Below are 60,948 nucleotides of genomic sequence, written 5' to 3'. Positions count from 1 at the left end.
CCTTTTTTTATTTATTTATTTATATAATGTCTTGATAAAAGAAAATTTAATTGTAAGCTTAAAATTTAACACCAAGATCTCATCTTCTTTTTTAAGACAAGATCTCAATTTAATATATTATAATGTTCAATCATGATAACCATATTTTGTTTTTTGATTGATGGAATATGATGATAACTAGATTTAAAATCTCACGCAAATTATTATTAAAAAACAAAAGTCATGGAATTATTAAGGTCATTTAAATATATGAGTTTTTCCATTGACACCCTATATATTTTTGGTTACACCCAGTTTTTTTTAATTTTTTTTTATAATACCAAAATTGTCCTTTTATATAAAAAAAATTAAAATATTGATTTCATTCATTGTCACACTAAAATTTCACTCTCTTTCACCAACCAACGATCAAACAATCCTGATGTTCAATTAATCTCTATAGAAGATTAAAGAGTGAATCAAAATATATTTCATTCATACTCGATTGCATATAAATAAGTGAATTTATTCTTCTTTTTCAATAACGCTGGTTTCAATTTTGTTCTTCTTGTTCAACTGTACTGTACGACAGTTTCAACTTTACATTGTTGAGGTTAACTTAAATTCAGTTTAAGTAGGTTCATGTAAACTTAGTTTACATAACCTACTTAAACTGAGTTTAAGTATGTACACTTAAACTCAGTTTACATGACCTACTTAAACTAAGTTTACATGTACATACTTAAACTAATATTACGTATAATCATTGAACAAGGTTGAACTTTTAGACGTACACTTAAACTCAGTTTACATGACCTACTTAAACTGAGATTACGTAGAATCATTGAACAATGTTGAACTTTTAAAGGTACATTTAAACTCGGTTTACATTAATTACTTAAACTGAGTTTAAGTACGTACACTTAAACTTAATTTACATGACCTACTGAAACTAAGTTTACATGACCTACTTAAACTGAAGAGGAATTTTAGGGTGTAATAAAAAAAAACGGAAGATGCTTTTTGAAAATTAAATTTTATGAAAAGATAATTCTGTCATTTTGGGGTGCAACCAGGATTAAACAGGGTGTAATTAGAAAAACTCTAAATATATTTAGAGAGAGTAGATTTTTTTAGAAGGGATTGTGATAGATTTAATAATCGACTCTTATACATGCCCATATTTTTTTGGTTATATTATACATGCCCATATTAATTTAATATATCTATTTAATTTTTTTTTAAGTTTTTATGTTTCAAAACTTAAATGACTAACCAATATTTTTGTCAAATTTAAATGACCAAAAATAGGTATTTGACCTATTTTACTATACTTCTTTATTTTAAGCTTAATTGAAATTTTGACCCTCATCTTATTTTAGAATTTGACGGTTTGAATCATTTCATCAAATATTTAATCTAAAATTTGGTGACATGATATGTTTTAAATGAACTTTTACAAAATTTTCTTACAAAATCTGCAAAACGGTGAAAATATAGAGATTAAAATTGCACTTATGCCTTTATCTCATAAAATAAATTACTGCAATAAAAAAAGTAAAAGAGGAAAACAGTTATGAGTGGGTCGAACCCACGACCAGTTTCTTCCATAATTTTCTTAACTTACCGACTGTGCTCGTGACAATTAATTCATTTCTTGTGTTTTTTCATTTTATATACTTTCACCGCCACATACAAATTTCTTAAACCCTGAAACCTTCGTCACTATCACACACACTTCACAGCGCCGTCACCAATCTTTACCTTAATTCCTCTCTCCGCCATAACCGCCGCCGTCGCGTAACCGTATTTCCGTTCAACGGCGATGAATAAACCAAAAAGCGACGGTGTAATCTTCACTAAGGAACCTTACATCGAAGATACAGGACCACGCAAAATGTAATCAATTTCTTCATCATTCATCACATTTCGTTGATTCATTTTCATTTTGTTGATTTTTGTTTTTTGATTTTTGTAGTGCAGGAATTACGTTTTCGACGCTATCGGATACAGATATTATCAACATTGGTGAAACTCAAGTGTGGAAAGATTCCTACTATGATGCATTTCGAAAAGCCGTTGATGGCGGCGTGTTGGATCCTCGGCTGGTACCGTCTATTTCTTCAATTCTATTAAATTTTTTACTCTTAGGTTATGTTTGGATAAGCATTAGCGTTTGTCATATTAGTGTTTATGTATGAGCTATTTGTACAACAAGAGATGAAATTAAGTTAAACATTTTTTTTTTCTTTCTTTTTTCTTTCTGTGAGTGCAACTCAGATGGTAAAAGACTGCAGTAACATTTGATTTGTTACGCAGGGGAAGTTGGTTTGAAGTTGCAATTCTCCATTTAGCGTTTGTGACTTTCGCTCCTAGGCTCTTTAGAACAAAAAATAAAAATAAAAATAAATTATAAGTGTTTTATATAACCTAAAAGCTGTTTCCATAAGCTATTATGAAAAACTTATGAATATAAGCTGAAAACATCAGATAGATGTGCACAAGCTTTTTCCACAAGCTCTCCGATGAAAAAGTCTCACAAGTACTTATGTAGTAGATAAGCTCAAATAAGCCAATCCAAATAGGTCTCAAGTAAGGTTAGATTTACTTATTTAATGGTTAGGTTGCTTTTGCCAATGGTGACTGTTAAGAGTCCCACATCAGATATGACATGGCCTGACAATGTGTTTATAAGTGGGGGTAATCCTCACCTCACAAGCCGGTTTTGTGGGGTTGTGTTAGGCCCAACCACGATTTCTAAGAGTGACATTTAGTGTCCTGGGATCCTAAGGCTCTGTTTGGGAGTTTGGAGGGGTGGGGAAGGGAGGGCTTAGAAAAAAAACAAGGAAGAAAGAAGTGGAAAGAATGAAGAGCTTTGAGAGGGGAGGGCTTTGAGGGGTTTAGTTTTCTTCATAATACAAAATCCCCCTAATTTGGGGGAACTAAATATTGGAGGAGGGTTTTGGTAAATTTTCCAAATCCAATATATATTGTTATAACACTTGGAAAATTAAAAGTATATTAACCATACGTATTCTTTTATCATTCACTAGAAAAACACACACTCAATTTTTTTGAAAGATTTCTTTATTTTTTCCTCTAATCTCATCCCTCCAAAGCCCTCCCCTCCCTTCCCCTCCAAACTCCCAAACAAAGCCTAAGTATTTGGCATATTTGGTGTTCTTAGATTTTTGGACTGTTACCTAAAAAGTGATTAAAAACATCTTCATTTGGAACTTGTATGGATTTTTGTGTTATTTTTCCATTAATTGAAGTTAGGTTGATAAAATACATTGTTTTGACTTTTCATCTGTTTGATGTGTATTTTCCTTTTATAATGCACATGTCTTTTCCTGCATAGAATAGAATGTTATAATAATGAACATTGTTTTCATGCAATTCAGGGCCCTGCTAATAAGAGTAGTCCTTCCTGTGCAACATGCCACGGGAATTTTACTGATTGTCAAGGGCACTACGGATACTTACCACTTGCCCAACCTGTTTTCAATGTCGGATTCTTAAGTACAATTGTAAAAATACTGAAGTGCATTTGTAAGGTATCCATATCTTCAGATATTCCTTATCTACTCTGGAGTTTGTTTTTTCTGCTTTATTTTCATCAATACAATGATTCTCTTGTTTTAGTCATTTCTATCAAATTTACTTATAACTACTTACAGAGCATGCTTATGTTGATGACACTATTTTTATATGTTTAGTCTTAGGAATTAGTCTTTTGAAGAACTGTTAAGTTTCCTGCTGTAAGAACTCTAACTCAAAGTACCATTAAACCTTTGGTTTGGTGGTCATCCACTTGGTGATAATGGGACAATTTTCCTTGTTTGGGATCGAGCCTCCATTTGCACCAGGAAAAGAGCGAAAATTTATAAGAATGTTGACATTGCTATCTTGATTCAAATTTGAGCTTTGTTTAGTTTATGCTTTTTTGTAGTCTGTTGCTTTCATCAACTTATAAAAAGAGCTGCGTGACCAAACATGATTGCTATTTTATCTGAAAATTTTAGTGTTTATAGACATATATTATGTAGTACTTAGACAAAAAGAAAATTGAAAAAAAGTTAGGTCACAACTCATTCAAAGTTAGTTGTAATGTGTAAAAATCCATTTATGGATTTCATACTCATTACATGTGGAAATTCTATTTTACCCATGTATTCTTTCTTTTTCATGCTACATTTGTGTAATACAAAATTATGCATGCTTTTCAGGTTTCAGTACGTAGTTGTTTTGAATTTGTGTTTCTTAATACCCTGCTTGAACTATATGACATTGTTTGAAGTTTTTTCCAGAAATGTGCTCGTATTCTCCTTCCTGAAAAAGACTGTAAAAAATGGTTGGTGAAAATGAGAAACCCCAAATTGGATGGGCTGCAGAAGATGAATATGCTTGAATCTATAATGAAAAAGTTTAAATCTGCTAAACAAATAGAGTGCCCAAGATGTGGATATATCAATGGTATGTTTCATGCTTGATTCTAATGACTTCAACATTGTAATTGTTTACGAAGGTAGTATTTTGGCGACTTAATTTCCTTATTCGATAGAAACATAATTGCTTCCACTTCCTTAGGAGCCGATTCCATATTAAATAAGGGAATATCAGTTATGGGAACTCATTCAGTACATTTGACAGTAGTTTGTCAGAGGATTAATCCGTTGGGAAATCCTTGGAGGAGATACCTCTCCCCTATTTTTGTTCATTCAATTCAATGAGATTGTTCTTTCATCAATCCTGATCCCTAACATCTTATGAAGACGTGAACAACCTTTATATGACATAAGATATTAACTGGCATTTAAAAGATACGATCATGCTTGCCTCAACAGTTTTGGGATCAGAGATTTGATAAAATTCTATTTCTGTTGTTAGCTTGGATAGCAGTTTGCATGATGCTATAAGCTAAGTAGCTATCAGGGGCTCAACATGTAGTAAGCTTCCATGGTAGGGATTGCATTGCTTGAGGCTGAACAAATTTTTTCTCTAAGGCTTACATGATACTCCCTCCGTCCCAAATTGTAAGACGTTTTGACAATTTCACACGTATTAAGAAATGTAATTAATATTGCGTGGGGAAGAGAAATTATGAGTTGTTTTACAAAATTATCCCTAATAAATGGTATGGAAAAGATAAATGAAATAATTGAAAGAAGAGAGAGTAATTAATAGTTAAGGATATAATAGGAAAAGTAACATAAATATTTCATTGGTATTGTAAAGCGACATATAATTTGGGACAAATTTTTTTTCTAAAGCGACATACAATTTGGGACGGAGGGAGTAGTAAGCAAGCAACCTTCCTCTCTTTCCCCCCTATCAAAAGAAACATAACATTATTTTATAAGAGCCAAATATTTGCACCAAGGCCTGTTTCTTTGTTCTTTTTAATTGTGCATTTTTTAGTTGAAAAATATATGTTAACATGTGTTTTTTAAAAGTTTTTTTTTTATTATTTATTTATTTATTTTTAAAATTTATTATAGAACTTGTACAGATGTGCCCTACTTCATAGCCATCATAGGAGTGAGGATTGAATATGACTTTATGGCTTAATTAATGTTGAGATAATATTTTTTTATCTGCATGATGATTTTGGTGATGAATCTTGTGATACAGGTGCAGTAAAGCACAATAAGCCTACCCTGAGCATTGTTCATGACTGCTCGAAGGCTAACAATGATGATGTTGCAGAGCTCCAATCAGCTCTTCCTCATATAAACAATTATAGGGCATGCAACGACTTGACTTCTCGACCTCTTAACCCTGTCGTGGTTCTTGAATTGTTTAAAAAGATGCATGGCGAGGTAGACTTTTATACTAATTTAGATGTTTTTGGGTTGCTTTTCTTTCTCTCTTTCATTTTGAGTAAGTATTCTTGTGTTCTAAGACATTATGAATGCCAAGCAGAGGTTTACTCTAACCTCAAGCTGATAAATTTTGTTACTCTTTGTTGTAGGACTGTAAATTACTTTACATTGCTGAAAAACCAGAGAATCTCATCATAACAAACATTGCTGTGCCACCTATAGTTATCCGACCTTCAGTCATGATGGATGGACAGAGGTAAATGCCAGTTTGGATGTATTTATGTATTTCTCTCCCTTTATCATGATTTGATTTCTGTTGGGCCTTTTACACATGTATTATAGAAGAAAAGATGGTGAGCGAGCGGGCTAGAGTATTTGGTCACAGAATTATGCGTGGAAAATATGAATGCTGCTAGGTGTAGGGGGGATATAATTGTGGACGAGTGTAACAAAATATGAACATGTGCAACATGATATTTGAGAGGACAAGTGTATAATGAAATGATATAAACAAGGACCAGGGGGTGGGAAATAGCAGAGAGAAATAACCGAATTTTAGAGAGAGAATTGGTTGCCAGCCATCTCGTATTTGAAAAGCCATCATTTTCTCAACACTCTCTTTGTCATTTGATTCAATAGAACTCTGATAGATAGATGCATATTTGATAAGTGTTGATGACTATCAGATTGAGTATCAGAGTGGAAAAAGCCAGTTGATAACGAACCACCACCACCACCACTACTAGTTCTAAGCCATCTGCAGCAATGAATCAACAGTTTGAAAGGCTTAGCTCAGGGAGGATTTAGCAACATTAGGAACATCCAATCCATCTACTGGTACAGTTAATTTAGCACTACTACTACTAACTTCTTCGAATCAAATAATCATTTGGATCAACCATAGCCACATGGCCCACACCTTCATTTTCTTCCTCATTTGGATACCAATCATCATCAAAATTGAAAGCTTCAATGTTTAGCCCGGTGGTCTTTTCAACCTTCACTTTTCCCAATCTTGCATTTACACAACGTTATTCATAGTCTTTTGCATTTAATTGGTTTCTTTTCTTGGTGTGGACCTAAACATTACAAAATTAAATTTAGTTACTTAACACACTATGAACAACTGAATTTACTAAATAATAATTTCCATAATTATTTTTTGGATAGGAAAATGTTAGTACATTAGTAGTTATATGTTAATATTTTGTCCTTCACCAGGGTTTGAACCCCAGTTCTTTAACTCCTTCAACTCTTTTAACCCTTAGCTCAAACCAATTGTGCTACTCAACCCCTTCAATAGTGGTATCCATAATGATTTGAAATCATACCATCTCAAAGGCACTTAAGTTCCACTCACAACCAGAACTACAAATGAAATTCAACACATGAACAACAAAAATTTGCAACTTTGCGGCCACAACTATAAGATTCCCACTGCTGTGCCAATGTCTTGTTTAAGTCCTAGTTGAGCTATTTCATCCCTAAAAAACCCTGTTTTATTCCTGAAATACTCAAAGCTGCAATCAATTTTATTCTCCAATTCCATACCTCCTCCCATCATCCTTCTTACTTCTTAGTCAGGCATACATCCCTTGCTTATTAGCTTAAAAATTAGGTTAGTGATGTAGCATTAAGATAATGATCTACAACATGCAAATGTATGTGCAATAATTCATCTGTCCCATCTTTCATCAATAAATTTTCATTAAGGTAGGTAACAAAAGATGATGTTTTTAAATCAATAGTATATATTTTACAGTTAACTAATGGATGATATTTATAATTTTATATTCTTTTATTTCTTATTATGGAAGTCTTCTTGTATATGCTCTTTTGTAGTTATTATATATTTTGCAGTTAACTAATGTTTAGCCTGGCTAGCTTATCATTTGAATCCCGTATGCAACTTATCCGATTCTTTGAGGAGTTCTTGTCAATGACTATATTTTAAACTTGTTAGTAGAGTAACCTTCCATAATCATGGATACACAATTTCCTTCTGTGCGTACACATACACCGATACGTCTCGATGCATGGTCAATATGTATTAGTAGAGTTTCAAACACCATTTTTTCTTTTTAAAATTCTGATACGTAATGGCCACTGTCCACACGTCATGGATACTCGACATGCTGTCAGAAACTCATCAGCCTCTAAAAAGATGAGACGGTATTTTTTTTCTTCGTTTTCCGACAGTGGAGCCTCTCTAGGTGTAAAATGGCTTTAAGAGAAAGACTCATTTTATTTGTATACACTTTTTTAATCTAATAGTCTAATTAAATATTAATAACGACATGATAATGACACATACATCTTATTCTTTAATTGAATAATATTTATAAAGTAACCTAATAATTAATATATTTTCTTATGGTGTAATTTTTTTTTTACTCGTGCGTTCAATCAAATCACATCATAGTGCCATTTTTGTGGGCTAGTTTTTAAAATAATCTTCACAAATATCTACATGACGTGATTTGATTGTATGCACGTGTAATTAAGTTTTACACTATCGGTGTATACAAATTAAATTCAAATACAATATGTTTAGTCCGTTTGTGAAAATATATTTAGTCATGTTTCTCTTTGGTGTTTTAGGTTTTGAATTTTTGAATTATAATAATATATGTATCATATTTTGGTGACAGACAGTTTGGGCCCTTAAGGCCCATTCATAAGAAAAGTCGGGTCTTACCTTAAACTTTTGGAAAAAAAAAAAAGTAGTATTAACACACAAATAAAAAAAAAACTTATTTAGTAATAATATACCTATAATTGAATATAAACATAATAATAAAACAAACAAATACTTAAATAATAGTCTTCATAAAAAAACTAAAATAATAATAAAGCATTTAGCATATAAATATTATGATAAGTATAGTGTAAATTATTTATTAATAAATATAAATAAAATTTTCAAATTGCGGCCATCCTGCTCTCCTCTACCATTCTATCCTGATTTTTGGGTCGACCACTCCGCCCCTTATCCGGGATTGACAACATAGTTTGGAACAACTCTAGCTCTTCAACTTTGGTGCATACTAAATGGTGCTTAAATCGATAAACACCTCCTATATACACATTTTCACTACATTTTTCTTGCATTGCCATCCACCCTAATACCATGTTGCCATCCCACACCCCGTTTGTGCTCAGAAAAACTTTTTGGAAGATTTTTGCGTCTAGAGACCATAAATAAAAAATAAGTGTCAATAATGGTAAAAATAGTATACTATTTTAGTAAATATTATAGATTGTTTTAGTTCATGTACGATAGTTTTTATGGTTATGTGTGTGTATGTGTAATAGTGTTTTTTTTCCCTTCGGTAGAGTCGTGTTACGATCTTTCACCTCCCTCCATCCTATGTAGGATCTTGTGTTTGACTGCATTGCTTACACTCTCCACACTTGCATTTGATCCTCCCATTGAAGCCAAAGCTTTACTGCTAGTACTAGCGGCCTCTAACCTATTCCCACCCTCCATGAATTGCAACAAAGACATAGAGATGCCCTGGAAACAGAGAGAGTTGTGACTTGTGAGTGACAAAGAAATGTGAGAGGCATAATGCTACAACAGAAGCGCTGAGAGGTTGAGAACTGTGCATGACTGCAAGAAAGATAGTGAGAGGCAAAGAGCTGTGTGACTACAAGAGAGTGTTGAGCTGTGCAAGAGAGAAGAAAGAAACATGTGAGTGTTCATTGGCTGCATTTTAGGGTTTTGAAGGATTTCAATCAATCAGGTTGCGCATACTTGACTTGGATCTGGAACAGAAAAATGGGTGATATCTAAAAAAAAGAAGCAATTTTACAATCTGCCATGTTGCCCAAAATGATCTTACCTAAAATGCAATCTTGCACACAATTCAGATTGTTCCAAATGTCTAAGATTGTAAAATCATGCGATCCTACGAGTTAAATAGCAATTTTGACATTGTCTTGGAGAGTCGTTTGGAAGTGGGATGGAATTCCTGGCCTCATCCAGGAGGGCAAAGATCATTAGTTTGAGGAGTTAATGTGATTTGTTACAGAATACATTGGGACCATTCAAAATGTGAAGTTCAGCTGGGAAGGGATATTTTTCAATAGTCACAATTGGAACGATAATGGAGGGTCCATTTGTGCCAAGGAGTTGCACAAGAAAATGATTTGATGGCTTGGATTATTCCAAATCTGATCCCTTTTCTGTTTATCTGCTTCATTCATTTTTTCTTTCAAAATAATATTATTGATGCTTATGATTTTACTCTTGATTTTTGGCAGTAATGAAAATGACATAACAGAGAAGCTAAAGAAAATAATCCAGGCAAATGCTATCATGCAACAAGAGTCAGTCGAGACACAAAAATATCAGGTATAGTAGGACACTGTAAGTGATAAAAAATTGTAAAGGTGATCTTTGATTCTTCATAATGCGTCCACTATTGATAATGCGAAACCTTTTTTCTGAACCCTTTGCTACACAACACACAAGTGCGTCCACTGTTGATAATTTCGACTATACATTATGGTGTTCTTTGATTCTTGTTGCTGACCCCATCCAGCAGTAAAAGGCTTTGATTGTCACTGTTGTTAAAACTGATAATACTGAACTATAGAATTTATTCCTGTTGTAATATTGAATTGAAATGTATACAGTCTAGACATTGGTTTTGCAGTTTGCTTGGAGCTGTACATTTATTTGCTCTCTTCTTGGTTTTTCTATTTCTTCTCGGATTTTCCAGGATGTAATTTGTTTTTTTTCTTGTGTTGATGATTTTGGTTCAGGATGGTTATCTTATGCTTCAATTCGAGGTTGCTCAATACATAAATAGTGATGTTAAAGGTGGACCATACAATCCTCAAATGAGCAAGTCTTTAACCGGTTTTATTCAGCGCATTAAAGGGAAGCAAGGTCGTTTTCGTAGCAATCTGTCTGGAAAACGTGTTGAGTATACTGGCAGGACAGTTATTTCACCTGATCCTAATCTAAAGATTACTGAGGTAAGACATTTCAATTTTGCCAGATGTAATTTCTGTTCTTTACATGAAGCACAAGTGACAAGCCTATAACTAATAGAATACAAATATTTATCACTCATAACAACAAAGCTATGCTCATTGAAAATACTATAGTTCCGATGAAATCAATAATACAAGAAAGTTCCTTCTCTCTTTCAAGGTTCAAGTTTATGCCTTCTAACCTTTTCGCTTTAGGTTGCAATACCCATCCATATGGCTCGCATTTTGACTTATCCTGAGCGTGTTACACATCACAACATAGAAAAGTTGAGACAATGTGTGAGAAATGGTCCCGATAAGTATCCTGGTGCAAGGATGCTTAAAGAGGCTGGAGGTAACTCATGGTTAGTGCTGTTCCATTTTTTTCCTATGTGATCTTATGTCAAGCCAAATTTATCTTTCTTGCCACATTATCTTTTATTTAGAGCCAATTGTTTTTTGCAGGAATTTGAGAGTTTCTAGTAGGACGCGCCGTGCCGATGAACTGAAATTTGGTGATATTGTTGAACGCCATATAGAAGATGGAGATATTGTTATTTTCAACAGGCAACCAAGCTTGCACCGAATGTCTATGATGAGTCATAGGGTAATTTATCAAAATATAAATGTAGAATATCATCTAATTTGGATAGCATTGCTTTAATATCTTTTTGCACATGCAGGCAAGGGTTATGCCTTGGAGAACATTGAGATTTAATGAATCCGTATGTAATCCATATAATGCTGATTTTGATGGCGACGAAATGAACCTACATGTTCCACAGACTGAGGAGGCTCGAACAGAGGCTCTTTTGTTGATGACGGTAAAATCAAAGGATCAATTTTGCCCCCGTGTTTTATTGGATTGCAACTTGACTATTTTAATGCTTATAGGTTCATTTTTTTACTACATAATTCTTTTATTAAATAACACTTTCATATACATATGCTTATAGGTATAACTACAATTCCATTTGATTTTGCTTATATAAAATAACTTTTTCAGCTAAATGCTTCCTTTCCAACTTTTTGATTGAAAATTTCTTTAAATAAAATAAGCAATTCCCAAGATGTACTACGGTTAGAAGAATTCTGTTAAATATTGTTTAACTACCATTATTTACACCTTTATATATTCTGTTATTTGTTCAATAAAGATTTTGATGGTCAATAATTGTAGATATCTGAAGACGCCGCATTCGGTTATTTGTAAATTTCAGTAGACCTTACGGACATTTTGCTTATTTTCAGGTGCAAAACAATTTGTGCACACCAAAAAATGGGGAAATTCTAGTTGCCTCTACGCAAGACTTCTTAACCTCTTCCTTTCTCATAACTAGGAAAGATACTTTTTATGATCGTTCTTCATTTTCACTTATTTGCTCATACATGGGGGATGGTATGGATCCTATTGATTTGCCAACTCCTGCAATTATTAAGGTGAGAATCTTAGATTATAAATATGATACTTTTTCCAATAACTTTCTGGGATATTGATTTTGCTTTGAGGATCTTCAAAACCATGGGAGATCCCTAAGGAGAATATAACATCTCCTTTCTGTTATTTTCTTCCTTGTGTTACTTTATTTTAATTAATGGCTAAGATTTGTATATGTGTGTCTGTGTATGTATGTATATATATGCATATTCTTTTAAATCAGCGTTGTCTTTCATGCCAAGAATAGATTAGTAGCTGTGTTGAGTTTTTCATCCTTGATTTTATAAGCCCCATATGAACAAAAATTTGTCTGATGATTCAATCATGTTTTGCTAATTTATACTGAAAGTATGCATATATTTGTTTGGGTCTTTACATTCATGTCTGCAATTACTTTTTTTGCAGCCAGTTGAACTCTGGAGTGGTAAACAGTTATTTAGCATTTTATTGCGCCCACATGCAAATGTGAGGGTCTATGTGAACCTCACTGTAAAGGAGAAAAATTACGGCTCAAAGCTTGATGATAGGGAAAGAGAATTCAAAACAATGTGCCCGGATGATGGATTTGTTTATTTTCGCAATAGTGAGTTAATCTCCGGACAACTTGGAAAGGTGACTTTAGGTTAGTCATTCCAAATTTTCTTTTAACTTTTTGCTCATTTCATTTCATAATGGTATTCTCAAGAAGACTGACTAAATATTAATGAATATTAATGAACTCAAGTATACATCATGGTAGTCAGAATCTAGATTTTACGAATAATCGGTAACAGGAAACAAAATTATATATCATAACATTAATCATAAGATTATACAAAATTCATAAATCTCAAAAATATGCACATAAAAAAGCATAAGTCGGAACAAGAAAACATTAAATCACGCTTAAAATACTTAAGTTAAAATTCATGAGCATAGCTCACATAACATAACATAACATCATAGTTGCATAAGCCTCAAACAAAACAACTAAAGATAGTAAAGAACTAGTAAAAAACACCAAGAACACCTAATCTTCAAACTGATAATAATCTCCAACTTGTCCACTTCCTTCACCATCCAAATTATTAAGATGCTTCCCTATCTTTTCTTGGGGTGGAAGTGGAACACCATCAATGTCATCCTCAATAACATTAACATCATCTTCAACAGAATTTGGGGTACCATTTTCCTCCACAATCCACTCATTATCTGATGAGACATCACGAAGATTTAATTCTTGAAGTGGTCTCTGAAATAGTTTCTTCTTGGATAATTTTGCATCTGCCATGATAAAAACTACATCATTCACTGTTTCTTTCTTCAAATGGTTTCTTCTTTTTGTATGGACCTAATACATACAAATGCAAATATGATGAGCAAACTAGTAAATATGTATTTTACAATTCAAATTCCACATTTTTAATTCTTACCATTTCAAAAGCGCTCCCAGTTACACTCACATTTGGAGGAACTACATGTCAAACTTAGTATACGAATTGAAAACTTTTGCAGCTCTGGATATTCTTCTCCATAAGACTCCCACCAAGCTCCTGGAGTCTTTTTTCCAAGTGCCCTGATAGCCATGGGCTTGGCAAACATATTTTGCTGCAACTTGAAATGTTCAAGTTGAAGATCAATAGTAGTTTGTTCTTCTGGATCACTCACCATCCTTTCTAAAAGACTCATTTGACCCTTCATAACTTCCAAATCAGCTTTAAAATTAGGACCATACTGCAATTCAGGGTTAGGGAAATATCCTGCAGCAAGTAAAGGCCTATGCAGCTGGTTGTCCTACCTTTCATCAATGATGTTCCATATAGGCTAATAACTAAATTATAGAATAAATTGAACTATTTCATCCATCTTCTTGATGATCTTGTCTGCTGTTTTTGATACAGCGGATGCATCAAAGATACAGATCTTATTTATTAAATATCAATATCTCAACATTAGCATCTACAATGTAGAATTGAGACTGGAAAGTTTTTTTCCAGTCTCACGAGTTCTTAAAAATTATGTCAACTAACCATTAATTTTACTGGAATGCTCATTTGATAATGAGTATGAATCAGTGGTTTAGTTATTTTCAATTTAGCAAGCTTAGTTTGTTAGAATTAGTTGTTGTAGTTTTAATTGTACACATTTTGTTTACCTGTGATGGATTCATGCTTTTGCATTTTAGTTGGTTACCTGCTTTCCTTTGCTTGTGTTCAGGAAATGGCAACAAGGATGGACTTTTCTCTGTGCTACTAAGAGATTATAAATCAGATGCTGCTGCTTCTTGCATGAACCGTCTTGCTAAATTAAGGTAATTATGTTTGCTTTAATTGCAAACTGATTGTCTAAATATCATAAAATGCCAGAACTTCAAAATAAAAACCTTAGATGGGTTGCTTAACTAAGAAGCAAGCTTGACTAAACCGTTGAGGACTTGAAGTGCCTTTTGCAAAGTCAGGGTTTGATTTTGCTTACAAAGCACTTGTGAGCAGAGGTAGCATCTATTAAAATATAACTTCTATTGATAGCTAGCTGCCAGTCTACGCATTTTGATGTTATATTTTGAATCCATTTGATGGCTTGATTTACACAACTTATATTTTGATGAACATTTTTGCTTTGATGTAGTGCTCGGTGGATAGGTAATCATGGGTTCTCGATAGGCATTGATGACGTCCAACCTAAAGATAAACTGATCAAAGGGAAAGAAGAAACGATCGATGATGGTTACAAGAAGTGTGATGGTTTTATAGAAGCTTTCAATAGTGGAAAGCTAGAACTCTTACCTGGTTGTGATGCTGCTCAGACATTAGAGTCTAAGATATTTGGTACATTAAATGGCTTACGTGATACAACAGGGAAGGTAATCCATTATTTTTCAGAAAGTATGATGTCTTTGTATTTTGACATGTTCGCCACTGAGTACAAATGGCAAATCTTATATTCACAATTTGTTTTTGTATGAGGTACCCTGAACCTTGTAGGAAGAAAAACTATTTTATTTTGATTCTCCTTGTCTATAATGTCTTATATTCCCAGGTTTGCATGAAAACATTACACTGGCGGAATAGTCCATTGATCATGTCGCAGTGTGGCTCCAAAGGATCTCCTATTAATATCTGTCAAATGGTTGCCTGTGTTGGTCAACAGTCGGTTGGAGGTTGTCGTGCTACTAATGGGTTCATAGATCGGAATCTTCCTCATTTCCCTAAACACGCGAACACCCCTGATGTATGTTTAGTTCTTGTGATTTACAACTCTATTATTAGTATTCATGTAAAACCCAATCCTTCCTACTCACGCTTTATTGCTTATTTTCTTTGATTTCTACACTTTTTCCACATTGCATTTATGTTAATAAAATCATGAGTAACTTGACAAATAATAGATGGCTAACATATTTCTTACATATCATATCTATCTAGAAAGGCTGGTTAGTTCCTTCGCATTGTTGTATTTCTTCGGCTGAAAGTTGTGATTAGTGACCAAATGCTACTGATGTTGGCAAATGGGTAATCCTACCTAAGATCAAGTGGAGGGGGGTGGGGTGGCGATGATCATAACCCAGATCATATCATAATTTCTTACATGAATATAGACCTATGAAATAATAGAGTGATAGAGAAAAAAAACAGAGTTTGGGAATTCCCTTGTCAACGAAATACGAAGTGATAGGGATAAATATAGATATGGCCCATATAGCAAAAAAATCTATTCGGCAAAACAACAACAAAAGGAGAGGGCTGCACACTGAGAGGGAGAGCTTTACACTAATAAAAGACGAGGGTGTCAACAGAGAGCACTCGATTTCACAGTCAAACCAGAGAGAGAGGCTTGAGCTTTTAGAGAGCACTGGTTCACAACTTTATAACGAAGAGAGGGTGAGGGATTTCAGAGAGTGGGTGAGAGGCTATGAAGCACAAACTTCGACACACATCGACACTACTAATGTAAAAAATATAGGGCACCGATACTGATACACACACAGAGATATATAAAATTTATTAAGATATATATATATATATATATATATATATATATATATATATATATATATATATATTGAGAATAAAAAAGTATATGTGCATTTAAATTGAGCAATTTGTTTCATTACTAAAAAGAAATCCAGAACAATATATTATACTATTTCACCGATACTACTCGTGTTTTAGAATTTTAGTGATACTAGGGTAAATTTGTCATTGATACTTGACCAAGATATTTGTATACTTTGACCAAACACCTCCTCCTTCAGCTAGCTACGTATAACTTGGATACAATTTTTTCAAAAATTCGGTTACTTAATCCTTTGGTTAGAATATCTGCAGGTTGTCCTTTTGAGGCTACATGTGGAGTTCAAATCATATCACAATCAAGCTTTTCCCTTGATAAAATGTCTGTCCACCTGTCGCGTTTCGCTCGATCATGTAGATAAGCTATGCTGATTGCTGTTTTCTTATCATAACATAGCTTCATAGGCACATCTTATTTACTCGTCAACTCATTCCAAATTATTTTGAGCCAAAGTAAGAATAAACAACTTGTGTCATAGCCTAAAACTCGATTTCAACATTAGAACAAGCCCCACATTCTACTTTGTTCCTCTAAGATACTAGATTTCCTCCAAGTAAAGTACCTAGTATTGAATTCTTGTTAGTAGTTCTTCTTGCACAAACAACATCAATGTAAGCCTCAAGAGTTGCAAATAAAACTCATCTTCCTGGAGTTCCCATAAGTAAATGATCCTCTCAGGTTGCGCATAAGTTTTCTTACTAGTTTAGTAAAGGTTAAATTGGATTTTTGGTCCCTTAACTATTTTGCTAGTATCGCTTTGGTCCCTTAATTAAAATTTGATTTATTTTGGTATCTTAACTTTCTATCCATTACACATTTTGGTCCTTTCCGTTAGTTTTAATTCAAAAACGTTAGGGTTTCTTCATTTTCTTCTGAAATTTTCCTGGGATTTTTGTTGTTGAAGGTTGAAGGAGATGATATGAAGATGAAGAAGAGGGGAAGAAGATGAAGAAACCCTAACATTTTTGAATTAAAACTAACATAAAGGACCAAAATGTGTAACGGAGAGAAAGTTAAGATACCAAAATAAATCAAATTTTAATTAAGGGACCAAAGCTATACTAGCAAAATAGTTAAGGGACCAAAAATCCAATTCAGCCTTGTCTTACCTGTCTTGTTGACTAAACTTTAGCTTTTCCCTTTCCCATCATCACACTTCTGCGAGTTTACTCTCTTCTAACTTCTGCAAAGATCTCATTTAGCTAAGGTTGCTCTCCTAATGGTTCTGCCACAAACTTCATCTAGCTACTCATTTAGATGCAAGAAATTGAGATATTCTTCCTTCCACTGTTTGTTGATGGTGTTTGGCATCCTTTGCTTACTTATATTTGTAAGTTTAGTATATATCAAGGTCTTGCCGTATCTTCTTTAAAGTGCGGAAGTATTTTATCACGTTGTTTGTTAGCTCCCTTTTGAATTTCTCTAACTTGTAATGATGGTTTATAAAAGCAAGTTTTATTCCCAAGATCTTTATACATTTCAATGACACTGTCCCACAATTCTTTGGGCGGGCAATAGCACTAGGGATGGCAATTAGACCCAGGTCCGATGGGTATCCGTAAAAATTACCCGCAATGGGTAGGGTAAATCCCCGCTATCATGGGTATGGGCATGGGTCCGGGTAATTACCCGCAAACTTAAAAGGGTACGGACACGGGTATGGGCACTATACTACCCATCCCCGCAACCCGCACATATGTATTTATATAATATAATAAATAATTTATATATTAATTAATTAATTTACCTAACTATTTAAGCTTAAACCTAAACCTAAAAATTGCTTATTATAGTAACCTAAACCTAGCCTTCTGCTGCGTTGAATCTTTTCAGTCTGCCTGCATTTCGTTGCTTTTTGTTATCCATCTCTTCCGCTTCCAGGTAACTATTTCTTGAATCTTATACTTCTAAAGGGATGACAATTGGATACAAGTCTGATGGGTACCCGCAAAATACTACGATACATATTGTTTTTTATTTGGCTAAATACTACGATTCATATTATTTTATGAGTTGATTTGAAATTTTTTGGATCATAGTTTTATTTCAATTGTGGGTTTTTTTATTGTTTTTTCATAGTTAAAATGCGGGTAATGGGTGCGGGTATGGGCACTTAGGTGCCCATAGGGTATGGGGAAGGGCACTAAAGTTGTTGCCCACGAGGGTACGGGTATTTTTTACAAACGCGGGTATGGGGATGGGTACTATAGTACCCTACCCATTGGGTACCCATTGCCATCCCTAAATAGCACATATAATTGTTGATGTGAGAGATTGATTATGTGAGAAATGACTAAAGGAAATTTTTTGGTCTTTTGATGGAAACAAATTACGTCAACAAAACATCTGTTGTTTGCATCATAGATATTCAAATTGGTTAGATTACTAAATTACTGCAATGTTTAAATAAAGGTCTATTTACAATAATTAGTCAAACGGTATAAACTTTTAAATAAAATTTACTAGGTGAGTATTGTATGTTTAGGATGTATAATAGAAAAATGATATATACTAAGGATAACTCCTAATCATGATCCCAAAAAAAATAAAAATATAAACTAGTTAACTTCTTAGATGTGCGCAGCACAGTACACCACAGACACGGTTGTTTATGTCACTAACATTAAAGTTGGAGATTTGAGAAGCTAATGATGGATTTCTTTATCATCATCATCATCATCATCATTTTGAATCCTTGTTATATATTGACAAGGAACTGTAAATTATCTTTGTTGGACAATGTCTTTATTCCACGTGACGTGACACATAAATTTGTTTTTATTAAGACCAAAGTAAATTTGCTTTTGTATATTCACCTGATCGTTGAATCTGTATTACATATTGCAGCAATAACTGTCATTTTATTGTTTGTCTCTACTTGTAAACATGTGTTTTTTGTTCTCACCTTCATAATGCATTAGAGTTTGCTGCTGTCCTACATTTTGAACTGTTATATTACTCTTGATGCAGGCTAAAGGTTTTGTTAAAGATTCCTTTTTCACTGGATTGTCAGCTACTGAGTTTTTCTTCCATACAATGGGAGGGAGAGAAGGGCTCGTTGATACAGCGGTAGGGTTCATATTTTGAATTTATTATGCATAAGATATTTTTAATCAATAATTTGTTTGATTACATGAGCAGTTGAAAGTTATAGGTTCGGGTAAGTGCTATGGTAATTTTAAGGAGAGACTTTATCATGAACTCAAATGGGCTTGTATGGGTGACAAATTTACTACTCCCTCCGTTCCTTTTTAAGTGTCTCTTTTGGAGAATTTTTTTGTTTCTATTTAACTGTCACTTTCAAAGTTCAATGCAACATTACATGATGTTTTATCAATATTACCCTTAATTATTTATTGCAGATAGAGAAATATATGAAATAATATATTAAATGAATAAGGTCATTATAGTAAAAGTATAACTTATTGCATCAAAAGTAGTAGCAATTATTGGTTGTCTTGGTTTGTGTAAAATGTCAAAATGTGACAATTAAAAAGGAACGGAGGTAGTATTTGTAACAAAAAATAAGCAAAATAAATCCCTAAAGTTAAATGTTTTCGGTCTAAATTTTGAACCAAATGCAATTGAACTTTTGGATCCTTTTGCTTATATTTTTGTTATAGATTGAGTACAATTTTACTAAAACCAACTAACTTATATTTAGTATAATTAATGGAGAATGGATTTATGGTGCATGTTTTTCGTGTGGTTATGAAATTATTGAAGGTGTAGAATTTGTGTCTAATTCAGACACAACTTCAGACCATACTCACCTCTATTTATAATAGCATGTACAATAAATACAATAAATGCTAATTGATATGATTTGCCAATTTAAATCTTAATCTATGATTCTAGCATACCCTTTAGCTAAAGATTACTGAGCTTCAAGTTTGTTACTACGGGTGGGTGTACTGTAGAGAAAATAGAAACAATAACGCTATACTTGCTCTGGAGAAGGTGTGGAGGAGAAGAGAAACATGGGTTGAAGCACCAGTAAATGTACTCAGTTGGATGGAAATGTCGACAGACTAAGAAGAGCTAATAAGAGGACACCTGCTCCAAATAAGATGTAGAGACAGACTACAGAGCAGAAAGACAATGTAGAAAATAATATGGGTGGTATATTATTATGAATGAAAATGGGCTCCTTTTATAGAAGAGAATACAATCAGTCAACTCCTTGATTTTTGGAGTGATATAAAGACAAATAAATAATATATTTTGACAGACAAGCATAATATAATGTGGAGACGAGTTACAAGTAGAAAGTCTTAGAAATCGTGGTTGGGCCTAACACAACCCGACAAAACCGGCTTGTGAGGTGAGGATTGCCCCCACTTATAAACACGTTGTCAGGCCATCTCCTATCCGATGTGGGACTCTTGATAGAAAGTGGTACCAATGAAGAGTCTAGCATGACCACACAGGTTTATTGGTAGGGCAGGGTATGCACCATATGCGGTGTGCATACAATTTATAAAATAGTAGGTTGTCTATAGAGAAAGTAGAAAGAGGAGACATGAGAATAATGTAATGGGATACCAAAGAGGAGACATAAGATAGCATATTGTTTGGAATATGTGATTTCACTACTTAAAGAGTATATGGAATACCAAACTGTGTTTTAATTTCCTAATAAAAGTGCTCAAAGATGGATAGTAATTCAAACCTATTTTGCATCAAAAATAACCACATATGTGAAAAATAGTCAATAAAAGTAACAAAGTATTTAGACCCAGGAGTAGAAATAGCAAGAGAAGAACAACAAATATCAAAGTAAATTCCCAACTCGTTTTTTGACACGATTGGGAAACAAACTACCTAGTTGACATGACTCATAATGCAGATTAGGAGAGGTTTTGCACAAACTTCTAGAGGTTGGAAAGAGCATGCTTACTCAACTGAGTATGTATGGTAAGAGGGGGGACCAATGGTAGAACAAACACGTCATGGAGTAGATATAGTTAATAAAGGCCGTTAGACTCACATTTGATGCCAATTGTCCATCTTAAACTCTGGTTCTGCAGAATAACAATGTCTTCAGTAATGGTAATAACAGAATCATCATCCGAGTTAACCGGCTAACGGAAACGTAGTTGAAGGAATACCTAGGGACATAAAGGACATAATGGACTGATAACTAAAGGAGGGTGTTGGCGGTCCCATTCCCTTGTGATTGGGAACTTTTAGTAATTACTATAGAAATAATAGGACTGATAATTAGTCGGAGTGACTTTCCATGATGGGTCAAAGAATCGAGAAAATGGCACTGAACGTTGACAAAATGAGGCCAAAAACTGTGTTCTAATTCATGAAGACACGTCCCTGACCTGCAAAAGTACCAAAAAATTACAAATCCTTGTAGAGTAAAGGGGGTCAAGGACTGTGCCTAAAGAATCAGACAGAAGAGTCGTTGGATGTGCCTCCAGCGGGAGAGTTGTATATATAAGGATCAGGGAAATAAATATAGGAAACATTATCATTATTTACACGATATGATAGGATATGATATCCCTATGCGATATATACAGAGATTATAATATATTTCAACAAATACATCTTGTTACAGATAGAAGTGAAGGGAGTGAATTAGAACCGAGGAAAATATGAACACACCAAAAGGATGATCCGACGGTGTAGAACTTGAAAGCATGCCGAAATTATGACATAATAGAGGAAAATTGGCTGCAAACACAGCCAGCTTACCTAAATATGGGACCCACTTGCTGAAATTTCCGACAGTAGTGGTGGCTGACAGCAGATGAGCACAAAAATAGTGAAGTTGTGGCCAGGCTCTAATTGTAAGTTGGTGCACATGGCTGCTCCAATGATGGTGTCATTTAGGTGGTTGGGCTTTCAACCTTAATACGATCATGATAATGCTAGTCATGGCTGATGATGTGCGTCGAAGAAGGGTTCAGCATAGAAGAGATGTGTTGCTGGGAAAATGAATTGTTGGAAAATGGTCATTAGAAACATAAGACAAACTGTTTAGGGGGCTCACAAAAAAGATATGCAGAAGTGATGGAACATTATGAAAACTTGTTGGGAAGCTTCTTTGGTGGTGGCTGACTGTGGGTACGATGAACCCCGCTGGTCACATAATCAGAATCGCTTTTGATATCATATTGAGTTTGTGATTTTTGGGTTTAAATCCAAAGCTACTCACGTCTGTGTATGGTATGTAGAATAATGCTAATTCATATAATATTCTAATTTTCTAATTCTAATCTATGAGGTGTCATCTCAGTGGTAAGAGTTTGACCTTGTAATATGAAGGGATGAAGTTCAAATCCAGTCAAAGACGGTTGTAAAATTGGTCATTAGTGCACTTCAATTAATAATAATATAATTTTATTGTATGATTCTAATCCTATAAGTCATAATTTTGAATCTTGAATTTCTCAATTGAGAATTAAGGGTTTTTGTTACTTTACCAGTTCAAATGTTTATTGTTACTTTATGGCTGTAGAATTGGATTTCATTTTACTTATACTCGGTGTTGTTTGTGAAGCAAAGTGAGATTGGTGCCTCTCCTTGTCATTACCATTTACCTAGGTTGTAGAAAAATCGGATCAATAAGGCCTTCCTATAACCCTTTTAAATCTTTTTATAAACAAAGAAATTGGTAAAGTCAAATATTAATGATGCATAAGTCACTGATCGTGGTAAAAACATACATGGAGCGTTAACTTTGGTTTGTTGGGCCTCTTAGTTAATTTTTTACCATTTACCGGGACGACAAACATTGTAGTCCATTTTATAAGTTTCTTTACTGCTTGTGTTTTGCAGGTCAAAACTGCAGACACTGGATATATGTCTCGTAGATTAATGAAAGCTCTAGAAGACTTATTTTTACATTATGATTACACCGTAAGAGATACCAATGGTAGTATTGTTCAGTTTTGTTATGGTGATGATGGCATGGATCCAGCAGGCATGGAAGGAAAAAATGGAAAACCATTAAATTTTGATCGGTTATTTCTCAGAAGCAAGGTTTAAAAGATTCCTTTGTTGTTTTATTTAGTTTCATATTTTCTTGACTCTTGCAATTTTCTGAGGAAGATGGATCTTGTTAATTTCTTCTATATCTCTCTGAATTCCACTGTCTATGAATTGTAGGCCATATGTCCCGCTGATGGCAATGATGTAATCTTATCTTCTTCAGATGTGTGTAAAGTACTTCACGAGAAGCTTTCAGAAGTTGGCATGTCTATGTTAGTGGAGAAGAATGCTTCAGACAAGGATATAACATCAGACATAGGCTTCTCTGCTGATTTTCTAAAATCTCTACAATCTTTTGTCGAAAAAAATACAACATTAACAAAAAGTATCGGTGAGGACGATTCTAGTAATTTGAAGAACTTTCTTCCAAAGATATCTGGAATCAGTCGCAGACAACTAGAGGTATTTATTTGATGGTCTTGGCTTAACGTTTCTCCTTCGTTATTCTTTTATGCTTCCGTTTGGTCATTCTAATTTTGTTGTTTTATAAGCAAGTCTTAACAATCTAATTTGCTTATGTTAAATATACTTGTTAATTTTTCTTTTGATACTATGTTCTCAATGTCGTGGATGTGTTTTACTCCCTCTGTATTTAATTATGTTACTTTGGAAAAAATATTTATGATTTATTATATTTCAGTTTACAATACCAATGTGTCATTAATGTTTCTTTTCCTATCACGCCCTTTACCTTTTATTACTCTCTCTTCTTTCAATTCTTATGATCTTTTTCCCATGTTATTAATGTGGGATAATTTTGTTAAACCATTCATAATTTATCTTTGCAATACAAAATTAATTGCATTTCTTAATATATGTGAATATTGCAAATTACTTATAATAAAATACAGAGGGAGTACGGAAGAAGTGTATTGGAAAACCATGTCCCACATAGATTAAAGATAAGGCCTAGCTAGAGTTTATAAAGAGAGACATCCCTCACCTTACAAGCCGGTTTTGTACGGTTGAGTTAGGCCCACCCCAATTTATAAGAAAGTTAAAGGACAATCTAAACTGTTTAAAGAGTGCTAATGTAAACGGACAATCTAAACTAGTGTTTTAAAAACTTATTTATTTGCATAAGTTGTTTTATATAAGCTCTAAAATAAGCTAATCCAAACGGGCCCTTTGTGTTTTAAGCTGTTAGTGTCATTGTCAATTCTTGTGCGTTGATGTAATTGTTTGTTCACAATAAATACGATCATTTTTGCCTCTACAAAAAAGGGAACTCTTGAGGTCTACACCTTCTGTTTGTTTTTAAGGTTTTGCCTCCATATTTTCTTTACGTTTCATGTGTTTGTTTGTATTGGTTTGGTACTGATTCCCTCATATATGCTGTTTTTATTCAGGTTTTTCTAGATATTTGTCTATCACGTTATCGTTTAAAAAAAATCGAGGCTGGAACTCCAATTGGTGCAATTGGAGCTCATAGTATTGGAGAACCTGGGACTCAGATGACTTTGAAAACTTTTCACTTTGCTGGGGTTGCAAGCATGAGTATCCTTTCTTTGACTATGTTGTCCATATGTTGATCATTAATGTTCTGCCAAATGCTTGCTGGAATTTCAGCATTCTGTTGCACATTGATTGGTTTTGAATGTTGTTCCTTAATCTTTTATTAGATGTTACTCTTGGAGTTCCTCGCATCATAGAAATAATAAATGGAGCATCCAATATTAAGACACCGATCATTACTGCAATACTTGAGAGGGATGATAATGCAAAAACTGCAAAGATAGTGAAAGGATGCATAGAAAAAACAAATTTAGGCCAGGTATGTAGTTGTGTGAGTTGTTATGTGTCTAATTGACCACACTGATAGTATATTTATATTCATATGAGTTGACTACAATAGATATCGTAATGAATACTATTAATTATAGTATTAATTAATAAAAGCTAATCAATACTAGTTGACTAATTGATTCTTAAGACTCCCCTCAAGCTAAAGAGCCACTGGATTGTTTGTCGGTGGGTAGAAAAGTCACCACAGATATGATCCATATGCGGGAAGAGTCGCCACCGGATTGATCGTCGTCGGTGGGAAGAAAAGTCACGACTAATATGATCCATATGTGGGAAAAGAGTCACCTCCGGATTGATCATCATAGGTGGCAAGAAAATTCACCACTAATATGATCCATCTGTGGGAAAAATTAACTAGGAACAAACCAATACTAATAGGTGGTGCTGCTGGCGGCAAATGCCGCCGCCGGCAACAATAGTGAAGCACAGAGAAATGTCACAAAATCAGAACCAGCTCTAATACCATGTAAAGGATGTATATTTGTGTGAAGCAACATCTCTCAACCAATGTGAGACTCTTTAAAACACCCCGTCACACCAAACACTATTGGACTTGGTGCGTGGATGTATATGGTGAGTGGCCCGATAGCGGAAACCTGATAGCAGGTAGCCCAACGAGTCTTGTAGGAGGCTCTGATACAATCTTAGAATTTGTGGTTGGACCTAATACAACCGCACAAAACCGGCTTGTGTGGTGAGGATTTCCCCCACTTATAAACACAATTCTAAAGTATTATTCTAACTGTGAAAAGAGTAAAAAATTGATTTGACTATATAGACTATGCTTTAACGCTCTCAATACTATAATCACTAATCATTACAAAATATACGATTGAAAATTACAAATACGAAAATAATATTTATAATACTCTTCCTCAAGATGCTGAATGGATATCTTTTTTGAGCATTATAATCAATTTGTTACCTGAATTGTATCTTTAGTTATCAACCATTATTTTTCCACCAAAAGATTAGTTATCAATCATAAATAGATGTATGTGTTATTGTAAGACTACTGTTTCCATCCTTTCGTTTAGCATGTTGAGGTGCCAACATAGCAGGAATGCCAATTATCCATGTTGATGCTTTGACCTACCCTTCTGTTAAGCCCCATTGCCAGACCACCCATCTTCTAGTCCATTCTTGAAATATCTAATCTCAGATACTATCACTTTGTTCCAATCTATACAGGTTGCGAAGAGTATTAAAGTTGTTTACTCTAACAAATTAGCGGCAGTTTTTATCTCGCTGGACATGGGCATAATCGAAAAGGCAGGACTGAATATAGATGCCAATATTGTGAAAGAATCAATTTTGCAGACTGGAAAACTGAAGTTGAAGCCAGAGGTGAAGAGTACATCTTGTAATTATGAATTTCTATTCTATTCCATTTATGCCGCTAATATTGAAAGCTTTTTTTATTTTTGCAGAATGTTAAGATTTTGGATATTAAAAAGCTTCAAGTGGAACCCCAAGGGTCTAGCCGAAGTGAACTCCTTTTTCAACTTAATAATCTCAAAAATTTGCTTCCATCAGTTGTAGTGAAGGTATGTGTATATGTGTGTGTGTGTCTTTCTTGATAGTTGATACAGTGTTTGTTTTGTCTGGCTTTGTATTTTATATTCAGATGGAAAAACACTTCTTTTTTCTTCTTTGCAGGGAGTTAAAACTGTCGAACGAACTGTCCTAGAAATAAAAAAAATAAAAACAAATAGTGGTAAAGAATCTGAGAAGTACACCTTACTGGCGGAAGGGTTAGTTCATCCTCTGTATTTTGTTATGTACTTTTAATTTCCACTATGGCATATGTTTCCTTGTATACCTTATTGGACTATATTATTGCATTAGTTTTTCTTGATTGAGGGAATGAGTGTTGCACCTAAAGAATGCAGCAGAAGTGTGCTTAGGCGCAGGATGATATTGACTGGGAATATTATTGTTGCTTCATCACTGGTTCTGCTTAAGCTTTCACCAAATATGGATGAAGAAGAACTTCATTTTCTTTCGTAATATAAAGTGATGGGTGGCAAATAGAAGTGTAACAAAATCACTTTATATTCAGATTAACGTGAAATGAAAATCAGGAATATGATTAGAGAGGAGATTATCCTGCTGGGCCCAAAGAAAAAAATGACGGGACAGTCGGGTGCTGTAAGAATAAGGTGGACTGGGGTTAGTGAAAACTAGGTCGACTTCTAATTTTATGTTGTTGTCTGTGTATGCTTTTAAGGAAAAGCAGTGAAAAAATAAAGTAAACTATTGTCATGCTGAAGTAATATTTTGCTTTCACAGCATTCCACTATATTGCTGCTTGTTAATTGTCAAAATCATTAAACGTCATTTTCTAATCTGCATGTATTCATTTTTTCTCGTCAGCAAGGGCCTTAAAGAGGTTATGGGAATTGAAGGGGTTGATGGACATAAAACTGTTACTAATCATATCATTGAATTGATGAACATTCTGGGAATTGAGGCTGCCAGATATGGTATCATTGATCAGATACAGTATACAATGAAACAGCATGGAATGAGTATAGACGTACGCCATATTATGCTTCTAGCAGATATGATGACTGTCAGGGTGAGTTATTTGAAAATTACTATAAGGCCAAATAGTTTAAGTTACAAGTCCCATGTGTGTTTGTGATAAATATGTAGATTTCTACTAATTTATGTGATTTATCAAACTAGGGTCAAGTCCTTGGAATGACAAGACATGGAATTCAAAAGATGGGCAGAAGTGCATTAATGCTTGCATCATTTGAGAGTTCAACAGACTATCTTTTCGATGCATCCTTGCGTGGGAAGGGTGACCCAATTGAAGGAGTGAGTGATTGCATAATCATGGGTAAACCTATTCATATAGGCACTGGAATGATCGAGGTCAAACAAAGGTGAGGCTAAAATACAGTGTGTATGTTTATTTGGTCTATTCAAAATATTCAAGGCTTAAATTTGGCTTGTTACCTGTCATAAGTTTGTTTTTAGATTTGGCATGATCATTGAATGTTTGGTATTCCCGATTAGCAAGTAAACTAAAAATTTGAACTAGTACAAGAAACATGAGACATATAGGCATAGAAATAGATAGCATGAGCTATCTATTTGTATTATATGATTTTTTAAGGTTTAATCTGACTTTTTAGAGAATTCGACCTGATATAGTAGTCTATTAAAATGGTTAGTCCTTGACATGGTATTTGAGTCTTCATGATTAAGGATAGAAAAGTCGGTCTTTGATAATAGAGGAGTGTTATTTGAACAACCATTTGGTTGACAACTTTTGGGACAACCATAATTTACAAAGAAAAAGTTGGTATTTGCACGAAAATCAAAGCAATAAAGAGATAAAGTAAAAAGTAATGTGAGTATGAGAGAGAAAGTTGTTGCAAAAGTTGTCACAAAATGGATGTTCAAATATCATTTCTCTTGATAATATTACATGAAGTGGAAAAGAAAAAACTTGCATCTTTATCTATCATAAATGCTCGTTCTCACCGTGCAATGATTTCATATATATATATATATATATATTTTTTTTTTTTTGTCAAGTAACCTAGTGACTAGAGCTCACACAATTAAATTGTGGAGAAGTGGAGTGTCTGGGGTTCGAACCCCAGCTCCTGCATATAATATGCAATATCCCTACCCCTGCATATGATTTCATTTAATCCAACACTTGTGAATTTTGAAATTTTTATTTAAAAAAAAAGTATACCTTTTTTTAATGGCAAAATAAAAAAGTAATATATATATATATATATATATATGATTTTAATCCATGTAAGTATACTACTTTTCTTTTTTAGTTCTATTAATTTTTGTTTTTAATACTTGCAAATGTACCACTTTTTTTCTTTTAGTCATTGTCAAAATTTGTTGGTATCGAAATTAGTCCCTACATGTGTAACATTCATTTTAGTTCTTATCCAGCTCGTATTGGAGACACTAAAATCACATTTTCTACATATATTACAAGGATTAATTCCTAACATAAATTTTTTATGCATATCATATTTTCATCACATCGGACTTTAGCTGACCCCTCTTTCTTAGGTTGGAACCTCCGGTGTTGCTTCAAGGAGCCAAGCCTATTCTATCTAGTGTTTGAAGTTGTATATTAGCAGCTAGAATGTGGATTAAACATGAAGGATTGCATTGAATGTTTTGAGTTTGAGGTTGTAGAATTTACTCTTGGATCTGATAATATTACATTGCCATAATTATTTTTCATTTACTCGAACATTTCTTGCACTTCATTTTTAACCACCAATGTCGTGTTTGATAGTATTTATCGTTAAATCTATAGTACATTGTATATTTGGTCTTGTATGTTTATTTTATGTTTTAAGCTGGTCTTTTGTTGCTAAAAAAATGGTGGTATTTTACATTTAAAAAGTTTCAAACTGGCTTCTTATGTTACCGTTGTCGGGATAAAGTTTGACCGTTTTGTCAAATTTAAAATTAATTTTGTCGAAAACACACATGTGGCTAATGAAAATGTTAGCGTGGATTTTTTTTTTCTCTTCAGTAGAACTAGCTTACAACATTTCATTAGAGATCAAAGAGTAAATGCATGATGGTACATCAATATAAATGTTTGAGTTAGTTCATAATGCAGCTACTTGTGCTATAGTGTGAGCGACCTCATTTGCTTGTATCCGACTAAACATGACATGAGAGATTTGTAAATATAAATTACAAGAAATTTTACATGCTTTCAGAATGTTCTTAAATTTTATGATGTCATGACGAACTCTATGGAAATTGTCCACCTTTGAATCAAGTCTAAAATCAGCATTTTACAATTGTAAATGATGAACCCAAGTAATAGTAATGATCCAGGGCCACAATAATGATCCAGAGTCACTCCAACGTCAACTGAACAAAGGGGAGTGAGCCAAAGAGTTTTATACCTATACCAACCTTATTATGGGAGGAAGACAATTATGCATCAACATTACATTTGTACCTATCCGATGTTGGTCTAGACCACCTTTGTGCCCTATTGTTCATGTTGGATAGGAGAATTATGTTATCCTCCGTCTCGCTTGGATTTGTAGCACCGTGCCTAATAGCTCTCTTTGCATTAGCTTTCAATCTTCAAGCATGTGACCAGCTCTGGCCACAATATGTCAACGTATATCTTACATCTTAGTCACCCATTGTATCAGCGTATATCTTAGTCACCCAGTTATGTACTTGTGGATGTCACACCAATATATTAATTAAATACTTATTTTAAGTTTTTGGTAACATAAAAGATTTAATAATATTTTATTTATGTTCTTCAAAAGAAAAATATTTATAAATTATATTAATAATTATAACTTCAAACACGTATTAACTGTTACACAATTTGTTCCACAAATTGGCCCAAGAAATGAAACACATGGAAATGGAACGAGTCGTACTTAATAATAGAAGGATTTTGTAGAAATGTGTAAAATTCTTGTTCAAAAAAAAGAAATGTGTAAAATTGTTCCTCCTAAAAGATTATTTCGTAGATAATGTGGACAATAGTTATGAGGTATGTGTCGTTCACACCAAGATTTGTTGCAAGTAATAGAAAATGTTCATAAATTATTGTTACTTTTATATATTACTTTACTTTAATAAAAGATCAAATGTTGATAGCATTTCAAATTCAATACTTCAGCAACAAGGAGAAATGTCTCTCCATCTATTATAAATCTTTTCCATTCAACCATCCTCACAAAAAAAATAATATTCACCACTCTATGTTACATTGTTTTCCTCTAAGTAAGTTCGTGTCAAAATACATAAATGGACAAAAATGAAATACAAATTTGGCAAAAGCAGAAGTGGAAATGCAAATTGTCACTTATTATTTACAATTGTGAATTAATTACACTCCTGTTATTTTAAGGACCCTTGCATACTTTTCATTTTGGATAATCAAACAGAGTTATTTGCAATTGGGAGCTATCATCAGGCTCTGGTGAATACTTTCTGATGAAAGCCCTTCTCCACCAAATCTCAAATGCCTTCTGAATATTAGGACAGTCATCTCCTTTATTAAGAAATCTATCAAACCAATTGAGTAACAAAAGTTGCTGTTGGAATAAAGGTAGTGTTAGTATAGTTTGGCCAAGTCCATCCTCAATCAATTTCTTATCGATGCCTCGAGAAGCTCTCTTCATCCATCCAAAATCTTCATAAAGAGCTTCTAACCATGTCGACAACAAGGAAAATCGAATTTCTTTCGGCACCAATATGTGTCCCCTTCCAATCCCAATACATAGTTGTGCTGTGATTTTACTGATCTCATAGCGATAAATAGTTTGAACTTTCGAATGAAGTGCAGCAAGTTCTTTCTGTTCTGCCCATATTTTCACGAATTCATCGCCCATCTTTTTGTCAATCAAAATGTCAACTATCCACTGAATATTGTCAGCTTCACGAGCTATTTCGCTTATTAAAACCCCTCGATCCAGCCTCTCACATGTATCTCTTGCTTCAGACAGGCATAGGACAAGAGAACTGATGCACCTGTGGCAAAGATGATAGAGTGTGTCTTTAGAAACATCAAGTTTGCTGCTATCATTAAATGCATTATCTTTAAGCAATTTAGATAGCATTGATTTCATTTCCCTACGAGCTTTGTCATCTTTGGCTTGTAAAACACCACTAAGAAGGTTTGCAAAGATGTTATCAGCTGTTTCGGCAGTAGATGGACTTGATGTTACTCTTAGAAGAACATCGGGCATGGAGTCATGAAGCTGCAGATGACCTAATTGAGATATGATTTCCCGCTGTTCATCCTCAGTCCATGGAATAGCTTCCAAATATTCCAGACATGACATAACCCCAAGGTCAAACATGATAGCTGCTGATACCTGCAAAAAGATATTAAAATTAATAACAAGTCTCTGTCTAGTGTCCAGAAATAAAAAAACAAGACCAAATGAAAAGAAAAGATATAGAAATGAATATTAAGGATATAGCCTATTGATATTTGAAATTATTATGCATACTTCCTTTGTCCCTAAATATAGGACTCAAGAAATTTTACTGTCCCTTTTTATAGGATGCCCTTCAAATTTTAACATGCAATTTCTTTACCAATTTTTTTTTTTAGTTCAAATACACTCTCAGTGAAAAACGTTCTTACACCATTAATCTATCGAATGCCAGATCATTAGAAACGTTTCGACTTTTATCATAATCACTACTAAAGTCACACATAATACCATTGTTTATTCTACCTCTTTAAACTATAGTGTAGAGCGTTCTTACACCATTAATCTATAGGGTGAAGCTTTTTAAACTAACAGTGCATGGAAATTAAACTCATCAAAATATCACTGATTATTCTACCTCATTTTAATGCTATAAATTAAAGTTTTTCATCCTTCAAAAAATAAAAATTAAAGTTTCTCATAAAAGGCAATCTTGTAAAAAAAAAAAAAAATGCTATAATATTACTATCAGTTTTCTTAATTCTTCTAAGTTAATCAACATAGTCTAATATTTAGGAAACAAGTACTCAATAAGTACCCTGCACAATGTCATGCTTACTATGCGTTAACATCATCTTCATATTACCAAAACTATGGGTAATGAAGGAAATGGAGAGGAACCTAACTCCCCTAGGTTATGGAATGAGGACATATTAGGAAGAAATTCACCACAAGGCCAACTAAGCACATATGAGGTTAGCTTAATTAATATTTAGAATGTGGAAAACATTAATCATCAATCACTCACTATAGATTATACTTATCACGATCAGTTAATTACAAAGTACACAAAAATAAATTGTGTTCAAAACAAGTAACTAGTCTAAGTCAAAATCATACATCATTGCTACTAAGGATTTGTTTGGCTAGCACATTTTTGAGCTTATAGCTTATAAGCTCATACGACTAAAACAAAACAACTCACTAACCATCATTTTCTCACGAGCTTATAGCGTTTTTTTGATAAGCTAATTCAAGTAACTTACAGCTTCTCATTTTTCTCTTCCAATTTTACCTTATCATCTTGCTTGAAAAAAGTTAAATATTAACTAAACATATATTTTTTATCATTTGATATTTATAAGCTAGTTCAAGCGCCAATTTCATCAAACACTACAAATTTAATCGGCTATCCGATATAACCTCATCCGATGTCAACAGACTTATAAGTTAGTTATCCGGTATTTTTCAAGAAACAAAGCCCAAGTCAAAATCATTCACCGTTGCTACTAAATATGAGTATCACAGGTGAATATAGAAAATCAATTCAATTAAGGTAGCAACATCAACATTAGCTTAAATAACTAAAAATAAAAAAAATACCTTGAGCAAGTTCAAAACTTTGGAAACACCAGCATCAGCCATAAACCTCAACCTGTTCTTAAGATCAACACAATGCATCAAAACAATAGCTTCAACATAAACATCAACATCATCACAATCACTAATCTCAACCGAATGCACCATTCCATTCCCATTCCCACTCCCACGAAGCTTCTCTGCAAAAAATCTACTCTTCTCAGCAAGTACACTCTTCTTCACATCCATCGAAACCCTAATCCCTTCTTTCCCAACCACCGTTAACTTGACATCACCGCCGATGAAATGGGCTTCTTGTAGAAGCTTGTTGACCCGATCTTGCATTTTGCGGCGGTTGTCGTCGGAGAGAGGGGTTTGATTGGAGGAGATCATGTCGAAGAGGGATTGGGATTGGGATTGGGATTGAGGTTTGGATAGTGGTGGTGGTGGTGGTGGTGGAGAAGGGAAGGTTCTGGAAGGTGAGAAAGAAGAGATGGTTGGGTCTGAGATGAAACCATGTTTAAGCATTGTTGATACTTGTTGTTTTGATTTTGATGAATTTTCTCCACCCATTGAAGAATTCAATATGTGTGATTGGGAATTTGAAGGAAGAAGAAGAAGAAGAAATTGAGTGACAGTGTAAAAATGGTACTACTACATTCTTGAGCAAGCAAGCAAGATTAGTAGCTAAGAGAATCCAAGAAGACAACTTGCTTTTAATAACACTCGTAAGTTAAATTAGCACTTAGTTATATTATTTGGTCATCAAACATACAAATTTATTAAAAAATTTAATTCTACATTTAACTAACAAATGACACAAGAGCACAAATTATTCTGCACAACATTTTATTTCAACTGAAAATGTTATTACTTTTTTTTATCAAGGAACTAAAATATAAAAGACACAAGATGTCTGAACCAATATAACAAAATCACATACCGGAAAATATGTGAAAAGAAAATTTAGATGTATTCATAGCAAGGAAAGGTCATAAGTAAAAGAGAAATGATATTTGAACAACCATTTTTTGATAAATTCTTCTCTCGTACTCATATTGTCATTTTACTTTTTCTTTCTATTGCTTTGATTTTTGTGTCACTACCTAAATTTCTTTATATAATTTAATTGTCCAACAAGTTGTCACAAGAAAAAGTTGTTTAAATAACATTGCTCTACGAAAAAAAGTGGCTTAGTCCACCGTTGTACAGAACAGTTAGACATATTATGACCATTCATGACCATGACAACTGCTACAATACCACCCTCTCTATAAAAGATTGTATAAAAGTATTGATATTTCATAGGCATAAATGCTCTTTTGGTCCCTTAAGTATTTAGTTGGTATCGCTTTGGTCCCTTCTGTTAGTTAAGGGACCAAAGTGATACCAATTAAATACTTAAGGAACCAAAAGAGCATTTAAGCCTATTTTATATTAGGCTTAAACCCACTTTTGACCTCTTAAGTTTGCAAAAGTTGCAATTTTGGTCCCCTATTAAAAAAAATGGCAAAAGACACCCCTCATGTTTAACCCCTTTTGTAATACTCCAATCTTGACTTGGTCAATCCTATGTGTCTCGCCACCTGTGTAATTATTTTAATTAAAAAGGAGAGTAATATCCACGCGTGTAATTGCAGAATAAAAAAAAAGAAAAAATCAAGAAAAAATTGACAGGCACGTGCAATCTTCATGAAAGGTAACATTGAACTTTCATCTTCAATCCATACCAAACATTTATCTTCGCCATTCAATTGTCTATTAATTTACCAGAAACCCTATCATCTTCAATCCATACCAAACTTAAACCAATACCTCCTCCCCCTCCCAATAAACATCCAATTAGATCAGAGATTTATTCTCCTTCTCAATCATTTTAAATAAAGTTAATTAGTACTCAATTTTGAAACGCGGTTTTGGTTAGATCTTATTGAATCACGTTTCTGAGAATCGCGTTCGTGGAGATTTAACACAGTGTAATTTTTCTGAAATTACGTAGGTTGATTTGGCATGACACGTAGGCTTGACCAAGCCAAAATTGGGGTTTTGCAAAAGGGACTAAACATAAGGGGTGTCTTTTGCCATTTTTTTAATAGGGGATCAAAATTGCAACTTTTGCAAACTTAAGGGGTCAAAAGTGGGTTTAAGCCTTCATATTATTCTAATGCAATTGAACCTATGTAGCTGCCAGATTATTAGAATGAATGTTTGAATAGTAAAATGTTCTTTCTAACAACCGATTTTATGGTGTAGTTGGTTGTAAATTGTTAGATTGAAAGAGAATTATCTTACTACTCTTTTTATTTAAGGGTGTAGAATACGTTATAGCGTTAAGACGACTGTAAAATATAAGCAAAAATGGTGTAGAATATGTTATTTAATGTACAATTTTGATATTTGATCTAATCTCTCTAGAATAAAATATAAGCAAAAATAGTTGAAAAATTAATGTTGATGGACTAAATTTTTAATCACATACAATGACTTTTTAAGCATCACTTTTGCTTCTTAAAAAAAAAAAAAGCATCACTTTTGCTTATATTACATTCTGAATGAAGTATTTAATTATATGGAGAATGCTAAACATTATCCTTAAGGCATTGATTAAGCAATTAAAACAAGCAACTTTTTATAAAAAGTTGGATAATTATTACTTGAATGAAACGTCAAAACTTATATTTTTAAAATAAATATTCTATTTACAGTTTCTTTAACCATTACCCTAAAAACCTAATTATATTTATATACTCTTTTTGTCTTAAAATTCAAACGTATGCCAAATTAAAAGTTTCATGTTATGTTATAATAATGTGAAACTAAACTACTAACAAACAAAGGAGACACACCTGTTTTTGGGTGTAAGATAGTGAGCAAGATCATTACTTCCATGTGCTGATGTGCACACACATGCAACCTACCCTACCTTCTCACTTCTCAATTCACTAATGTTATTTTAATGGTGGAAATAAAATTGGTAGTGAGGAGTACAGTACCTCATTATCGGGGTTCGTCAAACACAGATATTGAGGTTTAAAGTAATTTTAAAATAGTATTTACATGTATGAAATGAAAATGATTTTTTCTAAAAGAAATAGGAGAAAGAGAAATCATGACCGTAAGTAAAATTAAAAAATATACCACACTATACATAAAATATAAATCAGATGTTTATTTGTGGAAAATGGCTTAGTTTTTTATTTTTCAATTGTAAGGAGTTGGAATTTTGTTGATAACTAGAAACAATTGTGATATCATTAGACATTATAATATATGGTCATTAGCTCTTGTTTGCTTTTTTGTGGTTGTTAAGGTGTTTAGGGAGTTTGGAGGAAGCGGGTCCCGTTGATCTAAGCCTTTTCCTTTTGATATGTTTTTTTGTTTGCACTACCGCATATATGTCGTTTGTCATTCTTTTTTGTGTGCTGGTTTTCGGTGGGTCGGTTACTTTTGCTTCGAGATCGGAACTTGGTGTCTAGTTGCAATTTTGTTTGGTGTGATTTGGTGTTTCTCTGGTGTATCGGGGTGAGGAGTGCCCTTCTGATTTGGTCTTAAAGTCTGGTGGGCCGATCATTTTTTATTCGAGATCGGGAGTCAGTTCTTTGGCTCAAGTTTGGTTTTAGGCTTTTTATGGTTTCTCTCGATGGATTGGAGGTTGAGAGGTGGTGGAAGTTGAAATGTCTTCTGGTTAGGAGTTTTGCGGATGTGGCTCAGCTTTGGTGTTCAGGACGGAGGGTTTTATCTTTTAGAGGTTTTTTCTTTGGGGGTGAGTAGTGACGATGGATGGTAGGATATCGTTTTTACAGTGGTCGGTTTCGTGAAGCAGTCTGTTTTAGGAGGTGACGTGTATTTTGGTGGGTGAGGTCCTCTAGGGTGTTTACTTTCGGATATTCCGCTTATATACGGCGCCTTTGTTTGTATTCTCAATTTCACCAGTCTCTGTTCGTCTTGAGCAGGGATCATAATAAAATTTGTTGCTTCAAAAAAAAAAAAAAAAAAAAAAAAAATATATATATATATATATATATATGAAAACCAATTACTATGTCAAAGTACATGTTTGTTGAGACGTTCTTTTAGGTATAAAGTCATCGTCATGGCTGCTTTGGTTTTGGGTCAGTCTTGTTTATTACTATTGAAAAGGGTGTCAGTGACTATGCAAAAACACTAAAGCCGAACTATCAAAAGATAAACTGAATATTTCTTAATTTTCTTTGATGGAAAATGAATGAAAAGTCACAAATTGAATTGAACATTGTGGTATATTATATAGAACAGTCAAGACTGAAGTTGAAATAACTAACCACCAAGGAATAAACTAATAACTAACTTATAGAAAAGAGTCTGATTAACTAACTAACTAACAGTATATAACTAATTGTAACAAATAGTTATTTACATAACAATGACATAATGCAATGAATGAGATATTGCGCAGCTATAAGGTTACATTAGGGCAAGATATAGTGTGATACATCACTTTACCTATCAATCTTCTATATAAACTGGAATTCTAAAGGAGGTCTAAGTCATTATCAATGAGAGGAAGAGTTGATTCCATAGGAATAAGAACATATTTTTATGTAGTATATTTTCTTTGCCTATTGATAAGTCATAATTTAAGTGGTTTTTAAGTGTTTATTTTAATAGAATTTTGTGTGCTTTAGTTTGTTTTTAGAACTATTTTACTTAAGTTGTTTGTTTTAATCTCAGGATCACAAGGGATGTAAGATCAAGTCTTTGAATATAAGAAGAGATCAAGAAGCATGGTTTAAGCACAATTGAAGGATGATGAATGATTGAAGCTTGATGGAGAAGAAAGAAAGAAACTTTTTGTCCAATCTATAGCGCACGGTCGTGCGTGCCATTGCACTGACCGTGCTCCCCTTCCAGTGAGACCGTGCCAAGTTTAATTCACAATTACGAGATCTACGCACGGACTGTGCATGTGAGACGCATGACCGTGCACAATCCCAACATCCAAATGAAGCTGCAGTGTTTTGAACTAGGCACGGTCGTGTGCCTTGCAAACACGACCGTGCCAGCTGATCTGATGCAGATTTAGTGCTGATTTATGAGAATATTTGTGCTGTTTTTATGCCTTATAATGTGGAGCTATTTCCTTTTTAGAGACTAGGCTTTTGCTATATATTGAGGAGCAATCAGACATGTAAATCATCCTGGAATATTTTGTGATAATTATTTTCCATTGAATCAAAGTCTTTATTTTTCTGCTACTTTTCTTCCTCTTTATAATTCTACAACTTTACTTTCAGCCGTTTTCATGTCTCTATATTCTGTTGTTTCAATCTCTTTGTCTACGATGAACATGAGTGAGTAGATCTCTATGTTTTGGGATTGTTGGATGAGTCTATTGACTTAATTCCTATCAACCCAAGTCTAGAGCCCTAATCTTGTTTAAATCTATTTTCTAATCTAATCTCACCATCTTTAATTCATATTTCAAATACTAATTGAAGGATCGAAAGATGAAGGTTAGTATTGGAAGAAGTGAGATTAGACAAGGTTTGCAAAACATGAGAATAGTTTTGTAAACCTTGAGACCTTAAAGTTTCGTTCTTAATGGATTTCGATAACAATCATTTCAACCATGAGAATAAGTTTGATTGCCATTGAAATACACTTGTGGATTCCGAAAGAAAACATAAAATACATTAGGGAAACTTGTCTTTAGAAACGGATTTAACCTAAGATTAAAATATAAGTTTGGGTTGTGAATGAATTGTCGTTACGACGAACCAATAATCCTGATGTGTTTTTTATTATTTGAATTTTATATCATCAATTTGTTAAATTTCTAAACTTTAAACCTTTCAGCTAATCATAATTAGAAAGAAAATCGATAATTACAACAACTCCTTGTAGAATGATATTTTACTACTTTGATAGAACCGTACGTTTGCGGATTTCACATCAACTATTAGGTGAAATTCATTAGATGATTTAACTATTTCCAAGATAAATAAATACTAGTTGAGAGATACTTGACACAAAGTTGTTTGAGTTTCAAAGAATGCGGTTGACATCTTGACAAAGACACTAGTTGAGAGTTTGTCCATAAACAAATTTTTAGTGCTGTCATTTTGAATTCTAAAAGATATGATTTGTTTGTGCATATATAGAATAAGGTTTGGTTTTGTATATTTCAAGTTTAAACATTTTGTTGTAAAAAAGTGAAGCTTCAACTAGATAACATGGCACAAAAATCTAACTTGAATTTATTTGAGACTCGCACTTCTCATTTGCTCAAACCGCGCTTGTCAATCTCTAATTCACCGTAACATTTGCCTGAATCTCTAAGTTGAAGGTATTTTCCTTTCTTCCACACCAGACAGTTTCGCTATCAGCTCTGCTGTCATGGTGCATTCGTCTCGATTCAGGTCTCGCTGCAAGTTCCAGCTCCAATCATACACACCTCTTGCATGCTTGAATTATTTTTTGCGCTACCGAACCAGGAATTTGTGACGAGCTTATTTATTACCTTCTGCTAATTGTTCTATATTTGAATTTTGTCAGAAGCAGACTTCTACAATTCGCATAAGGGTCTGGCTCTGGTTTTAAGACCTTTTTATTACTTTATAGGTTTCTTACTCAATTTTGTACTGTAAATACGGTTTTGCGTCATATTTATACATTGCTTCCTATAAGTTAGTGATTTATAGCATTACTTTTACCTTACAAGTTGATCCTGGATTCTGAAATAGTTTTTCTTTTCCCCTCATGGTTATGAAACTATCTCAGCTGCATGATTTTGTTCCTTTTCTTAATTTCAAGCATTTATAATTCGGTAAGATAGAAGGAATCCAAAAATATCACAGTTGTTGTGTGTGTGAGATTTTCCACTTTGTCAACAGGTTTAAAAAAGGATAGAAGGAATCATTCAACTTATTTATTTAATACATTTTTTTTTCTTTCTGTCTCTACACTTGTTTAATCTAAATGAGTTGTCAAAACTCAAAGAAATTCTAATTCTTTATAATAACAATTGTTTTGCTTGGTCCATTATTTGTTAATTACTTGGTCAGCACGCATAACTATGACAACATACACCTTGCTTCCCAAGGTCCACTCTCCCCTGCAGGCACCAACCTCAAAGTTATCAATATATAATCACAAATCCATTCATCTATTTCTCATCAATCTCTTTAGCCCACAACTCAATTCAACCAAAAATGAAGAGAGAGGGTAAGCAACATGGTATGGTGAGGACATATCGGATACTTCCTAACCCGACACCCGGCACTCGATTCATCACCCGGTTTGATTCCCCTCCAACTGCTGGACTCTTCACAAAAGTCCCCTCCAAGCCCACCAATCATTCCTAATTCACCGGCAAATGCAGCACGCCACAATGCTCCGGCTGCCGCCTCCATCCGGTCTCCAAGTCAAAGAACAAATCCAAAGGTAATCACAAGCATTTTAGGGTTATGGAACAATCGGATTTGAATCTTATAAAGTTGTCCGCGACCGGGACATTAAACAATCTTTCTGATTTCTACATGGATGATGATGATGTGGAAGATGAATGTGTTGACCATGTTGATTTTAATGTAAATTATTCATGCACTCTAGGTGAAGAAGCGGGGTTTCCAATGACGGAACAACAAGTTACAGAAGAAAAATATGAAGATGATTGGTGTTTGGTAGAATGTTGCTCTTAATTTGATGATATCATTGAAATTTACCATTGCCTAAAAAAAGAGGAAAGATCCAAAATTATTGTTCTTGCTTATCCGCTTGCCAATATTAAGGATAAGAAATTGGAATTTGTTCATATTATTTGTTGTTGTGGAAATAAAATCATGCTTTCAAATAAACTACCCAAATATGGGTTCGCTCATTTTTGCTCAATAGTTAAGTTTGATATTATATTAAGGTAGGAAATTTAGATTTTTTTTTTGCAAACACAACTATATTCATTTATTCAAATTGATAAAGTATATCAGATACAATAACACGTTCAACATCGTTAAAAAACATAAAGAGTGAATCTACGAACAAATTCATAGCATCCAAGTTAATAACATACAACAACAAAATGCTTACAAATAATATGATAATATATAAGTCACCGAAATATTTATGCTTCTACAACATTGATGTCCAAATCATTGATTGAATCTATAATTGATTGAATCCGATATTTCAAAAGGAACCAAAAGAACACCACAACAAACCACACAATCGAACAACACCGCACAAATGACGAACAACACAACACAACACCACAGACGACGAAATCACAAAAAAAAAAATACAAGAAAAAACTTGATATATATGTGGGAACCACTCTTTAGATTGAAAGAAAGGAAAAACAAAACCTAGAGGGTTCTAGGTAAAAAATGACATAAAAACACCCTCCTCAATGAGTGAAGAAGAAAGAGAACTAAGAGAGAATGTGAAGTTTCTCTCATTAAAAAAACTAGGACAAACTCTTACTAATTTTATTATTCGGGATAAGTATAGAAAAAAAAACTTTTAAAAATCTTGTTCTAAAATTATATTAATATAGTGAAGTTATTGCGCAATTTCATGTAAACCTTATTCAATTAATAAAATTGTTTTGATTAATAATATTGTCTTGTGTATGTTTTTAAAATAAAATTATAATTAATTAAAATTATTCTCATTTAGAGAGAGAGTGTTTTGCTTCACCAGAAGGGTTTTATACTTCTATTTATAGAATCATTTGTGTGGTCAGCAATCTAAACAACTTCATTTAAGTACATTTGTATCTTATATTGTATCTCAATTCACATAAACGCAACATACCTTATAGTGTACCGCATTTCACTTAGCATTATCGCATTGTCAGATTGCACCACTGAATAAGTCTTAATTATTTAATCTCTCATCAATCGATTCTTAAGTGTGTGATAATGCAGGTTCTCGTAACGTTGACAATAATATTAAATCAAATATTTAACCACTACAAAAAAAAAAATCAAACATTTAATATCATAAATAGTGAGCGGTATCTAACGATACATCATTGAGGTCCAAAAAACGAGAATATCGTATGATCTGACTAAACCTTTCTTTGATAATGATTTTGTGCCATTTTATCCTCGTGTCTATATTAAACACAAGGCATAGACCGTGTTACCCTAATTTAGTTCAATATTGGACCCTTAAACATTTATCATGTTATGTATGAGGGGTAAATTCCATCTATATCACTCATGTCCTTCAACATGATTTGTGGAGTATTCATCTACCGACTCTAGGGTCATCCTATTACAGACAACGTTTAACGAAAACAAAGTAATCAACTCCACATATATGATTCATAGTGGTTTCAGGTCAAAAATGATATACACTACTATCATTATAAGAATAACTTATGACACTTACATAAGATTTTATGTGAAATTCTCATGGTGTGTTAATCTGTTGACCCAAAATAGGTTTCATACAATGCCTCTGAAGTTTTGTGGCTCCTACTATATATTTATTCGGCTAACTTAATGAATCCTCTTGACAATATTTTCCCCGCATTGGACTATTAGGAGGTATTTGGCAGTTTGACTTCAAATATATATGTGCATGAAATGATTTTCATTCACATGCTCAAGACACATGAGTCAGTCTGGCTCTGTTGGTGCACCTTGTAGCAGAAAAAAATGTTTTAGAGTACCCATTAGCTAGTTAGTAAAACTACAACATGTTTGTATTTTTGTGCCAAAAGAAATCCCATATCAAGCATAATCATCCATCTATTCCAAGTGCTGGGCCGATTCCTGCAGAGGTCAGAGCGTACTTGATCCCATTCAATCGTTTCTGTGATCCAAATTTGTTAGCTTTTGCAAAGGCAGCAGAAGCAATAAGCTCAAGAAAGAAAATTAAGGTAAAAAATGGTGGAGAAGAAAGAAGAAAAAACCAAAAAGTTAGAGAAGATAACAATATTTTGTGAAAAAAGTACTAAAAGTTAAGATACTTTGATACATTAAACTTAAACATACACTACAAATATATAGAGCCAAGCCATAAGTCTGTTTGTAAGACTAAACATAAAATCTGCATTAAATCTACTCTAAACACTAGTCATCATTACCTAAGAACCATAGACATCATTACCTAGGACTCTTTTACTTACCAAATAAGCAGCAATCTAATTATGGCACTTAAACTTAAACAAGCAACGCATTAATTATGAGAGAAAATAACAACACAATTAATTATTAAACCAGAAAAATATCAATCTCCAACAAAATTGTTGGAGATAGCGCACCTTGTTCTTGTTCACATCGAACTCATGCAATCATCTCATCTCGAGAAGTAAACTTTCTACGAGTCATGAACTGTACGCAAAAATCAAATTTAGGATCGACAACTTAGGTCCTATGTTTGGCTGTACATTACATCAACCATAATTGAAATAGAGTAAACAATTCATGAAAACAAAGTGGTTTCAATAAAATCCTGGTTCGAGTCCTAGAGTTAGAGCATCGTATTTGAATGGTTCGACCTCTAAAACTCGAGCAATACCAGTACATATTTTTTTTATATGAATGAAACAATAACAATAAGAAATCAAATGAGGAAGGTTTTGGAGTCAGATTATCTTTCCATTCAGCGCAATGAGATGTGTAGATGTGTTTGAACTCCCTTGATGCTTTGATTGTGTGTTGGAAGTAAGATTTCACAAAAAATGGAGGGTTTTTCTACTTCAAATTCATATTCAAAATTTATCTTTGTTCCTTTATTCGATTGTGATTTTACTATACTCACAAGTTACTAGTTTCATTACTTGGACCGTTTGGTTTGTTAGTTGTCTTTGATATTGACTCCATATACATCATTGCCTTGCTATGACTTTTGTTCTAATTCACAACAAAAGACAAACAACAACAATCAAGCTTTATCCCACGTTAATAATTTTCTTAACACCTTAGTGATAATTAATATCAAATGGAGGAAATGCGAAAAAAATTTACACATCAACGAAAAAAAATCACATTGTTCATAAATTAAAAATGAAACATTTTACATAATCTAGCTGATATATAAATTTGACAGGGCTAGCCTCATGCCTTGGCCATCATCAAAACAATTGTTGAAAATTCCACTTAGTCCTCAAGAACCCAAATAAACTGGTGTGTGGAGATTGACAAAGAAACCTTTCAGAAGACACTCATATTCTCTTGTCCAATATCTACATATTTGTCTTCCTTTTCCTTTCCCTTTTCTTCTTCATTTGTATCAAAGAGAGGAGCATCAAGCTCAGGAGGTTTCTGGCAGTACAAGAAAATGGTAATTAAAAACTACTTGAAATAAGAGCAGGATAAAAAACATAAACATTATATATATATAACGATATTCTAATAGCCAAACCAGGCACCGAACAAACGAGATCTCCAGATCATGGTTCAGCTGTTTTAAACTGCTCGAATCAGGACAAAACCACAATCGAACAAATCAAATATCCTAAGGCCCTAACCATACATGGTGTAGTTCATGGTTCAACAAGTTGAATGTCTGGTTTGGTTCTATGAGAGTTAACTTAAAATCAAATTTCTATAGAATCGTGGTACGATGGCTGGGCAACGTGGCACGATTGGAGGTTTCAGTTTTGAGGAAAGGCACTGGAAAAATCGTGGCTCGATGGGGTCGCATCGTGGCACGATGGTGCGCTGGCAGCGAATAACAAAAACGTATTTTGAGTGCAGATTTGTTCCAAATTTTAAGCGATACTTTTACTATAAATATAGACCTTGTATCAGAGTAAACTTTGAGATAGAGGGGGCTGAAACAAGGGTTTAGAATGGCAACAACAAAACTAGGGTTTGTATAGAGTTTGTCTCTTTGGAACAAACATTAGGGTTTGAGGGTTGATTCACCTTGGGAAACACTATTAGGATTGAGTCTCTTGGTTACGGGAAGAGGCTGGGACTTTGGGTAGAATTAGGCGGGAGACTTATTCTTGTAACCCATTGATATCTCTTTTGTAATGTTACTCATCATATAGTGGAACGGAGGGTTTCTCTCTCCCCCAGACTAGGTCAATTTGAACCGAACTAGGTCAACAAATTCTTTTGTGTTCTATCTTCTTTTTCTCTCGCTGTTGCTTTCTACTTTTGGCTTGTGTTTATAATTGTTCCATACACTTTGTTTTGGTTGCTTGATTATCCCTTGCTCCACACATCAAGTTTGTTATTGGTGTGATTTTTCATCGAATTCACAACAATTGGCGCCCACCGTGGGGCAAGGGTCAAAGGATAATCAAGTACCATGGGTTCAAAGTGGGATATTGAGAAGTTTACCGGAGATAACGATTTTAGGTTATGGAAGGTAAAGATGGAAGCGGTGTTAATACAGCAAAAGTGTGAGAAAACTTTGAAGGGTGAAAGTTCGTTACCGGTCACCATGTCACGAGCGGAGAAGACCGAGATGGTGGACAAGGCCAGGAGTGCCATTGTCTTGTGCCTCGGGAATAAAGATTTGAGAGAAGCAACAAAGGAAACAACCGCGACATCAATGTGGTCAAAGTTCGAATATTTGTATATGACAAAGTCTTTGGCTCATCGGCAAGTCCTAAAGCAACAACTTTACTCATTCAAGATGGTAAAGTCAAAGGTCGTCGTGGAGCTACTTGTGGAGTTCAACAAAATCATTGGTGATTTTGAGAACATTAAGTTGCATCTTGAGGATGCGGGTGCTCTAATGGTGTGGTGTTGTTTGGAGGATGAAGAAGGTGATGTGTCTCACCTTGGGAGTGATGCCTAGTGGAGTGGTGGTCGTCTGGAGAGACGTTAAACACTCAACATCAGTCTGGAGAGGCGGAGGCAACAATACTCATGATCTACCTGTTGAGGTGGAGTTTCAAGGTTGAAGACATAGTGGGATGTACACATTTGCTAGTTGAGGTAGAATACGCTCAGCGTGAGGTGGAGTTGAACACACCGGTAATGGTACGACTATGGAGGACCTTGGGTGCTATGCTCTATGGTGAGCAAGGGATTTCTTCATGAAGACGGAAGGCATTCCGGAGGTTGAAGAATGTATAGCACGGCTTGCGGGATTACCCTAAAAAAAGGCCAAGGGTGATTGGATGCAAGGAAACCTTCAAGGAAGCGGGAGATGTCCTGCGTTGAAGATGTTATGGTGAATGCTTGTGGAACTACCTAAAATTCCTAGTGTAGTTGGACTGCAAGGACATTCGAGAAGGCGGAAGACATTCCGAGGGCAGAAGGGGTTAAGGTGTGCACTTGTGGAACTACCTAAAATACCTTGAGTAGTTTGGACACAAGGATCTTCAAAAGGGCGGAAGGCATTCCGATGGTTGAAGAGGATAGGGTGTAAACTTGTGGAGCTACTTGGTGTAGTGGGAAGCAAGGGAAAGAGCAGCAAGGAGGTTGATGATTGGCATCTTCACTGATTTGAAGTCAAGGTAGAGAATTGTGAGAGTTTCTACAGAATCGTGGCACGATGGTTGGGCAACGTGACACGATTGGAGGTTTCAGTTTTGAGGCAAGGAACTGGAAAAATCGTGGCACGATGGTGCGCCGGCAGCAAATAACAGAAACGTATTTTGAGTGCAGATTTGTTTCAAATTTTAAGCGATACTTTTACTATAAATATAGACCTTGTATCAGAGTAAACTTTGAGATAGAGGGGGCTGAAACAAGGGTTTAGAATGACAACAACAAAACTAGAGTTTGTATAGAGTTTGTCTCTTTGGAACAAACACTAGGGTTTGAGGGTTGATTCACCTTGGAAAACACTATTAGGATTGAGTCTCTTGATTACGGGAAGAGGCTGAGACTTTGGGTAGAATTAGGCGGGAGACTTATTCTTGTAACCCATTGATATCTCTTTTGTAACGTTACTCATCATATAGTGGAACAGAGGGCTGCTCTCTCCCCCAGACTAGGTCAATTTGGACCGAACTGGGTCAACAAATTCTTTTGTGTTCTCTCTTCTTTTTCTCTCGCTGTTGCTTTCTACTTTTGGCTTGTGTTTATAATTGTTCCATATACTTTGTTTTGGTTGCTTGACTATCCCTTGCTCCCCACATCAAGTTTGTTATTGGTGTGATTTTTCATCGAATTCGCAACAGGTTCGGTTTTTAAAACATTGATATATAGTACTACTGCTACTGAAGTTAAACTTGTTATGTTACCGTGCATCGGACTAGGGCCCAATTGATACCCCTGAAGAAGGGATGGTTTTTGATATCATTTGCTCCTCCATTTGAACCCAACCTGCTAGTTGGATCTCTTTGCAACAAGCGATAAATTAACTGCTTTGCACTGAGACTAACCTGCATCATGACGTTTAAGATTATCATCAAATTCTTTTGAATAAATCTGTACATTCAAACTTTGGTGGCTAACTTTATAATTCATAAGATGATGCATGCTATCAAGGTTTCAGGTACGGTTTGTGACCGCAATAGTGGCCGCGCCATTATGGTTTTTGATGTCTCCACTTCCACAACGCAATAGTGGTCGCGCCATTATCGTTTGCATTCACCTATAGAATCTATATTACCTTTATTCTAATGTGAAAACTATTAAGTTGTGCAAGGGAGAACAGTCTCACCTGTTTATTTTTGGGAAATCTAAGATCCTTGTGGAGAATATTTGCAAATGTTCTTTGCCTATTCTTTCCCCTGAATGGTGTATATCCATAAATCATTTCATATAGAAGAATTCCTGAAAATAGAAAAACATGCAGTCAAAACATAAATATATGTTTGATTTTAGGTTTTCTAATTTTTGTGGCTTGCTAAAACTGTTTTAGGTGCTTGATAGTTTGATTTATTATAAGCCATAAAGCACAGACACTAAAGGAAAACTGACACGTCGACAACAAGAATAATTTTTAGAAAATGACATAATTCAATGTAATCACACGTGTCAGTGTCGTGTCAGTGTCGGACAATGACATGTGTCTGACAATGGACACGTCTCCGACCGGAAGTGTCAGTGGTACAGCGATTATAGGAATTGAAAATTACCAAGAGCCCACCAATCCACAGCACTAGTATGGCCAGAACCAGTGATAATTTCCTGCAAAAGCATTAACTATCAATCAAAACAGCGATAAATGAGTAAAAATTTAAAGTTTGAAAAGTGAAAAACATGATAACTATGTCTCATGCATACTTCTATAAGAATTTGATTTTCTGCTAAAAAATAATAAGTTCAGAAACAACAAACCGGAGCTATGTACTCTTCTGTGCCAACAAAAGAATTTGATGCTCTCATTGGTTCAGCCATAAATATTGGAGCTTGTTGTCCTTTCTTCTTGTCATTTGTAGTTGAAATTAAAAGCTATGAAGAATAAAGAATGAAATCAGACACATTTAAAATTATTTCAGTGTAGTTAAAAGGTATTACTTGTACATAAAAATTATATGTCAATTATCTTAGATACCTGTGGTTTGCAAGATGTTAAACAGGACAAATCAAAATCTGTTAGAGACACATGTCCACTTCTCTGTAGTAACACATTTTCTGGCTTCAAATCCCTATATATTATCCCTGTGCCAAACAATATCATTATATCATCATGCCATGAGTGTTTTTGCTGATTCAGAAAAGAAAGAAAAAATAATAAGAGTCTACCTTGACAATGAAGGTACTCCAATGCAGTAACTACTTCAGCGGCATAAAATCTATTATTATCACAAGAATCACTATATGTCAGTAACATGAAAGTATAAAAAACACAAGTTACTGACATATTGAAGAAGGATAATCTGTTTTACTGGCGAGCGTGGACAACTATGTAAAACAAAAGTATTAATGAAAAGGTTCATAAAATCTGTTTTGATTGCCTTCAAGCTCTAAATTTATGATGTATGTGCATAAATAGGTTGTATATTATACCTCACTGCATCTTCCTTGAGAACCTTTGCTGGCTGGCGTTCGAGCAGCAGGAACAATTCTCCTCCAGGGCAGTAATCAGTTATCAAACAAATATGTGTTTTCGTCTGCGAATTAATCAAGTTTCAAGGATTAAAATAATTCAGTTTATAGCAAATAAGTAGTATTGTAACCAAAGTTTCTTATTTGGTAACTTTTGTATTGAATCATCTATGTACACATCTAGTTACTAATAATTAATAACTTTTTTGCATTGAAGTGATACCTGAAAGGAAGCATATAATGCAGGAAGAAAAGGGTGGTCCAACATGTCAAGGATTTCTCTCTCTGTGCAAGCTCTATGCACCTGTAGAAATTTTCAAAAGTGAACCAACATGTTTGAATTATCTAGAAGCAAGGGATAACATAAACGAGCTTCTTTTCTTTCCCTCCACAATCACTTCAGAAGTATACTTCCGGTACAGACACGGTTGTTTTTCCCTCCAAAAGTATACTTCTAGAAAAGAACACAGTTAAGACTGACTTGATGATGGGAGGTGTTTAGTATATATAGAACCAAAAAATTAGCAATTAAAAGGAAAACATACACATGTCAAATGATCATGTTTCGTACCTTATTACGGTTGAGCATAACAGCCTTCTCCATAGCCTTCATGGCAAAATGTTGATCAGTTCCACATAGCTCCACAAGATGGACACTGAGACAGTAAATAATTCATCGTATAATAACATTATTGCCACAAATCTTGATTTGAAAAAATGATGAGCATGGAAATAATTCACATCACCTAAGTCGATGTGATTAAATTGTAATTAAGATTATATTCAGCTAAATTATACACTAACTTATCTACAAGTATTTTAAAATGTATTTTGTATAAGAAATATTTAGTAATACTTAGAGGATTGAAATCATTAAGAAGAGTTCAATTTGAAAAGGGAAACATGAGAGAAAGAAAAAAAAACCTGCCAGTGTCTCCTGACCCTAAAGGTTTAATTGGCTTAAAATGCTTCAAGCCTATCTGTTCTCCACTCTCCATGATCTGCAAAACCATGGTCACATAATCAATAAACATAACTTACTTGAGATATTGCAAAAGTTACCGAGAAGAAAATACAAAATATGACAGTCATGTGGAACAAAAAACGATCTTTGATGTCATGATTTTCATCAATATTCGATACAATATGTCGTTTAAAACAATGGTCAATTCGTAAAAATCAAGCGTATTAACCTTTTAGTCCCTGAAATTGTAAGGGTTGATCAATATAGTCCCTCATATTTATGAAACAAAAATCTAATCCGTTAAATTGAATTATGTCAGCCATTTAGTTAACATCCTGATTTTAAAGGTTTGATGCTCGTATTGATGCAGTAAGAGACTATGCAAATCAATATGTAAGTCTTAAATGATTTTGATGGATGTTTACAGAAGATATATCAGGATGGAGGGACTAAAGTGATTGTTCTTTAATATAAGGGACTGATTTTCCATTTCATACATTTATGAGACTAAATTGCTTAACCCTTAAAATTTTCAAGGATTTACACGTTAAAAATCTAAAGAAACTAGAGACCAAGCAAGACAAAACAATGGAAGCAAGCACAAATGTAAAATAAATCATGTTAAAACTTTTACTATATATGTTAATAGAACATTCTTATATTTTGTAGCAGTAGTTCATGAATCTTTAATTAGTTAATCACTAAATTGCAATAACAAGAAACTGAGGAAAATATAACATAATTTCAAATATAAAGTAATACCTTCTGAATAGCTCTCCAAGCAGCATCATCCCTCCTATGAGGTTTAGGGTGAACCACTTTTGAATGATTCATCCATAGATCTTCTGGTTTCTGATGATAGCCAAAAGGTTAAGTAATAAGTGGAATTCAAAAGCTTTTTAAATGATAAAGATAATGAGGAAGTATTTTTACCATATTAGCATCTGGGAGTTCTCTCAATGCATCATCAACATTTTCTGCAGTTTTCTTTACCTGAATATGGATATCAAATAAACTTGTCACAACTTGGAATGCATTAAGATTAATAAATTGAACAAATTTTCCTAAAGTAGAGATATTATATCCAAATCTTTCTCTTTGGTCATAATAGGTGCTTGTTTGGATTGATTTATTTGAGTTTATCTACTAGCATAAGCATTTATGAGACTGTTAGGGATATTATTTGCACAAGTTCTCTAGGATAGCTTATGAAAATAATAAAAAAAGCTTGACTTAATTTTATATTTTGTTATTGAAGTAACTTATACTTAAGCACTAGTATTATAAGCGCTTAATTAAGCTTGTTTAACCAAACAGATCCTAGAGCCTAATCAATTTTAACTTTTAATATGAACTGTAGGCTTTTATAGACTTTTTTTTAATTAACTTGAATATGTTGAAGATGTTAAAACCAAAAGAAAACTTGAGGTATCAATGTTTATTAAACTAATGAAACACTTGAATAGAAACCAAACCAAATTTTCTCCCTCTTTTGCTGTATCTTCTGCAATGCGATTGTGAAGAGGCTCCACATGTTGACTACCATCAAGTTGAACTCCAATAAAATACTGTACCTCTCCCTATTAAACATAAAAGGAAAATTGAAACAAGTTAACCTTTGTTTCTGTGGTAAATGGAAAATAACATACTACATACGGAGCACCGACATAGACATGGACACCAGGCACGACAATGTCAATAACACCGACATGTAGACACCAGTTATAATTTGACAAAGTGGAAGCAAATGAATGATGTAACCACTAGTGTGTCATGTCTCTGTCGGACACATTGATTGGGTAAGAGATTAAATATTCAAACCCTTGAGATGACTATCTATAATAAACTGTACCTTCTGATCACGCATTGGCTGCAAATGGAACAGGTTCCAGAACTTTTTACCTAGATTGAACAGATTAATCTTCAAAATCAAGATTTGATAACAGGGAAATATTTTGAACTATTTTCCTATCTACTAATATTTATTATACAGGTTAAATATTCATGAAATGAATTGTAGATAATAACATAGTGTGACATTGACTATATATCTTGTAAAAGTTTCATCATTGGAATACTAAAAAGCATACCACTCTTTGTATAGTTAATAAGCTGCACAGTAACTTCTGTTTGATTGTCAATAGCCTGTCTAATTTTTTTCACTGTTGCAGGATCAGTTTCGGGTCCTTGCAAAAACCTGTATCATCAAATAGCATATATAAATAAATACCATAAAATTTTGTCATTATGCAAAAACCTTCTAGATTATTTCCAAGTATATATCATTTTTTGAGAATGACAGGACCTGCAATTTCTTCCCAAGATTTCTTCACGAGAATACTCTGTAAGCTCTAAGAAGCTATCAGATGCAAAGATCTGAAAAACCAATTAAATTAAAACTTAACCATCATATATTTCGTATTCATATATGTCAATTTCAGCTCCATCATATTACACAAGTAATCAAATCCTATAAACAATTTTGGTGCAAAAGCAACACAAATGATGCATAATATATATATAAATTAAAGATGATTATAAATTTTCTTACAATGGGGTTATCTGGGAGCCTAGGATCAGTAATGACAAAGTTCTTCTCGATACGTTCAAGTGTAGTAGCAAGATCAAGACCCTTTCTCTTTTCCCTCTTTTTAATTTTCTCGTCAACACTATCAGGCCTTTCATCATCCTCAGAGCTATCCTCATCATCAGCAAGCTGTTCATCATTGAAGCTTTCATTGTTTGACAAACTTTTCCTTATGAACCTGCAGAAGAAAACACATACAAAATGCTCATGACATTGAATACGAGCAAAAAGAAAACACATATATTTTTTCAAACTAAAAAGATGAGTAGTTGTAAGTAAAAATGCATACATACCCCATGAAAGAACGGCGACGCGAGTTGATTTTATTTTCAGGGGTCTCAGTGATGGGATGCATTGAATTAAAATGAGTATCTCCTCCTCCTCCAGAATGTGATTTGCGTCGAAATGAAGGCAAAGTACTCTCGGATTTTCTTCTCCTTGATGACTTGGATGGTGTTTTTTGAAGTTCTTGTGTTGCATGATCACTACTATGTACTGTTTTTGTTGGCACTTTTATAAAGGGAGGTCGGTTTGCTGATTCACTGAGTGACCTTGGTCTTCTGCTTACTGCCTCTACCAACTCATTTACTGATGAGTTTGCCTTCTCTTTCTGACGAGCTATACACAATACAAATTCAAAGTCTTACTGGTTGGTTGCTGTTATAAACGAGCTAGAGTGTGCATATACTTCAACATTGGATTAGTTTGAATAAATATGTTATTAATTGAGACATTTAATATGTTATAAGTGTTAAAAGATTTTTTCTTTTTTTTTTTTAATGAAAAATATGACAATTTCAAAAAAGAGATTGATTTTTTAAAATATATGTACATTGTTTTTGTATGAAAATAAAATATTTTAGTGATGGTAAATATATACAAATTAAATTATTTAATTTATGAAAGAGACATACTATATAATATTACATACCATCATATCGAATCAAGGATTTGGGCAATCCATTGGGACGTAACATCTTCTCCTTGGTCCCCTCAGTATGCTTGCTAACTTCCACTTGCATTCTACATATATATCAAACCATGCATAATCACATTACATTCTTATTTTAATTTGAGGCATAGTATTAAGTGGTGTAATTAATTAATTATTGTACATATATTACCCGATAAGTTTGAGGATTTTGCCATTTTCGTCCTTGATGGGAGCAATAGTGAGAAGGTTCCAAAATGGTGTCCCATCTTTCTTGTAATTTAGTAATCTTCCACAGTAAGTTGTTCCTGCTGCTAGTGATTCTCTTATCTTTGCCACATCATTCGGATCTGTGTCAGCTCCCTGCATAAATCGACTTCATCCCCCCACCCGACCCGTAATTCATATTAGTTTACTAGATTTGAACCAATTATTTATTCTTTGCACTTAACAATGTAAAAATTGTATATGAATACCTCTTCAGAATTATAAACTCTAAACCATTATCTATAACAAAAATGTCACAATATTATTTCACACCTTTTAAAGTAGAATGTAAATCACACATGTATTTTCAGAAATTTAGAAAATAGCAAAAACTTATTTTCAATGTTTTAAAAAATATACTATCTCTATTTAATCATTCTCCTTCAAAAAAGATCTCTAGTTAATCATTCGTTTCCTTTTTGTCACAATTTTTCAACGCCATGGCCTTCCATTCATGACATGATAAGAGAAAAATAAAAAATTAGATATATTTTTTAAAAAAGCAAATGGCCCATAATGTGATCTGATTTTATAATTGTGATGACTTATTTATTTTATAAAAGTAAATGATCTTATTAAGTTTTTACGTTGTCAAAAAACTGAACTTATTAATTTTTTTATTGAGGTAAGAATCAATCTTTACTTTAAAAGATGAGTATAAACACTATTTTTTCTATCTAAAATACAATCTTTTATAGAGTAAAATCAATGTAAATCCTACCATTTTACTGAGATTCATTTTCAAAGTGCGTAATATATATTGATTTCATAAAAAAAACAACCATTTTAGTTTCTGAATATTAGATGTTGCATTATAACATAATATCGTCAACTGTCATTGAGTGCGTGAGACATTGTCATTGGTCTCTAAATGACAATGCCTCACAAATTCAGATATCAAATTGTTGTTTATCCATAAATAAATAAAAGTTAATAAGTGAGAGTTACTAATTATAGCTTACCAGTTTCTTCCTATAACCTCTTTGGAAGTATACCCTGTCATGTTAAAAAACCCAGCACTAGCATACATGATCGGGTAATCCGGTTTAGTAGCATCAGAAACAACAAATGTCTGTTGAAATGCTGATAGAGCATCTCTCAAATCCTCCGAAACTCTTGGGATTCCTCTAAACTCCCTTCCCTCATCGGAACTTTCACCGGAACTTCTCATTGAATTGTTCGAGTCCCTCCTTGAACCACCACCGGAGCTTCTAACTGCCACTCCTTGTGGCTTCCCCGTCTCCGAATCAGTTTTCAACACTAACCCCCACTCTGCTGCTCGTTGTGCTGCAGCGGAGCCAGGTTCGTTGGAAACTGACGGAGAGGTGGTTTCTTTGAGTGCCATCCAGGAAGTGGCGACGGGGACTTCATCAGAGTTGATGGAGTCACGCGTCGGTTGTTGTGGAGTTTCGTTGGGTCGTGAGTTTGTTGTCCAAGTGTTCCATGAATTGATTGGATTTGGATTCTCGTTGTTGTTGTCGTCAGATGAAGATGGATTGAAGACTTCAAGTGAGCCTCGATGGTCTCTTGTAAATGGTTCCATCACTTTCACTTTCTGTTTCATTGTTGTTCATGTACATATAAATAATTAACAACTATAGTAATTCATGATGCAAATTGTACTCACTAATAGTGATAAATAAGTAACTGAAATTTTGCATTTCTAATTGTTTAACTATATATCATCAATCAATATATAAATATGTACGTGCATATATTTTTTGGGGGAATGGGGAACAAATGAATTAACTAAGAGTGGGATAGTGTTAGTTGTTGGAATGGCATATATTCGGGGGTGTGATATATGATATACGAGAGTGGGACTTTCAATTATACAGTGAATGATGAGTTGTTTGGGTGGGGCTTCAATCGGGATTCTCCTAATCCGAATTCCTTTGAATCACTGACTACACGCATTCACGTAGTTATGTGATTTGCGAGCGTTCGATCGAGATCCAATAGTTTTAGTTTTGAAGAAAATCAAAATATGTTTAATTTTTGGACCATTAGATGTTTGATCGAGATTGGAAGGTCACAAATCTCATGACTACGAGAATGTGTAGTAAGTGACTATAGTTTTTCTCTTGACACTTAAAGCGAAAATTTGCGTAGAGAGAGAAGAACGTTGTGTATTTGTATGTTAATGTTGTAAAGACAAAAAATAAACTAAACTTACGTATTTTTCACTTTAAAGAATCCAAATCTGTAGGATTTATGATTAATTTTATGGTGCACTAGTCAAATACTTTTGTATTATGCAAAAGTTTGTTTTTCTCTTTTGGATAAGTAAGTATCACTATATCTTACTAATTAATTTAAAGGTGAGAATTTTTTTATAAGCTCAATATCCAATTCAAAGATCGACTACTTTAAAAGACCAATTTCATCATCTAATAGCGGGGTCTAATTAAAAACAACGCAAAGTTTCATATATACTGTCTCAATATAGGAATAGTAAAATTCATTGATCTAATAATAAAAAAAAATAAAAAACTAATACATACTACACAAGGTATTACATTTACTTCACTTATGCACCATAAAACTATTCGGGGTTATATATTTTGTAACTTTGTTATTTTACGGATTTGGAGCCTCTTGTAGTGTAGTAGTACATTAGGGCTAATGTATGCATTGGTATGCTGTCCTAATTTAAAAATATATATTATTGCATTGCTATATTATTGTGGGAAAGGATCCAAAACATTATATTAGCTAATTTATCATATTTTAAGTTTTGAGGATAGATATATGTATATATTTATGTATGTGCTAAAATGAGTGGATGAGGTTAACTTGAATGAAGGTCTTTTTAGGGGGCCGGACACAAATAAATGCCAAGAAAGCTCTGAGACTAAGACAATGTCTGGGTTGTTTGTGTGTTGTCAGAACACAAAGTGTCCACAAGTGCCATATAAATCCCTAGAGGAGAAGACACTTTATGCAAAATATAATAATTTCATAAAAGCTATGTGATTGTAACTCATGGAACCACACTGTCTAACCAAGATTGATTGTTTCTTATTGTAAGATAGTAGGGTAGAAAATATTTGATAGAAAGCGTTTCATAATCAATGTAATACGCCAATATAAGGTACAAGAAAAATAATTTGTTTTTTTACATAAAATCCGACATCAAAACTATATATATTTATATAGTGACTTTTATATTATATTTTCTCTCTATTCATATCTCTTTCATGTGTTAAATAACACGGATAAAAGTACAAAGTGAGTTTGTGAGATTTTTTTTTTTTTATAAAAAGTTTGAGAGAATATTAAGCTAGGGTATGAATTTTTTTCAAATTTAGGATACAATACAGTTTGGATCCGTTAACAAAATTAATTTATATTCTGAAGAGTATCCTGGAAAATATATGTAGAATATCAATAAAGTTTAATGAAAAAATTTATTGAAAAAAGAAATAAAAAAATTGGGATACATTTGACTATAGGACAAGGACAATTATCATATAAAGTTTTCTAAGCATTAAATGAAAAGGTAAAATCATATCATAAAGTTCAAAAGCCATATGGTTGCTACATTGAATGAATATGAATATGATGAAAATATTCCACTGTAATGCATGAACTGCAGACTATGAAATACCTCGAGTTGAACTGTGCTGAATCAAGAGTTATAGGTTGTAGACTTGTGTGTATTCTTCTTATTCCTCACCAAATTCAAGCAAGATACGTACCATATATATAATATAAACACAATATAGAAGTTGATTTCTAGAAATGATTGATAAATAATGGTGTAGAAGAGGATGACAAATGAGAAAAATATATTATGAAATGAAAACACGAATAATTGTCTCAAAGGTTTGGGTTTCCATACCTATGTTTCAAAACTTCACATGGCTCTTGGACTTATATATATTCTATTTTTTCTATAACTGTATTCACTCACAAAACAAAAGAGGTACCAAAATTTTACAGAAACCAAACCGTGACATCCTTTTTACTAAACTTAACTTTCAATGATTTATTGCGTCAGTATAATTGACAGTCTGGAAAAGGGTTGTCAAAGAAAGAAAAGTAACAAGAACCGAGAACGTGTGTTACTGCTTTTGATTGTGTTGTGTGTATGAGATTGTGGGCTTATGGCCAAGGACAAAAGGCAAATAGACAACAAAAAAATGGCACATACCTACTTATTACTAGGCAAATTCTATTTGAGTGTACCGATGCACTAAATTGTTAAATTATTAATCAAATGAGTTGTTTTTTTTGAAGAAATCTATCATTTACAATTATAAAAATTAAATCTTATTTACCAAAAGTGCCGACGAAATAAAATTTAATTTTTTTGAATTTTTATTACTTATAATGAAGATTATTGATTATTTTTTATGAGTAATGTTAAAAATTTAATATGATTCTTATAAACAATGAAATTATGTTTTTCTTCTTATGAAATGATGTTTTCTAAAGGATAACCTTGACAAATAGCTCTTTACTTCCTAAAATAATCATAAATTTATCAATTTATGAAGCAAGGAGTACCGGTACACCCCAATTTGTGAGGTGTACCGTAGAAGTTCCCTTATTACTATTGGGTCTAGAGATAATTAGAATATTTATGTCGCAATTGCTAGAGTAGAGAAGTGTCTCATGTGATCTACGGTGGGCCGATAGTTAAACACAGCTCAAAACATCTACGATGATTGACGTTTTCTCATGTCGTTACAACTGAGACAATAACATAATCAATATTTTTCAACAAAAATAAGAGAAAACAAATATAAGTTGTTGTTTGTGGCACGAATATTACTTATTTACTTTTTTATTTTATTTTATCAAAACGACCTCAATTAGTATATTAAGGTTTCAATTATTTTAAAGCAACGGTCTAATATTTTATACTATATGAGACATTTTATCAACTACCTTGAACAAGAATATGGTTTTAAATTGCGGTGATTTGTTGCATGCAGTCATGTCATAATCTTTAATATATATGATGAAAAATTACGGTCAAATATTGTGATATGAAAACCATATAATCAATGTTGCGGACCATATTTTTAAAACTTTGCATTGAAGTTTGCTGGAACACATGGTCTGGAGATAGACTTGAGAAGAGGACACACGAGACCATGTTAGAGGGACTCTTCGCACGACCACATATAGTTGTCAAGATTGAGTTTGATGTTTACCTCTTTGATTTGATGTAGTTGTCTCTAATATGTACTAAAATGACTCTTCATTCATCAAGTTGTTCAAATTTTTATGTGATGTGTGAAGGATCAATGGTGCCTAATGAAAGGATAAGTAATCTAACAAGCTAACAAACCAATAAGATTAAACTTCATCTCTATATTCAACATGATATTTTAAACTCTATTTTATAATAATATATCTAAATATGAGGAAATTTATTCCCGTGAGCTTAGCTCAGTTGGTAGGGATATTGCATATTATATGCAGGGGCCGAGGTTTGAATCCCGGACACCCCACTTCTCCACAATTTAATTGTGTGAGCACTAGCCACTAGACTACTTGACAAAAAAAAAAAATATGAGGACATTTTTTTTTATACCGTAAAAGAAATTCATTCATTCAAAAACTAAAATTAAGATGATAAAATCACGAAGATCACGGGTTGGACATACCATATTCTTATTTTGATATTAGTACTATCGTTAACGATTCATATAGAAATGTTAGGAGCCAATATGACATTATCAAAACAAAATTCAAATCTTAACAACCAAACTAATTTCTTCCACAAATGATTGAAGGTCAATAATATTACGAGATCCACGCTCTTTAATGTCATCTAACTTTGGAAAAAAGATTGTACAAAGGTTTGCTCAAATCGACTTCAACTATAGATGGTCTTTGAGAGATGACCAATCAAACCGTATTATGACAAGTCTTTGGTGAGGTTGAGAGAATTATGAATTCTTTGATAGTCATCCTAAATCTCTTACTTAAAAATAGTACCGATAAAACGAGTCTTTCATAGACATTATTTCAACAAACACTTGGGGTATGTATTTGAAGCAACTTAGAAATGGTAGAAAACAGACAAAGAATCATACCAAAGAAAACTTAAAATTACCAAAATCTAAATCAACTCTAATCTCTTGTGGTATGAAGAAAACTCTCAAGTTTGGCACAAGAGAATTAACAAAAATACATAAATCTAATAAAAATAAAAATAAAGAAACAAGAGTGACAACTGAATGTGTGACCCCTAGTATTGGTGATAAAGACCCATAACCATGTGATGTGGAAATGCTTCGTTCACGACAACATGCTTTTCCTTATCCAGATAACTTCGATTCTTGAAGCTGTTATGTTCTTTGTGTAGATATTGCTTTCCATTCCTTCTTAATCAGAACTCAAATTCATTGGGTATTGTATAATAATAATTCATGGGGCTCCCCTAATGTGCATCTAGATTTAATTCTAGTTGTTTATATATGTTACATATCTATTGTACATGTTACAATCCACTCAACCTGTAATTGTTGCTCTTGATAAATATTGGTCTTTGAGTGGCGACAACATATTCACATTATTATTTTGTTTTGATTATAGTTGCACATGGCCAATGATAAGTTTTTTTAATATATCTTGCATAATTTTGTTATAGAGATACATATCGTAGGTTGATGATACCTAAGACAACTCTTTTTTAGATACAATAAACATCAAATTTAGTTCTAATAATTAATGAATTCAAGTATCTAAACTTGTGTTGTTATGTTAAGTTCTTGGCCACTAATCAATTTTTGTCATTGGGGTCCTCACAATTTTTGTGGAATGATATTTGTACAACCTATTTTAAACAATTTTTGAGACAACCATTTTTTCTCTCTTCTTATTGGATAAAAAGAAGGGTTAAATATATTTTTAGTCCCTATAAATATACCAACTTTTCGTTTTAGTCCCTCTAAAATTTTCCTTCAACTTTT

General features: G+C 33.6%; 3 protein-coding genes across 4 annotated transcripts; 1 reads left to right on the top strand and 2 right to left on the bottom strand.

Moving 5' to 3' along the window:
• Positions 1 to 1,661: 1,661 nt before the first annotated feature.
• LOC11412126 (DNA-directed RNA polymerase III subunit 1) lies at positions 1,662 to 29,358 on the top strand. Its single transcript, XM_024781856.2, has 27 exons — positions 1,662 to 1,878; positions 1,958 to 2,087; positions 3,384 to 3,536; positions 4,290 to 4,455; positions 5,614 to 5,801; positions 5,954 to 6,060; positions 10,071 to 10,161; positions 10,575 to 10,790; positions 11,004 to 11,152; positions 11,253 to 11,394; positions 11,471 to 11,611; positions 12,039 to 12,227; positions 12,631 to 12,847; positions 14,422 to 14,515; positions 14,833 to 15,067; positions 15,244 to 15,435; positions 19,249 to 19,347; positions 23,074 to 23,277; positions 23,404 to 23,688; positions 24,636 to 24,783; positions 24,909 to 25,060; positions 26,284 to 26,439; positions 26,523 to 26,639; positions 26,752 to 26,846; positions 27,469 to 27,673; positions 27,784 to 27,986; positions 29,149 to 29,358. The coding sequence occupies exons 1-27, from the start codon at positions 1,805 to 1,807 to the stop codon at positions 29,201 to 29,203; spliced, it is 4,203 nt and encodes a 1,400-aa protein (XP_024637624.1). The 5' UTR covers positions 1,662 to 1,804; the 3' UTR covers positions 29,204 to 29,358.
• Positions 29,359 to 30,776: 1,418 nt separating this feature from the next.
• On the bottom strand, positions 30,777 to 34,103 carry LOC11406487 (BTB/POZ domain-containing protein At5g60050). The gene is made up of 2 exons (XM_024780350.2): positions 33,399 to 34,103; positions 30,777 to 31,952 (listed from the first exon to the last, which is right to left on the bottom strand). Exons 1-2 carry the CDS (start codon positions 33,945 to 33,947, stop codon positions 30,999 to 31,001), a joined length of 1,503 nt encoding a protein of 500 aa, XP_024636118.2. The 5' UTR covers positions 33,948 to 34,103; the 3' UTR covers positions 30,777 to 30,998.
• A 10,133-nt stretch (positions 34,104 to 44,236) lies between these two features.
• LOC11408033 (phototropin-1) lies at positions 44,237 to 57,853 on the bottom strand. Of its 2 annotated transcripts, XM_039833828.1 has the most exons (23): positions 57,627 to 57,853; positions 54,979 to 55,571; positions 53,943 to 54,125; positions 53,750 to 53,841; positions 53,112 to 53,436; positions 52,783 to 52,996; positions 52,537 to 52,607; positions 52,322 to 52,428; positions 52,084 to 52,133; positions 51,707 to 51,811; positions 51,165 to 51,224; positions 50,994 to 51,083; positions 50,192 to 50,268; positions 49,839 to 49,923; positions 49,491 to 49,571; positions 49,229 to 49,332; positions 48,965 to 49,014; positions 48,774 to 48,880; positions 48,557 to 48,670; positions 48,355 to 48,406; positions 47,937 to 48,049; positions 47,515 to 47,655; positions 44,237 to 44,626 (listed from the first exon to the last, which is right to left on the bottom strand). In XM_039833828.1, exons 2-23 carry the CDS (start codon positions 55,557 to 55,559, stop codon positions 44,516 to 44,518), a joined length of 2,913 nt encoding a protein of 970 aa, XP_039689762.1. In that variant the 5' UTR covers positions 55,560 to 55,571; positions 57,627 to 57,853; the 3' UTR covers positions 44,237 to 44,515. The 2 variants fall into 2 exon arrangements, with proteins under 2 accessions (XP_039689762.1, XP_039689761.1); XM_039833827.1 differs by lacking the exon at positions 57,627 to 57,853 and having other exon boundaries at positions 54,979 to 55,781.
• Positions 57,854 to 60,948: the final 3,095 nt, after the last annotated feature.

The sequence above is a fragment of the Medicago truncatula genome, chromosome 4 (assembly GCF_003473485.1).
Source record: "Medicago truncatula cultivar Jemalong A17 chromosome 4, MtrunA17r5.0-ANR, whole genome shotgun sequence".
NCBI classification, from domain to species: domain Eukaryota; kingdom Viridiplantae; phylum Streptophyta; class Magnoliopsida; order Fabales; family Fabaceae; genus Medicago; species Medicago truncatula.
The sequence above is the reverse complement of the archived record's forward strand: the minus strand, read 5'-3'. Positions and strand labels throughout refer to the sequence as shown.

What these genes read in the sequence shown, in the direction of transcription:
- LOC11412126 (XM_024781856.2), top strand. Translation starts at nt 1,805, where the DNA reads ATGAATAAACCAAAAAGCGACGGTGTAATCTTCACTAAGGAACCTTAC. An exon ending in ACTTGGAAAGGTGACTTTAG is followed by an intron (nt 12,848 to 14,421) that starts GTTAGTCATTCC and finishes GCTTGTGTTCAG; the next exon opens with GAAATGGCAACAAGGATGGA. An exon ending in CAGATATGATGACTGTCAGG is followed by an intron (nt 27,674 to 27,783) that starts GTGAGTTATTTG and finishes TTATCAAACTAG; the next exon opens with GGTCAAGTCCTTGGAATGAC.
- LOC11406487 (XM_024780350.2), bottom strand. Translation starts at nt 33,947, where the DNA reads ATGGGTGGAGAAAATTCATCAAAATCAAAACAACAAGTATCAACAATG. An exon ending in AAGTTTTGAACTTGCTCAAG is followed by an intron (nt 31,953 to 33,398) that starts GTATTTTTTTTA and finishes ATCTTTTTGCAG; the next exon opens with GTATCAGCAGCTATCATGTT.
- LOC11408033 (XM_039833827.1), bottom strand. Translation starts at nt 55,580, where the DNA reads ATGAAACAGAAAGTGAAAGTGATGGAACCATTTACAAGAGACCATCGA. An exon ending in GAGGTTATAGGAAGAAACTG is followed by an intron (nt 54,126 to 54,978) that starts GTAAGCTATAAT and finishes GGGGGGATGAAG; the next exon opens with TCGATTTATGCAGGGAGCTG. An exon ending in ATCCTTGATTCGATATGATG is followed by an intron (nt 53,437 to 53,749) that starts GTATGTAATATT and finishes TATTGTGTATAG; the next exon opens with CTCGTCAGAAAGAGAAGGCA.